At 38.5% G+C, this 59684-nt stretch overlaps 4 protein-coding genes and 1 pseudogene across 9 annotated transcripts; all 5 read right to left on the reverse strand.

The window, feature by feature from the left end:
* Window positions 1–20836: 20836 nt before the first annotated feature.
* Window positions 20837–24627, reverse strand: hoxa1a (homeobox A1a). Its single transcript, XM_077195470.1, has 2 exons — window positions 21944–24627; window positions 20837–21759 (listed from the first exon to the last, which is right to left on the reverse strand). The coding sequence occupies exons 1-2, from the start codon at window positions 22581–22583 to the stop codon at window positions 21407–21409; spliced, it is 993 nt and encodes a 330-aa protein (XP_077051585.1). The 5' UTR covers window positions 22584–24627; the 3' UTR covers window positions 20837–21406.
* Window positions 24628–24923: 296 nt separating this feature from the next.
* On the reverse strand, window positions 24924–27526 carry LOC143701808 (homeobox protein Hox-A2a-like; annotated as a pseudogene). The gene is made up of 2 exons (XR_013190166.1): window positions 26400–27526; window positions 24924–25917 (listed from the first exon to the last, which is right to left on the reverse strand). The product of XR_013190166.1 is annotated as a homeobox protein Hox-A2a-like (transcript).
* Window positions 27527–29174: 1648 nt separating this feature from the next.
* hoxa3a (homeobox A3a) lies at window positions 29175–48720 on the reverse strand. 5 transcript variants are annotated; one of them, XM_077195466.1, is made up of 4 exons: window positions 48612–48720; window positions 35663–35723; window positions 31627–32185; window positions 29175–30657 (listed from the first exon to the last, which is right to left on the reverse strand). In XM_077195466.1, the coding sequence occupies exons 3-4, from the start codon at window positions 32066–32068 to the stop codon at window positions 29864–29866; spliced, it is 1236 nt and encodes a 411-aa protein (XP_077051581.1). In that variant the 5' UTR covers window positions 32069–32185; window positions 35663–35723; window positions 48612–48720; the 3' UTR covers window positions 29175–29863. The 5 variants fall into 5 exon arrangements, with proteins under 5 accessions (XP_077051581.1, XP_077051580.1, XP_077051583.1 ...); XM_077195465.1 differs by lacking the exon at window positions 48612–48720 and adding an exon at window positions 37431–37953; XM_077195468.1 differs by lacking the exon at window positions 35663–35723.
* hoxa4a (homeobox A4a) lies at window positions 41772–44131 on the reverse strand. The gene is made up of 2 exons (XM_077195477.1): window positions 43124–44131; window positions 41772–42647 (listed from the first exon to the last, which is right to left on the reverse strand). The coding sequence occupies exons 1-2, from the start codon at window positions 43533–43535 to the stop codon at window positions 42322–42324; spliced, it is 738 nt and encodes a 245-aa protein (XP_077051592.1). The 5' UTR covers window positions 43536–44131; the 3' UTR covers window positions 41772–42321.
* A 746-nt stretch (window positions 48721–49466) lies between the features above and the next one.
* hoxa5a (homeobox A5a) lies at window positions 49467–51650 on the reverse strand. Its single transcript, XM_077195476.1, has 2 exons — window positions 50819–51650; window positions 49467–50296 (listed from the first exon to the last, which is right to left on the reverse strand). The coding sequence occupies exons 1-2, from the start codon at window positions 51360–51362 to the stop codon at window positions 50046–50048; spliced, it is 795 nt and encodes a 264-aa protein (XP_077051591.1). The 5' UTR covers window positions 51363–51650; the 3' UTR covers window positions 49467–50045.
* Window positions 51651–59684: the final 8034 nt, after the last annotated feature.

A 59684-nucleotide genomic window follows, 5' to 3' on the forward strand; every position in this document is an offset into this window, starting at 1 on the left:
GAACATAACACAGGGGAACATACTCACCAGTAATGCCGCCAGGAAGGCCTGAGCTGGTGTCACTTACATTGGACATTTCAGTCTGGCCAAATCCCTGTCTGTCCGAAGACAGAGCCTCTGGACACTTGCCTTTAGATAAGGCATCCAACCCGAGGGACTGCGAAGCTGACCGTGAACCACTCGGCCCAGATCTCAGAGACGGGGTATCCAGCAGAGCATGACTCAGCATAGCGCATACAACCCTTGCCAGTGAGGGAGTTTCTCTGCTCAATCCACAGATCTACCCAGCGCTTGTGTTTCAAAGCACTGAGGAGGCCTGAAAAGGCCTAAGAACTGATCTAACTGGGAGGCCACACGAGAGGCCTAAGACCATCTGACCAGACTCAGAAGGCTGAGTACTTATAGTGACCCTCAGTGAGGGGAGTACATGGCCTGCCTGGTAGGCAAACCAGGCTGTAGGCTAGATAAAAGAGATTCCGGGAGGGAACAGTAGCAGAAAATGATCATTAGTCATGCTAAGGTGCAAGCTCGCCTTCAGTAGCTGCCTGCTAAGGCCAGCTGAACTGATAGCAAGCGGCCACTAGCTGCCAGAACCCAGCGTCGCTGGGAGACAACTTACAAGGAGGCCTGGTGAGGCCTACTACCTGAAAACCAGAGGGAGGCTACCTAGTACCTATATTTGGGAACTCTCCTTTAGGGAGGCCTAGTGAGGCCAACTACTGGATAACCAGAGGGCTGGCTACCTAGTGCCCGTATATGGGAACTCCCATATATGGGAACTTGACTTTAGGGAGGGCTACTGAAGCCTATTACCTGGCAGCCAGCACCGCTAGCTGTACAGTTGCCCATCCTTGGGACGTCGCCTTCAGAGAGGCCTAGAGAGGCCTACTACCTGATAGCTAGCATCCGTGGGAACTCGCCTTCAGGGAGGCCTGGAGAGGCCTACTACCTGCTGCCTTCAAGGAGAGCTGGAGAGGCCTACTACCCGATGACAAGCTAAAACTGGTTATTGCTATGAACCCTGATTCCAGGTGTCAGTCCCAGGGTGACCTGCTAAGGCCTGCCAGTCTTGGGGCTCAGTCTCGAAACGCGGCCTGTTAAAGCCGGTCATTGGGAAGTTTTCTTTAGGTAAGAAACTGACTGCCATGGCTGTAAGGTTGGGGACCGAGCTACATGATGGCCTGATAAGGACAACCGCCTGACAGTGGTCAATCCTGTTCAGGTCTAGCCTCCAGAGAGGCCCAACTGAACCCAATTGTCCGATTGGCCAGCAATTAACAGTCGAGCTCCCCATGATAGGGCTCAGGGTCAGGGAGGTCTTGCTAAGTTCAAGACCATAAACACCACTGTTTGTATACCCCGTCACTCAAGACACACTTAAAAGATTGAGAGGCCTGAAGGCCTGAAGCAAGTCAGTGCTGTCAGCCAAAATCATACTGCAGGGGACTCGCCATCAGTGAGGCCTGGTTGGGCCTACTATCTGATAGCCAGTCTATTCTGCTACAGACATTTACTGTTGGGAACCATACTACACCAACACAAATATGTACGCAGCACCCTTTAAGCAAGGGGAGTACAACATACACAATCTCTGCCTCAACGGAGACCCCAGAGTCAGGGGCCTATCATCTGTACACATGGGCGTCAGCTCATGTCAATGCTCTGGCTTCACGGGAGTGTATTTCGAAAACCAAAAAGAAGTGAAGGTTAGAACTTTCTGCTCGACCCCAGCCGTAATGGTACGAGGCAGGATAATACAGAACTGAAAGTGAAGTACTCAGACCTACCTTGTATCACAGGGGAATACTACCACCTCACCCTTAGATTTAACAGGATGCGGGCCCGCCAGCAGCTCTAGAGGTGACAGAACTTTTATCTGCGCCCAGCCTAGGGGAGTGGCGCTTGCTTGTAAGCCACCCACCTACAACCCGACGCTCGAGCAGTAGCTCAGCGAGGTGAGTGGAGCCTATTCTGGCGGCCCAAATCCATATGCTAGTTCTGCACGGCGAGGTCAGGCAGACAAAACCCAGTCTCTCCGTGAGGCAAAAGACAGCCTAACCCTGCTCAAGAAAGACCCATTGTACCGGGGAGGCCTTATTGAGGGCTAACCGAGGGTCTTTATAAATCATGCCTCTGCACCAAGCTGCATTACTCTTCTCACCCTAGAATGCAGAAAAGGGGACAGGCCTTGGCCTAACGACTCCCATGTGAGGAGGCTGTCAAATAGGGATGCTAAAAACCTACATTCACAAATTGAAGGGCCAGAGGCAGAAATGCTTTAGCAGAACTCCTCCACTATCCCTAGCATAGCCTAGGCCAGCTACAGAGGAGGCCCTGGTGAGGGCCAGCCTGTAAGCAATGATCTACCTGAGGGCTCGGAGGAGCCACAGCCTTACGAGAAATTTGATTTAATTTTTTTTTCATACGAGGGGCTGCAGAATCGCTCAGCCTACTGAAAACCCAAATAGAGCTCAAGGGGGCGATGTACTCAGGACCAAAAGATGTCAGATGGTCCTGTGGGCCGGACATAAGATCTATCTGAAGCTCTTGTGTCAGTCTATACTCCAAAACAAAAAATGTTTTGGTTTTTTTTGAGAGAGATAGACCAACTACTCTACCCTGAGGTGGCTAATAGCCCGAGGGCTAACACAGGTGTTTGTGTAGAAAAAAAAAACAAGCGGTAGCATAAACATTCCCATTCTTCTTTCTAGAATGACATTATGCCACTTAACTCTACGCTGATAACATATTTAATATGAATAAGCCGCGGCCTCAAATGCTCTCACCATGAGAGGAAGCCTAAGCTATATACATCATTTTACAACAAGAATGAGTGGTGGCACACCTCGCTTTATCTTACATATGACAACAAGGGCAGCCATCACATATTCACAAAAGAAGCCCATACAACTGGTGCTCCTCTCTATCGTTCTAGCCACCTAACAGGGGAACTTCAGGACCCTAATACCAAAAAATGTTACCTCACCTTATGACATTGACATGACCCCATAACTCTATACGACCGGAACGACGTCTGTAGAGAGATACATTTTAGTGTTAGTTGCACACAATAATTACACTTAAAGAAGACCATCTCAGCTCACCTGCAGCATGCGAAGTGAAGACTCACCAGACAGTTCTTTATGAACATGGAGTCTACCACCTTTACATGCTTGAAAAAGGCACTCTCACTAACCAAGCCGAGGCGGGCCATCAGAACATTGTTCTCACCATGGGCCCGGCCTCAGGCCTGATGCAAGAAGCGCCTGGGGAGTCGGGGAAGAGAGGAGAGGGCTAAGATATAATCACGCCCTCAGGGGAGGTGATCCATCATGACGCTGAGTGCATTTGTGCTGGATCACCTCCCTTAGATCCCTCTTCTTGCTGGAGTCGCGCCTCTTCTGCCACCTACTCCTCCACGGAGGCGGCGCACAAGAGGCGACACTGGTTCTCTGGCCCTGTCTACGGTCCTCGTACCGTGATGGGCCAGGCCCTCCCTTCTGTCTGGGCATGGATACGGATCTCAGCGGTATACATGGTCCTAAATGCAGCTGAGCGTGCCTTTGCCTCTCTGAACTTTCCAACCATCACCTCCACGGAGCTGCAGAAAAGCTCAGAGGGCGAAACCGTCGAATTGAAGAGAAAGCCTTTCTCTTTCTCCCCAATGTCGGTCAGGTTCAACCACAGATGTCTCTCCATGGCCACTATCGCTGCCATCGACCGGCCGATCACAGCAGCAGTCTGTTTGGTGGCCCAGAGAGCTAGATCTATCGTGTGGCGCAGCTCAGTAACGGCCTCAGGGGCCCCACCGCATGGTCGAGATCTCCCAGCAGATCGGCCTGATATACCTGCAACACCGCCATGGTGTGCAGAACAGCACCGGCCTGACCCGCTGGCGTGTATGCTTTGCTATTCAAACTGGCAGAGTTGGAGCTCTCAGTGTCGATGTCTGCTTTCCTATCGCCTCAACATCAGCAAGACTAGCCCGCAGATGTCGGTGGATTTGGGTAGAATATGGGTTCTTCCATGTCCTCTCGATCTCAGTATGGAGATCGGGAAGAAATGGAAGGCTCACCTGAGCTGGTGGTTTATAATCAGGGAGAATCCGCTCTTATCGCGAGTGATTTCTCCCCCAAGCTGTAGCCTGCCCGCGGCGCGTTCAATAACACCAACCATGCTCAGCATACACGGGGCAGGGAGGCTGAGAAGATTCAGGATCTATCCTATTATCTCCACCCTCATTAGCCATATCCTGTTCGTCCGGAAGAGCACTCGCTGCTGGACCAAGTTCTCTTTTTTATTTAAAACTTTCATCATCCAACTTCAGCTCACCCTCGTCAGCCGCCGAATGGTCTGAGAGGATTACACCCCTCTCAATGTGATCGTCAAGCTCCATCTGGGAACCACATAACACATGTCGCCACTCTGTTTTTTTGTTTGTTTGTTTTTATCAGACCTGAACCGCGAGGTCCAGACGCCGAACCCTCCTCTCTCAAGAAGAGGGGCAAATGATAGCGGAGCGTTTTCAAAGAAAAAGGCTCACAATTTGCACAGGCAGTTCCCTCGAGACTTGGGTGGGTGGTCAGACGATATAGTGCAGGAATGGTAGCCGGCCTTGGCAGTGCGGAGACTGCAACGGGCTGGGATGTCTGCCGGTCAGCGAAGCAATGATAATCCAGACACAGCCAGGTGGTAAATAACCCAGACATGAGCAGGAATCAAACATACAGGAACAGAAGACTAGAGAGGTGCTGATGAAAAACAAGACGGCAAGACATGAACACCAGAACGATATGACAATGAATACAGCAAACACAAGACTACATATCGGGAACGGTGACGATCCGCAGGTGCGGCTGGTCAGATTAGTTCGTCAGCCTAGTTAGTAGCTAGGCAACGCTGACAAAGAATCAGACCAGTGACAAAACACAACAAGAGTTAAACAAAAAGTTAAACAAAACCAAGTAATTGCTATGATACATAATAAAAGACTTGGTTAATCTTTGTAACGTTAATGTTTGTCAGGACTCAGGTGTCTATGTCAGCTGAGGAGATTAACGTTACAAAGATTAACCGAGTGTCAGGCCTTGAACAACTTTTTTTTGTGATTTCAAGCAATAAAGGGAGCTTTTCCCTCACCGCTGTAACGTGCTGCTTTAGCAAGGTTCTGTGAAAAATGTTGAGCTTTTATTATCCTTTCACACCCCAAAGAAGATATGACGAGTTAAAACTCCAGTAGGTAGCTTTTGTAAACAAATATTTGTTAAAACTCTCATTATGTCCTGAAAGTAGAATATGAGACGGATAATCTGTGAAAAAAATCAAGCTCCTCTGGCTCCTCCCTGTGGTCCTACTGCCATTTGCAGAAAAACACCGCTCCCGGTCAGAAACAACCAATCAGAGCCAGGAGGAATGTCTTAGCAGTGTCAATCACGCTCGTGTACGCGCTGATCACCCCTCTCTTGCACAGCGCGAGCGCGTACCGTCGTTCGTGACTCTCCTGTTCAAACTCGTTCATCCAAATGAACGATTCTTTTTTCGTTGAATGAACGAAATGACTCGAAAAAACATTTGTTCATTTTGAACGAGTCTTTTTCGGAGTCATTTCGTTCATTCAACGAACGAATGACTCGAAAAAAGATTTGTTCATTTGGATGAACGAGTTCGAACAGGATCACGAACGTGCATCACAGAACAGAGCAAGGCGTGCATTTGTAATTATAAAACTTAAAGTTTTTTATTTATTTTTGAAATGACCGATCGTTTCAATAGATAAGAACCTTATTCATCGTCTGGTATCGTTTAAAACCCTTTGAAGCTGCGCTAAAAACGGTCATTTGGTCCTCGAAACGTTTGTGTCCTATTGAAGTCCATTATATGGAGAAAAAGCCTGGAATGTTTTCATCAAAAAACTTAATTTCTTTTCGACTGAAGAAAGAAAGACATGGACATCTTGGATGACATGGGGGTGAGAAAATTATCAGCAAAAGGTTTTTTTTAAAGTGAACTAATCCTTTAACGTTATCTTAGTAGCTATAACTTATAGAAAGAGTGCAACCTTATAAATTTACATGTATTGCAAAATACATAATGATTTGAGGACCAAGTTTGTAGTCAAAGTATGGGCAGGCCATAGTCAATGTAAAGCATATTGTTGATGTTTCGTCCCTATTAGTGAATGTTCCATAACTGTTTATAATCCGCCGTCATCGGTGGTCCTGCTTACTAGCCTGCGCGTTCACGGCAGGCTCCGCTGTGTGGGAGGAGCTGTGGAGGGAGGGCTGTAGCGTAGCAGACAGCAAGGGGTTGGACCTGTAAGTTGTGCTTGTTCAAATTTTCAGGCTAAGTCAACATTTTATCAAAACTCCCTACTGCAGCTTTAATCAAGTTCGTTGAAATTATCCATCTTCGATCACTTTTAGTCAGCTTTGACGAAACTCCTCTCAGTTAGCGCATCTTTTTGAAGTGACAAGCAGCCTTGTCACCTGACCTAAATACTTCGTGATGATTGGCTAAAACTGACTTATCGGGTTGTGTTCACAAACAACAAGAGTGCTTGTCGGTTTCTGCAGTAAAACATGAACTCGTGATGCCTTGACAGTGGACAATACCGGCTTTTGTGACAAAACGTGTTTAGGGTTCAGTCACTCTTGTCAGGCGTCTATTTCAGCTGAGGAGATTAACATTAAAGAGACACATCGGCAGACAGTACGGTTAGTAAACAAAAATGCACACTTTGGCGGAAATGCGTAGATGAACGTTACGTGAGGATGGAGAGTGTCAAAAATAAAGGTACTGTAGGCCTATACCAATATAGACGTTTGATCGATGCATAAATCCATACCGTTGTTTTGTTACACCCACCCCTAGTCTCTTAACAGTAAAAAGCCAGATCACCTTTGCTTGTATGAACAGCATACTAGTAAATTCATTCTGGTAATTTTACGGTAATTTACCGCGATTGCGGTGTGAAAGGGGCTGTAGTTACCTTACTCTGACCACAAGGTCCACACCACATCAATTTGGTCACAGTGCCACCTATTGGTCGGAAGTGATAAACCATTAAATCATATTAGGCTACTAGAGATTCTGTTTATGATTCTTCAGCCATTTTGCCTGAATATGTCTTTAATTGCTCATTGTTGCAGTTGGTCTGATGCTCAGCCATGCTGGCTTGATTTATCGTGCCTTCTTTGTGCTTGGCCTCTTTGCTTGCCTTGCAGCTATATTTCTTCTTCTTCTTCTTCTTCTTCTTCTTCTTCTTCTTCTTCTTCTTCTTCTTCTTCTTCTTCTTCTTCTTCTTCTTCTTCTTCTTCTTCTTCTTCTTCTTCTTCTTCTTCTTCTTCTTCTTCTTCTTCTTCTTCTTCTTCTTCTTCTTCTTCTTATTATTATTATTATTAATATCAACTAGTCATTCAATGAATCGTATACGCTTTGAAATAAACATTTTAAACTGGAGGTACAAATATGCAGCAACGCTATATCAAAGATAAAGCCAATAATTTAAATACATTTAAACAGCATATTCCGTGTTTCACAAACTGGGCACATAATTGCATTCTATTTCATTCTTTTCAAACATTTATTTATCCAATTGACCACTGAATCCTTCGTGTAATTACTACAAACACCTATAGGGGTCAGTGCTAGCAGCTCATGCGTTAGCCTGCTTTCTAAAAAAGGTTTTGTATCCATTAATTCTCTCTGTCTAGTTGTGAAATAGGGAAATTTGGCAACGTTTAAAGTATAGTGTCCTTGCCCTTCTTTCCACTTTTTACATCTAATTTATCAATAGAGCTGTATAATAGAGGTGAAATTGTTTAAAATAAAGCACCATCTGTTCTTATTCCACCACAAATGAAAAAATGTACTTGTCAAAAATTGGTTGTCAAGGTAACGTGCAATCTGGTGGGACAGGTGTAATGGGGCATTTTATCAGAGTTGTTTAGGTTTGTGTAACTGAAGCAATATGTTTTGTATCAGTGACAATGTGAAGCCATTTTATGTTGCTTTCACAGAATATACATTTACAGAGGTGATTTGTTAATTTGCTTTGAGTTTAAAGAAATTATTCATATTTTAAAGAGGTATCTAGTGAAACATTGTGTTACATTGTTACACAATTTCAAGGTTATAGGCTTTAAAAAAATAAAACACATGCAAAAATACATATAGAAACCAAATATACTAAATAGACTATTTAAAATGTATTTTATTTGCATGTTTGTCTATTTGCGCATAAGTGGCAGGTTGTCATAGCAATGCCCTTGTACCATTCCATCACAGCTGGGATGAGAGCAAAGACAGGGGCCTGACCCCTGTTTGAACCTGGTGGGGTGTGATGCCTTCAAAACACAAGCCGGTCATTTCACAGTATGAGCCAACATATGTGTTCCACCAGCCATAGGGGGAGAGCTGGAATATAAACAGAGACCATCATAAGGGTCTTTACAACCTCTGTATGTCCTTGGACTTAAGACATAGTTTTGTTATTTAGATAGAGTGTATCTAAAGTGTATTTCAGTTTATTTGGTATCTTTTTGACTTCAGTGTAACATTCTGGTTTTCATATGTAATATTATATACAGGCCTATATAATATATGTATTTTATATACACAAGATGTGTTGAAATTTATTTAAAATTATCATCTCGGGCTCTTTTATTATATCTCTTTCTAGCACGCACATACACACCTTGAACTTGCCTCTATTCCCAACACACACACACACACACACACACACACACACACACACACACACACACACACACACACACACACACACACACACACACACACACACACACACACACACACACACACACACACACACACACACACACACACACACACACACACACTCACACACACTCGGTGGGTTTTCATAGACATAATCAATTTTATTCTGTACAAACTATGGATTCTATCAGCTAACCATAACTCTACCTCTAAATAAAACCCTCAATGCATTCTGCATTTTTTACATTTTCAAGTATGATTTATAAGCACCACCACATCAAACATATCTGGTATTATCGTTTTGGGTACATTTTGTACCCACAATGTAGGGAATACCTGAACCGGACACACAAAAGACAACATCCCGTTCGTAAGATCAAGGTGTCTACCTCTATGAAGCCAATATCAATATGGCTTACAGAAACAACAAATAATATTATGGGTGAGAGGATGTGTTTGTTGATGAGATTGAACATGTAGACATATCCGACTTAAAAAGTCTGTTACCATTTGCATCACTTCACCTGTGCAGTGTTTATATGCAGCATAAAGTAGATGCTTCATTTACAAAGCACACACACAAGCATATTCAAAGGCTCTTTGCCATTATGATGTATTGTCAACACAAGGGGCAGTATTGCTCTCTTTGTACTCTCTTCCACCCTGCAGTATTTTTTAATAGAATTTGTGAGAGAATGTTATTGCAAATTTAGGATGTTCTGATAGTGTATTGATGGTACCATAATTAGCCTATCTGAGATTCATAATTTGCAACTTAAAGCCTAAAGTTATTATGACACGCTGTTAATGTTGGATACAATATAGCAGAGACAACCAGTAAACTACAGCCCCTGAAAACATTTATACACATTTGTATAGGTTTTTAATCTTCTTTGTTTGTATATACGAAGCAGGCTGGAATAATATAATATATGGGATAATATTTATTTGTCAAATATGATGTGATTTGGCTTTGTGTTATCTCTATTAACTGGTATTGTTAGAGAAAAGAAAATGCAGAACATTTTTGTTCAGGTCATGACCCACTGGAGTGATGACCTCTCAAGGTTAGCTGAACTCAATGGATATCATCCATACAAAACAATACCCTATTGGATACATGCACAAAAAACATCCTGGCAAAGCACAACAAAACATTTACATATACTCTGGTCAAAAAAGGAAGTGGAAGAGCAACTGTAGCTCCGGGCTGGTTGGCAATGATTGACCTGCAGTCTCTGCATTCCAATTCATGAATAACTGTACTCGAGAGCTGTAATGTGTCATACGAGCCTGTGGAACAAGAGAAAGAGTGCGTATGAGAGACTGACAGACGGTGGAATCTTGTATACTTAACACTGAATACTGATATTAATGAAAATTAGTAAAATATGAAAGTAATGAAAATATTAGAAAATAATGGACAATGCCCCATATTCATGATGGTCTTTACTTGAGCTGAAACAAGTAAAGTACAGTGAAGAGATGCATGAAAACCACATCAAGGAATAATCATTCAAAAGACAAAGAGGGGTTGAAATGAGGCATGTCCCTAAGGCATCAGACATCACAGCTGCAAACTTCACTGTGGGTCACCAAAATTTATGAAACATATTACCTCCATCTCTGTATTACATGTGGCTGCAGGGCTTGGAAGAAATTCCCATTTGAAACTGGTTCAGAGGTGTTGTTGGTTGTACAGTGCATAGTTTAGGAGCATTCAATCATTAAGATGGTTCCTATATGAGGAAAAAAAAATAATTTAACTCTTGTGTTGGCCTGTCACACAATATCAGTCTTGAGAACATGAGCTATTTTGTCTTCCACTAGAATACATTAAGAGTGAAAACTGTGGAGCCAGCAGTACAAACACCCAAAGCTAATTTAAGCATTGATTCATACTTTTTGCTTTGCTCCTTTTTCCTTTAGAATCCTGTGAGGACCTGATATCTTGACATCGACAACACTGACATTTGCCTTCAGCATCTTCTTATGGGGAAACTTTTGGTTGTTTGAATGTGTTTTGTAAATGAATGTTTATTTATTAATGTAAATTCTACTTTTTTTTTTAAATGACCGATTTAGCTATATTATTGATAAGATTTGAATCCAGGATGTTGTAACTGCGGAGTGCATGTGAGGGGAATATCTCTGCTTAAACCTTCTTGTTTAACTACAAATTGATTGCCTTTCCAAAATAGGCCCTCTCAATTGTGACGCGAACCTGTGACCTAAGGATGATAAAAAAATATCCTAACCTAATGAGATGTTGGTCATTTTGGTCAGCCCCCTGAGACATTGGGAAAAGATTAAACCGCGGTTTACGTCGCTAAGCTAACAGGCTAACACCATGCTAATCCCACTAAGCGGCTGTTTATGTAAACGCTCAAGCCAAGGAATCCCTGATGAGGGCTTTATTGACCTAAGGCTCAGACATGTGATCGCACACCTCCACGCATTTAGATCACTTCACAGTTCCATGGACGTGTCAATGGAGGGATGGACAGATGGTCCCAAAGGTACTGAAATGGACACACACACCCTGTCTGTTCCTCTGACCCTCATCCCCATACAAAAACAGAGAAAATAAAACTAAGTTAAAGGGATGGTTAAACCAAAAATGAAGAGACCTTCATACACAGAGAAGATATTTTGAAGAATGTTGGTAACCAGACAGATGACAGATAAGCCAATGACTTCCATAGTAGGAAAACAAATACTGGAAGTCAATGGGGTACATCAACGTTTGGTTACCAACATTCTTCAAAATATCTTCTTTTGTGTTCAGCAGAAGAAAGAAACTCATACAAGTTTGGAACAACTTGAAGGTGAGTAAATGATGACAACATTTTCATTATTTTTTTTTTTGAGTGAACTATCCCTTTAAGTTAAGTTGATTTCTGAAAATCGGGGACATTTTTAGGTCAGGGGACAGTAAATATATAACTTCCAATGTCATTGTGTATATGTATTTACAAAAAAAAGAAAAAATCAGGTTTTGTGTACTTTGACCATGTACTGTGATGAACTTTGGTATATAATCTTAATATTCAACAATATTATTGGTCTGCCTGCATTGACAACATTGTATGAGAACTGAACTGAGCTGGACGATGGCATCACTGTTTTGTCCAAACAATCTGTATTGTAAAAAATGCTATATAAATAAAGCTGACTTGACTTGACTTGATCAATGCACACTATGAACAGTTCAAGACTGTTTAGAGTAGTTCGTGGAGCATTCTTGTTCCCCCTACCATTTTTGCTCAAAGAATGTTTCAAAAATATTTATAGATGTAAAATGTATAAAATATAAATTCATATTTGTGTAAGAAAACACTCCCTGCAATGTTCTGTAAATGTTCATTTTTGGGAGGTTAAATAATAATTGATCTGTATATTTTATTTATTTTTATTTTTTTGTAACGAAAACTTGTAAGTAAAAGATTTTTCTTTGTAACAAAATTATGTTTATAATATCTTCTGTCTATGCCATCTACTTTTATACTTTGCAGACTGATTGACAGACAGCCATCAGCCTCAGTTATCTTAAATATGAAAAATTCAGATATGAACTGATCTGTAACTTTAACTGGAATTTAAAGACAAAATTATTAGTTTAGCATGATTACATTTCCTCTGTGTTCTTCAACCTATTTAGGCAGAAATATAATACTCTGTCCTAAAAATGACCTCTTGATAAAACTCTAGTGATTAATAGATTTATCAAACAAATGGTCTTTTTTGAACAATATGCATTTTTATGTATTTTTTTATAAGACTTTTTAAAGGTTTGAATTTATTTTTATCTCCTTCAGCAGCCAGCTGCCAGTTGGCTATTGGCGCTTGTGTCTTCAGCCTCTCCCTGTCCTGTCTTAGTATTGCCGTGACTGCGTTAAGTTCCTGTCAGGATATTGGCTGATGGAGTGTTTAGCATGCACGCTGGGGTCTGGTGTCTAAACGACCAAAATGCCAGTCTATAGATCATGAGGGGACTAAAGATCACATCACCGGCCAGTCGGCCACACAGACACATGGGTGACACGTCACGCTCCGATGGAATGATCCCTGCCAACGTCCGGCAGTGATGGTCAGGGTAAAGACAGCTCTGTCATTAAATGCTTGCTTGCACTGGGAATCATTTAGCCACTGTTGCACAAATTATAATGTGGGGAGATAATAGTACACAGGTGTGTGAGCCTAAAAGCACAAAGAGGTCAGGATCTGCAAATAGACTAGGCTGTCTATGCAAAGTTTTTAAAAACGAGGATCCTACTGAGGCTTTCTGGTCCAATACTAAACAAAACAGCAGCAGAGCATTAGTTTACTCATCCTCATGGTGAGCTATTTGTCTGTAAGATGAAATGCCACTAGACTTTAACCTATAACTAAGTGACAAAACAAGGGAAGGAACTGCCAGAATATTTCTATTAATCGCAGACCTCTCAAAAGTTAATAACTTCATATTGTCATCAGACATATTCTGAGGATCATGGCGGTCAATAGCCAAAAATATCACAAGCTATATTTACTACCGTATACTACCGTAATACTGTACACCCATAATTTACTCATGCACCCTCGTGTTGTCCCAACCCCGGATGACTTTATTTCTTCTGTCGAAAGCAAATAAGACTCATCAGAATATCTTATGTATTCTACAGACAAACAAAAAAAAAATACAGGTTTGGAATGACATGAGGGTCTGTAAATTATTAAAGAATTGGTAACACTTTACAATAAGGGTTATTAGTTAACATTAGTTAAATACATTAGTTAGCATGAACTAATAATGAACTGCACTTTTACAGCATTTTTTATATATATTTGTTAATGTTCATTTGAACATTTACTAATACTTTATCAAAATCTTGTTAACATTTCTTAATGCACTGTGATCTAACATGAACAAACAATAAACATCTGTATTTTTATTAACTAACATTAACAAAGATGAACAAATACAGTAACAAATGTATTGCTCATGGTTAGTTTATGTTAGTCAACACATTAACTAATGTTAACTAATGAACCTTATTGTAAAGTGTTACCAAAGAATTTAATTATTTTGGTGGACTAGGAATCCCTCTATTTATCTTATTATCCACTTGTCTATCACAGCTGAACTTGCAGACTTAACCAGTTTAATGTCTCCTGTCAGTGTCCTGTCTTCCAAGTCTAGATCAGCACCTGGTGATGATTCAGCTTAGTAACCTGTCCATCATATCCAAACCATCAAGTCAACTATGAACACCCATTACCTCGTGGGAGATGTAGTTTGCATTTCATTCCGGTCTCATGCAGGTGTGTGTTAGGTGCGACTTGGCTTTGCCTAGAGGGGACAGGCAATAATTACTCTTGCATAGCTTCACTGTACATGTCTGACAGCTTGTCTATCTTTGCCTTTCTCTGTTTTGTAAAAGACATTTAGTATGAGAGTGAGTAGGCGTGTGAAAAAGACATGATGTTTCAGTTCATAAACATATGAGTGTCACAGCCTCCCCGGTTAGTATTTCCATCCTTCTAAGAACAAGAATATCATTATTACTCAGACCCTGACAGTGTGCCTATTGGCATTAATAGGGAGCAGAGAAGCAGCTGTTGAAATCCATGATGTACAAATGATAACACTAATGTACCTCCAGCCCAACAGTCATTCTTGTCATTGAAGACCATACCTTAAAATGAGCATAACTGATCGTCATTTTACTGGTCTTCGTATTATTTATGATATTTATGAAACAAATGCATTTCCTGAAGCTTATCTAAGCCTATATATATATATATATATATATACAGTACAGTATATATATATATATATATATATATATATATATATATATATATATATATATATATATATATATATATATATATATATATGTATATATATATATACATACAGGTCCTTCTCAAAAAATTAGCATATTGTGATAAAGTTCAATATTTTCCATAATGTAATGATAAAAAATAAACTTTCATATATTTTAGATTCATTGCACACCAACTGAAATATTTCAGGTCTTTTATTGTTTTAATACTGATGATTTTGGCATACAGCTCATGAAAACCCAAAATTCCTATCTCAAGAAATTAGCATATTTCATCCGACCAATAAAAGAAGTGTTTTAATACAAAAAAGTCAACCTTCAAATAATTATGTTCAGTTATGCACTCAATACTTGGTCGGGAATCCTTTTGCAGAAATGACTGCTTCAATGCGGCGTGGCATGGAGGCAATCAGCCTGTGGCACTGCTGAGGTGTTATGGAGGCCCAGGATGCTTCGATAGCAGCCTTAAGCTCATCCAGAGTGTTGGGTCTTGCGTCTCTCAACTTTCTCTTCACAATCTCCCACAGATTCTCTATGGGGTTCAGGTCAGGAGAGTTGGCAGGCCAATTGAGCTCAGTAATACCATGGTCAGTAAACCATTTACCAGTGGTTTTGGCACTGTGAGCAGGTGCCAGGTCGTGCTGAAAAATGAAATCTTCATCTCCATAAAGCTTTTCAGCAGATGGAAGCATGAAGTGCTCCAAAATCTCCTGATAGCTAGCTGCATTGACCCTGCCCTTGATAAAACACAGTGGACCAACACCAGCAGCTGACATGGCACCCCAGACCATCACTGACTGTGGGTAAATGACACTGGACTTCAGGCATTTTGGCATTTCCTTCGCCCCAGTCTTCCTCCAGACTCTGGCACCTTGATTTCCAAATGACATGCAAACGCCTGTGCACGGTGGCTCTGGATGTTTCTACTCCAGACTCAGTCCACTGCTTCCGCAGGTCCCCAAAGGTCTGGAATCGGTCCTTCTCCACAATCTTCCTCAGGGTCCGGTCACCTCTTCTCGTTGTGCAGCGTTTTTTGCCACACTTTTTCCTTCCCACAGACTTCCCACTGAGGTGCCTTGATACAGCACTCTGGGAACAGCCTATTTGTTCAGAAATTTCTTTCTGTGTCTTACCCTCTTGCTTGAGGGTGTCAATGATGGCCTTCTGGACAGCAGTCAGGTCGGCAGTCTTACCCATGATTGCGGTTTTGAGTAATGAAACAGGCTGGGAGTTTTTAAAAGCCTCAGGAATCTTTTGCAGGTGTTTAGAGTTAATTAGTTGATTCAGATGATTAGGTTAATAGCTCGTTTAGAGACCCTTTTCATGATATGCTAATTTTTTGAGATAGGAATTTTGGGTTTTCATGAGCTGTATGCCAAAATCATCAGTATTAAAACAATAAAAGACCTGAAATATTTCAGTTGGTGTGCAATGAATCTAAAATATATGAAAGTTTAATTTTTATCATTACATTATGGAAAATAATGAACTTTATCACAATATGCTATTTTTTTGAGAAGGACCTGTATATATATATATATATATATATACACACAATATATATACATATATATATTCTATCTTGAAAAAGCAAGATATATGCTTTTAAATGGATTGATTACTCTTCTGACAGCTGAAATCTCAATATCTCTATACATGTACGACAGAAAAAAAAGCATCAAATCATCAACTTGTCACACAGAGAACTAATTGCACCAAATCCGCATACAATGTTTAAATGGTAGGCCTGTCAAAAGGCGCGTGAGTGTCATTTTTCATTTTGATCTTGTATGCCTTGTGTATGTGTGTGAATTCTTTGCAAGGAAGGAAGACTTTTTCCTCAGGGCTAATTGGTGCAGGTGAGCTGAACTTGAAACAGAATCAGTATTATCTGATGAACTTTGGTTTTGCTTGTAGGGAAAAACTGGCTATGGAAATTTCCCCCACATTTCATCACCTATCCTTTTTTCCCCCCTCTTTCTTGTAGTGAAGGTGCAAAAGGGATATTATATTATTTAAAGTTGCTTATCCATACAGGCCCTTTGACTGGACTGTTGACTATTGTAAATATATTTAGAACAAGAATTTGCAGAAGCTCCTTCAAACACATATCAGAGCTCTGTAGAGTTTTGGTTTCAAAAGTTGTATATAGTTTTGAAAATCAAAAGGCTTTGTTTCATCTTTTTGTCAATTCACGATTACTCCTCTCAGTAACAGGCACAGGCATATGACTAAAAATTCCTACAGCCATTCTTATGCCATACATTTAAAAAAGCATCAGACAAGTTTATTACTAAATGTATGATCAGTTTAAGCATGAACCTTTCAGATAAGAAATATTCTCATATGAATAGGCTATATATTAGTTTGTGTGTGTATGAGCGCATTCCTTTTCCCCCCTCATATGAATGGTTGTGTTCTTATATGGATATGATCTAAGATGCTTTGTGTTTTTAAGTTATTGTGGGTCTAGTCATTTCAATCAAGTAGTGGCACTCACATCAGTTAAGTTGTAGCGAGACGTTCTGGGAGGTGTTGACAGATTGCACAAAAAGAGCATGCTAAAACGTTCAGTCCATCTCCACGGTTACCCGATCTCCTGCACAGAGGAGAGGTGCCTCATTGGCTGCCAGGCTGGGGTCACTGTGAGGTTAAGACAGTGTGATGGATGGACCTCTCTCATTCTGTCCTTTTTACTCTGTCTGCCTCTCTCTACCCCCCATTTCTTTCTCTTTTTCTCTCTGATTCTCGCTTGAACACCCCTCTGTAATGTTCTTCTTATATCAGCTTTGCTCTCATAAATTTTAGGTTAAATTATAGGTTTCATGTATGACAAGGAGAATATGTCTATGTCGAATATGTATATTCTGTGTGTGTTATCATTACATAATTTGTTTTACTGAAAGGACGGTTACATAATCACAAGAACACTAAGGAGATTGTGGAAAAGTTAAGGTGTCTAATAACCTGAGACAACATGTCTTGTCCATTGCTCCCTAACATGCAGTTTCCATTGTCAACTGCAGGGATGGACATTTGGAGATGTTTGCGTATGTGCTATTGTTTTTAACACAGGAAAAGTCTGAAGTTTAAGCTGCACAAGCATCGTTTAAGCAAATAATACTTGTTTTTTCTCCCTCAAACTATTTGAGAGATGTTTTATATTTATTTTATTCCTTCCCTATCATCCTTGCCTTACAAAAATATGGCATTCTTTGTTGACATAATGGAAAGAGCAGAGACAAGATAAGTGCATGTATTTCCATTGCAGTCCCAGTATTTCTTAATTTTGTGTAAATAAAATAATAATAAGTGCATTTTTGCTATGTGCATGCGTTGCTTAACATGTATTTTGTTAAGAGTGACTCTGTGTGTGTTATGCTTATACTCTACCACTTATATTAGGTTGGCATTAGGTTGTTTTGCTGGCTGGATTTTCTGACTGTCAAGGCTAAGTATAAGAGTGTGACTGATCAAAGTAAGACCTCAGGAAAATTAAAGGTTTTAGTCTTGATTCTTCAATTTTGACTTATTTACACCATATATTATATGAAATATATGAAAACTAATTGATTTAGAAATTTGGGCTCCATGCAGAGTGAGTACATTATTTAATTAATATTTTCCATTTTTAAAAAAGAGAGAGAACAGATTAGAATTGAGTGAAATGTAACTTTTTATAAACCAAACATGCAGACAAAAAGCTATAGCACTTTTTGAGGTTTAGAGCAATAGTTTTCAAAAGAATTAATACATTTTAGGATCAGTCCACTAAGATAAAATTAATTTATGTTAGACATTAGTTTTTAACATTAAACCCACAACAGCATCCGCATTAGATGATCTCTGTCTCTCTCACCTAATAATCCAAAGTGACCAACAGGTGTTCCACCTTCAGCAACATGCCCAAACACAGACAAAGTAAAAGACTGTGGAAGACATGTGATTTCAAATGGGCCAATGCGTGCAGTACATGTGTTGCAGTGTTGTTGATATATTTATTAATAATTCAATGGCCAATCACATAAAATCTTTTAATTTTCAGCCAGAGAGAAGAGAATGTTAATTGACAAATATTTAATTAAATAGGAAAGGGTTTATATAATGTATATAAATATATAGGCCTATATATATAATAAATAGGTAGATTTTATTTATTTGTATCATATATATTTAATAGCTAGAATCATTGATTGCAATATAGGCTATGGAATTGCGTTAAGTAGACCTATAAACGTGCCATGACTTTTTTTTGTTGTAAATTTGAATTCCTTATATAAAGAGATGTAAATGACGACCTCTTTCGCTTTAAAGATTATGGTATGATAGCAATCACTCAGTGTTAAGATCTCAAAAATGTTATCTCTCAGTGACCCCGGTGTTTTCTTTCGAAGGTCAGTTCAACCTTTAATGCAATGTAATAATACAATTATTCTTTAAATAAATATCCACGTAAAATAATCCATTTTTACCGAAATAAAAAAATAGTTTTTTATTATTTTTTTTTACAAAACATAAACATTATTATTATATTATTATATTACTTGAATTTGCTCTTGTTGGTTTTTTTTTTTAGTTAGGCCAATTTAATAGTTTAATTTAAAAGAGATCTTTAAATAACTCAATTAATAAAAAATGTATCACCTATCTCATTTTAATTAACATTTCAGTGACATATTTCAATTTTTAATCATTTGTTATCAGTCTCCTTAAAAAAAAAACAATGTCAAATTTACCTTAAAATATCGCAAAATATGAAGATTTATATAGGCTATGAAGATAACACAAACTTTTCTTACTTTTTTGTAGCACGTTTCTTTTTGTTATTGACGTGCCTAAACGGAAAAGAATATGATAGCATTTATGTTTCCACAGTCACGAGCCTTCCTGCTTAAGTCTAGCGATTAGAGACGCGAAAGGAAGACATTTAAATCTCATCATGACATGGAGATCACTTGAATTTAAATTGACTTGGCTTTATTTCCTCAGATTTTTACTTCGATTGTATATAATAGGCCTAGTAAATTAGGCCTATTTGTCAAATGTTGATTTTTATTATTTATAGTTATTTTTATCAAATTACGTGGTTAACTTTGTTAAACTTTAACACAATGCAACCATGCATATTAAATATATTACTATTAGTAAATGCATAAAAATGGCAAAGAGGGTCACATTTTTGCGTTATAATTGACTTTTCATCATTTCAGCATTAGAACAAACCAAATCGACAAATAGCCTATTCAAAGTATTTTCACCGCGTTCACGGGTGTGCAAAAAACACAGAAAAATCTTATTCATAAAGTTGAATGGAAAAGTTTTCTCTCATTTAATACTATTAAACTGAATACTAGCCTAATACTTAGCATTATTTTCAGTTGAGAAAATACATTAATACGAGTATTGTTTGTGGTTTATGGTGACATCTCAAGAGTCCTCGTAATTAAAATGGCTTAAAAGCATACCAAATATTTATTTTAATTAAAATTGTAAAAATGCTGAACGTTTTCTGTGATGGGTATAAGTTTAGGGGTAGAGTTGGTGTAGACGGCCATGGAATGTCCTCATGATGATAAGTGCACCGACTTGTGTGTGTGTGTATGTGTGAGAGAGAGAGAGAGAGAGAGAGAGAGAGAGAGAGAGAGAGAGAGAGAGAGAGAGAGAGAGAGAGAGAGAGAGAGTGAGTGAGAGAGGGTGGGTGGGTGGCCAGATTTGTCGTTCAGACGTTTTGCTCTTTATATTGCTGTTGCTCTGTTACAACTCTGTTACTGCTTCACTACACTCTGTGAGCAAAACTGATATAATATGAGGAAACACGTCATCAACACGGAGGGGGTCAGACCGACTCATTCTTGTCGATAGTTGAGATGATTTAATCGATGTTCACTTTTTTTCCCCCTTGTCCTTCGTTTGCCTTCGATAAACTAACAGGTCAATTGGGTTGTCATCACGAATGACGGTGACAGCACTGAGCATCTTCTTTCGTGGATAAACATGCTTACCATGTGCCAATATATTTTGTCCCTGAGGAAGAAACAACGCGCGGACGCATACATCAGTTGCGGAGCCAGAGAGTGAGCTGGAAGATTTTGCAAATCGATGACTCAAACATAGCCTATAACAGTCCAGCCAAAAAAAAAAAAAAACATTATAATTAACACATTTATGCAAACTTTATGTAACTTGTAGATGGTCGGGTCCAGATGTAAAGGCAGCCTATCACATTGTCAGTAATATTTTTGAAAGTTAAATGTGGCTGTGCGTGATACGACAGGCATTAATACAATCAACATTAATAAAAACCAGTGATCAAATAAGTTGAATGAGAATTTTTAGTTGACACATTTAATTCACCCGTATCTTGATCTTTTTCTAAAGCATGTTTCTAACGGAGATTTGTGCTTTCATCTCCGACTGATAAAACTCAGTATGACCAACGACAACTTAAAAGAATTGCGGATCATGTTCTCACAACACATTCACAACATTCAGGGTTAACACTATGCACGGTCCAGAAAAGTTGTCAGTTTCTTCAAACAAGCATTTGCCGAGAGTTACAGTTGATTCATCTCTCTTAATAATACATTTCTTAAATATATTGCACTAGGCTATTTCTTTTGGTTCTTGAGGTAGGCATTTTGACAAGTGGTGTACAAGTCCGACAAAAGACATGTGTAAAGGTGCAGCATTTGCTACTGTGCACGGAAATGCACAATCCACTTGTTCTATATAGGTGCTTGACAAGGTGCCCAAGACCATTAACAGTCATTTCACAATAACACAAAGTAGCACAGAGTAACAGTTCTGCAATAACAGGTTGGCAGAACAAACGACGTTTAATTCGAGGAGTAGGCATCAACAGGCGGGGAAGTGGGAGAGGGTGTGGAAGGTGCGGAGAGCGACTTTTCGGATGCGTCCTCGGGTTTTTCGAGACCATCCTTCAGTTCGGACGGAGATTTAGGCAAAAGACCTTCCTTTTCGCGTTTCTTTTGCTTCATACGGCGATTTTGGAACCAAATCTTCACCTGAGTCTCGTTCAATTGGAGCGCAGCCGCGATCTCCACACGCCTCGCGCGAGTCAAATACTTATTGAAATGAAACTCCTTTTCAAGCTCTGTCAGCTGTTTTGTGGTAAAATTGGTGCGTACAGTGTTTGGCTGCCCACCAAATCCATACTCCCCAGCTTTCCCTGAAGAGAGACCAAAAACAGATAAAAATAAATGAGTGCGCATGCATTTAATTTCAGTATCTCAGTCGAGACACCCCCCCCCCCCCCCCCCCCCACACACACACTTTTAGTTTTCAATCGTAGCATAAATATTATATCAGTCAAAAAACAGACATTGACATTTGAAAGTTCTCCAGGCACTCACCTGTTTTGGGCGGATTCCGTTTAACCTTCATCCAGTCAAATGTCTGCCCCGTGGACACGCCATCTGATAGAGGTGAACAACATGCTTCGTGATGAGACACATGCAGTGGGGACAGCGGATTTGAGCAGCCCGCCACAAACGTCAGGTTCGCCTGATCTGGGCTATTACCATATGTGGCTGAGGCACACTGGAACTGGCCATGGAGGTGGACGTTTCCGCCACTGTAACCATGGCGATGGTGACGGTGCTGCACAACAGTGGAGGAAATATTTCCAGAGTAAACTAAAGGGCCGCACTGGGGAAAGCTAACAGACGAGTCCACATCCTGATTTAGGGCATAGTGACTGTATCCGGAGCAAAAACTTTGAGTCCCGTAACTTGGATGGGCGCTGTAGGTAATTGACAAAGTCCCGGGGGACTGGTACGAGCCGGCTTGATGTGGCTGAGGGTTAATTGCGTCTTGTGATGATCTACTGGACATGAACCGCTCGTCCCCACTGCAGCTGTTTACCCTAACAGCACACGATGACTGGAATGTTGAAAGTCCGTGGTCGCCATGGAACGCTCTGACTGAGCACGAACCTCCGCCACCTCCGTCTCCACCACCACTTATGGACGAGAAATCTAAGAATGTGCTCATTGTAGCATCTTCCTCTGCGTTTCTGCGCGTGACTGCCACACTGACAGGTATTTGGGCCCCGGGACTGATTAACGTCTCACCACTCACCCGGGGTTGTGCCGAGCCACCCTTCTGCCTCCTTCAATCAGTCGTGAATTGGAGGTGTCCGCGCGCTATAGTGATATGAATGACCAGTGACAGTCACGTGGGCTGGGTCAGCCAGTGATCAGTTGCTCTGTCTCATCTTGATCTTAAGTGGCCTTGCACTGACAGGTTGTCGTTAAAGACCAGACTTATGTAAATGCCGACCTCTTGTCGATCAACATGACGTAGGCCAACCTTAACCCCCAATTGAAAGGATGGATTCTCTGGCAGAGGAGCAAGTGCCTCACAGAGAACGTCCAGGCAGCATCAACATACTGTTGTGGGGAATATGTTGAAGAAATGCATAAGGTAAGATGAACCACAGGAAAATAATTTAAAGGGAATGTATTTTTCCCCTTATGGTTTATTATCGAGCCTGATTAAATTGCGCTGCTTTGTGAGGCTGTTAGGCTGTAGGCTGCATCATCGTTTGTCAAAAAGATAAAAATGCTGAACTGATCACACAACTGATTGTATTATTTTTGTTTAGCCTAATATCTTTTCATTAGAATGTTTTAACATTTTAATAAGACTGAGCCTTACTTAATAAAACGTCTGCGCTAGCCAGCCCACTGTAGCCTATTTATTAGCCTACTTCTATAAGCGATTTATGTCTAAAACTAAAAAATGTGAATTTCAATATCCGGAAAAAAGGAAATGGACTTTGTTACAAAGGCTACTCGATAAGATAAATTAACTTTATTGCTTGTTTTGCTGAATGTGTGTTTTGTGATCAGTTGTCAAAAAGCGATCAGTTATCATAAACAAGAGCGACCAGTTATCAAGCAAGAGAGAGTATTACTATACATCTCCTAGCCTGATGGAGCAGGGAGACATGCGCCCCCTGTGGATGAAAATGGAAACATTTCTTACAGATGTCCAATGTTTTTTTTAATCCTCAAAATGGCGCTTTCCACTAGCTTCTGATGGCCTAGTGTTTCTCATCCCCTCTTTTTAACACTCTCTTTTTAAATCATGGTCCTTTTTAAACAAGCAAGCCAGATTATTAACATAGTATAAACAAGAACGTTAAAACAGCTTCACGGCCAATGCATTTTAAAAGCAAAAAAAACCCAAAAAAAAACAATAGTAGGCTATTGCAGTCAATTCACATGAGACAGTATTTTTCTGGAAGATTTTAGGAACATAAAAATACTGCTTTTATTAGAATGATATTTTATTAATATTAAAAAATATTTGAGAAGGGTTTTTAATATAATGCTTATAAAGCATTTATATCACAATATTGGCCAGGTTAGGAGGACAAGAAAACAAGCTCAAATGAGACTAAGACAAACTGCGTATGGCATGCACAATGAAATAGTTTATGAGTGGTTTGTGTAATCCTAATGCCGGGTGTTAAAACGGCAATAAAAATGAATTATTAACCGTCCACGTGGGTTGTACTTCATGATCCAAAAATTCTCAATGATAAACAGAGAGTGAAAACGCTTATTTGGGTAGACGTTTCACATGCAGTGATTGTCTTGGTGCTGTCAGCTTGCCTGAAAGACTTTGATTTATGAGCCCGTTGTGGAAAGAAACATCTTGGCATTTCCCCGCGCAGAGCGGAGAAAAGAGTCTAAGACAAAGAGCGCACCATTGGCGAAGAAGCCATGCTTGAACACGGTTTTACGATTTAAAATATAACATTTGAAACGTTTATACAAGTATGTATAATATCACATATGGTGGGAATAATTATAGAGTTTTTATTGATTTGTATCGTTTAAGGGGAAAACAAAACAATATAATATTAAAGTAGTGCACATTCATTCAGAAAATAATTACATTTATAAATTTAATTATAAATAATTACATTTATTAAATAAAAACGTTAAATAGAAAATGTTTCCTAGCGCTGATGCCATGGCCCCTAATTACATTGTTGCAGCATGTAGCCTAAGTGAAAATATAAAAATAAAAAAAGTAAAAATATAAAGTCTGTGTGCATTTCACACACATTTGTGACTTTTCTTCACAAACGATCTGTAGGCCTATTGTCTGCTCGGAACATTCAGACGTGAATATGATCATTCATTTTAATTTGGTTCATGTAATGATTATAACGTGTTTACATTTCGTAGCATATACTTACAAATAGGCCTAATAGACTAGTTGTTGCAACGTGTGTGTGTATGTGTGTGTGTGTGTGTGTGTGTGTGTGTGTGTGTGTGTGTGTGTTTATTATTTTAAAATAGAATATTCTCTTGAAACTAGTATTTACAAAGTGTGTTTATTCTTACAAAAATAAGCAAAAGACAACATACAAAAATACAAGGAATCTAAACTACCCCTTCTGTTATAAATTAGGCCGATGCAATGTATTACTGAATACAGCGCCCAGGTCTTATATCTTACCTTCGATATGTTATGATAATCGTGTCGGTTATAACCCATCTTGCTAATAACAACAACAACAATAACAACAAAAACTTTCAAAACTCCTGAATTATCCGTCCATTTGTCCACTGATCCACTTTGATAATAATTAGTTTGCATTTTGTAAATCAGATGTGGTAAATTAATCCTGTAAAAAATTAAATCCCGTTGGTATATCATCTGGACTTTCCAGGGACTTACTGAAAAGTGTAGGCGAAGCTGCATCAGACAAACTTAAGTCGGTCGAATTAAAATCCTGCACAGCCGCATCTAAAATGCGAGGAACCGCAGTTGTCCGGTCTGGCACATCGGTTGTGTGTTATTGTTCCCTTGCCCAGAGCAGTAGGTGGCTAACTGGTAATAGCTTTCAGACTTCTTTCCATAAAGCTGTTAGAAAACATTTCAAAAGTTTGCGTGTCGTTATCATTACAGGGCGGTCCGGAAAGTGTTGACAGGTCGTTTTGTAAAGAGTTCGACTCTCGCTCTACACCCAGTCTACCACGAAGCAGGCCACAAATAGAGGCTTCCTCCTCCCTCAGTTCACCACTATCATCAACGACAGTCGTCTTGCTTAGCTCCCCATAGATGTGCGAAGTATGGGTTTGGTGATTAGCCTATGTTTCATCCGTCGGTTCTGGAACCACACTTTGACTTGGCGTTCTGTGAAGTCGAGCAACGCGGCTATTTCCACACGACGAGGTCGGCAAAGGCATTTGCTGTAGTGGAACTCCTTCTCCAGCTCCAAAAGCTGTGTTTGTGTATGCTGTTCTCAGGCGGCGCGAACCTCCTTCTCCACTAGAAAAGCCGCCCTCGGGAAGCTCGGGTGAGCCTGGAAAAATTAGTCAAAAAAAAAGACCTCACTAATTGTTTTGTTATAGTCAAAATTAGATTCAATAACGTACAATGTATAACATGGAAATACCTATTTTTTTCTATCGAAATGTTAATGTAGGGCCTACCGTTACCTGTAACATGCGATAAAAAGCTGATAAACTAAAAAGAAAAACACTGTAGACCGCAAACAGCATCGCCAGTGTGTGCGTAGTACCGACCAGCATCTTCTAATGAATGCCTGAGCGTCCCTTGCGCCACAACAGTAATCTATCATTCTTCGTTAGACGTCAGGCATCAGAAAGACCTTATTGATTCGAATTGAACTAGTCAAACATTTTATATAATTTTCACATAGACTATAGGTAAACAACGAGAGGAAAGTGCAAAGAAGGATTGATATGACAATGCTCATTTTTTCTCTCAGACCTTAAATTACCTTAATTCTCTTTTCGGTTAGGTTTTCCTATAGCTACTCACCTTTTGGAGAGAAGCAAATGACTCCCACTGTAGTTGTCAATGAGTCGGTTGGTGTATTGGGACAATTTCTTTTGTTGGTCTTCTTTTCGCTCATCCACGGATATTCCGGGGTCAGAGAATTGCCGTACAGTGGGCTTACCCCATCGATGCTGTACCGGGGCCCTACATGGCTTGGCTGACTCCTGAGGCTTAAGCTTGGTGTGCTCGAAAGGATAAGAGAGTTAGGGTTCGTGAGTGCTGAGCTTTTGACTGATGACTTCTGAAATGAGTCGTCAACAGGGGGAAAGAAGTAAGGCACTCTTACGTTTGAAGAAAACAATAACATTAAAACTAATAATTTTAAGATAGCCTAACCATATCAAATGTGGACTGCTTGCTATTGACAAAATTGAATTCAGAAAGAGGCTGGAAAGTCTGCGAAGTCATGTCACATGATTACCTCTACCCAATGGCAATTTGGGATTTATTCAAAAGCTTGACAGATCTATCCGAAGAACTTCTTCCAGCAAGAGGGAGGTCACTGATAACAGTAACAGATAGGCTAACTGATAACAGAAGTACATAAGTTCTTCGGTGTCATGGTGAAGGCAATGGCCCTGAAGCATCCTGGTCAGACTCAAAATCGGTCGCCGGTGCGTCTAGACTCTCCTTTCTGCCTTCGTGCATTGTCAGTGTATTCGTATCACAAATAAAGTAGCCTAAGTGGATCAGTCTTGCTCCAATAGGCTACATTAGCCAAATAAGTTACGCCTGCTATAGCCTAGCCTACTGACAGAGGGTTGTTTTTTTATCTCATGTGACCTGAAAAGACAGCGGTTTCAGCCCAGCTCCTCTTACCATTTATACTGCACATAAATGCATTGGAATCATATATAGCCTTCCCCCCACCCAAATCTATTGACGTAACGTTCCGCCTATCGATTCTTAGGATACACTGGCTAGACAAAAACGTACAGCTTCATATGTAAAAGAACATTCTGTAAGATGATCGAACTGAAATATATTCTAAAACTACATTATTAATCTATCCACTTATACAATACAATGAAATATAAAAAGTCTGTATATTTAATTATGCTCTCTAAGATGGGGACCTACGTCGTTGTTAGTAAATATCTGAAGTAAAACGCTTCAAATTTGCGTTCATCAAACGCTTGATACCAGATGTTTTCATGTGTAGAAGTTTTTTTTTTTTAAATGTATGCTCTGCCCTAGCTCGTTCTACTACCCTTACATTAGTCTACTATGAATACTGTTGGCTTTCTGTGAAGTAAAAGTTTGAATTATTATTATTTACATTTTTTGTGCTGAATACAGCCTATATGCGGATTATGTTTAAACTTTAGGAAACGAGTAGCCTACTTGGTCGTTTAATGTTTTGGTGCTTATACTAAACAAAGAGTTCTAGAAGCCTGCACGCGATCAATCTTACTTGCCAAAGGGACTGACAAGCCTCATGCCCCCAAAACACATTTAAACCTTTCTAACTCTACGCGACTCAAATCCTGGTAGAACGAAAGGCTCCATTACAGAGTTTTGCCTCTATCTCTCTCAAAGACAGACTTAAAGTCCACATCCACTTTCGAGGAACAGTAATTTGCTATCGAAGAGTAAGTAATTTTATTTTATATTGCATAATTTGATAAAAGGACGCGATATTTTTGTTTTGATAAAGGGTTTTTAAACTTAATTTCTTAAGTAATCGTTAGGATTGTGAGAGTAGAAAAGAGGTTACTATGGGAGTTGGCACTAACTCCAAGCCAGTGAACGCATGGCCCTGTTTTCCCCATGAAACCAACTGGCTACAAATTTAATATCCTTAAATCGATAAACTTTGTTTTTCATACGGCTTGAACTAGATATCCCCAATGTCTCGCACAAGCTCAAGAAAATCAGTTGTTCTGACTTGTCTTGCTAAACGTATTGAATTTGAACATTTTACAATTAATTACATGTGTTGCAATGATTTATAACATTAGATCGGACAGTCGTGTATAGGCTAAATACATAGGCTCTAATGAAATAAAGCACTCTGCCTACCAAAATGACAAAAATGACATTCTTGTAATATGGAAATTAAAGTTAGTATTTTTTACTAGCTAGTTTCTTGTTAGTGCGACTTGTGTAACTAGTGTAGCTACTGCACAACAATGAGATCGTTAATCAATCGCCTTTTCATGTAAAGTGAAACAAAACTACATTATTGATATTAAAGAAAGCATATCTACAGCATTAAAATTGTTAACAGGAATAATTGTGTATGTCTCGAGTAGGTAGCTACTGATGACCATGGTTGAATAAAATTTCAATTGAATTGTTTATGAGACTTATGTGCTCTTAATATTAGCATTATTTAATAATAGCATTATCTTTTATGCAGTATCTGTCTTTTCTTTTTCTTCTACTGTTGTTGACCCAAAAAGGGGCTGGACTTGAGCATTTCAGCGTTTTAAAGACTTTTTTTACTCCCACAGGCACTGCTGGAGGCCTATGAGACTGCCACTGAGAAGGATGGAATTGGTTGCACTTTTCACATACTGCAAGACTACAGGAAATTACACCACTCATTAAATATATCCAAAAGTTGCTCGTTTGTGTCCTTCTTCCAAATGCCTTTCAGTCATCGTTTTTATTAAAAAATAAGTTTTACATTTTACTTCATTTGAACCAAACCGTGACGTGCATTGAGCAAATGATCTGCTGATTGTGATTATTTTGTCTGTTTTTATGCTTTTGCTGTGTAACCCCTTTTCTACGAAGGCAAATACATAGCTCGTCAGTTAGTTTCTTTTATTTCTTCAGAAGTGGAGCAGCATGGAATGTGTGACATCAAAAATATTCGAACAAATAAAAAGTATCTGATCGGACTGTTAGAGCAAGACATGATTAACATTCGCAAACATTGATTAATATACGAACATACTGATAAACAGTCTTGCCTGTTAGCACTTGACAATATGTTTAAGCGCTGACATGACTGTGAAAATCCCCGGATGCATTTTTCCTTTTACCCATTTCTGTATATCTGAAGGGTTTGGGCAACATAACACAAACAATCTACTGTCCATGGAATTAAATAAATACATTGCAAGGACTGAAAGACACGAGCTCACGCTAACAAAACGTTGAAAAAAAAAAACATGTTCATATGCATCCTTCCTCAAGTGCAAAATGCAAAACAGAAAAGAAATCGTGGACTATAGGGACAATTAAAAAACTTTAAAATCAAAATAAATTTAAAAACATCATAAAACTGTGTTCTTATACCCTGTTTCAGATTAACTTAAAACAATTTAAATAGCCCTACATATATGCCATGACATTTAGCCAACGGTTTTAGGAACTTAAACTTATTTTCTAAATATGAAAAGTTGAACATAAACCAAGGTCGTTTCAACTGAGGCTACGTCAGGAAAACTATGAACAATGCCGTGGACGGGGAGAGAAATACATTGTATCAGCATTTATAAATGCGTAAGTTTGGGCGCTTCCTGAATTCTTCCCTGAGAATAGTGCGGTGTAAGGTCTGTGAATGTGCATGGGTTTGGTTCGCACCCTCCTTGCTGATGGCTGTTTCCCATGGTAATAGCGCCATTGTAGTCTATATTGCCTTGAGGTGGATGGGGTAGATGTGTCAGGCCAAATACCGAGGCCCCCATACCTACCAAAGAATCCGAGTAGCCCCCACCGCCACTGACATAAACCGGGCTACCCTGCACTTGCGTTCCGTAATTGTTGTTGCCTTGAAGATGATGCGTGTCGTATTCAGGCGTGGCTGTTCCAGTCCCCGGATACCGCTTCTGAGGAGGCGGGCAGTTATTCAGGGGAGGTGGATATGACGTAGGAAGGCTATACGCATTAGTTTGGGGTTTGTTATACGATGCTGGAGAGGGTGAGTCGTAGGGCACGCTGTTAACCAGAGAATGCATTGAACTTAAATATGCAGTCCCACCCCCTCCTCCGCCACCAGATGACAGAGCAACGGGACTGTGAGGGGACTGTGCTCCAGGAGAGGGCATCATTCCAAGCCCCTTCTGGTCCTTTTTGTACTTCATCCTGCGATTCTGGAACCATATTTTAATCTGCCTTTCCGTAAGGTTGAGCAGATTTGCCATTTCCACTCGTCGCGGGCGGCAGAGGTAACGATTGAAATGGAACTCCTTCTCCAGCTCTACGAGTTGAGCAGACGTGTATGCAGTACGAGCACGCTTGGAGGCGGCAGAACCTGGGGGACTCTTGTCTCCAGCGCAGCTCTCTACTGTTGAGGGAAAAAGTAAAACCAAAACGCGTTATTGTGAATTTCCCACTAAATGGAGCTCACTGTAAATCATTCATCAATGTAAAGATTATAGAGTTATACTACCAGGATATTATTGGTAAAACAAGCACGTTTACTGTATTCAAAACATAATTGCTTACTTCTTTGCACTTTGCAGCAGGTATATTCTATACAAATAAGTAGAGAAAAGTAGGATAGTCTGCTCCGGAAGTGGGGCAGAGCTAGAGTGCAATCATAGGCAACTTGTCCCCAATCACCCCCCACACACAAATGTGTTATGACTGAACTTTTCAGCACTTTGCGTTTACAATTCATAGTATAGTAATTATCACATAAAATGGTTGCCTACAGAATTAAAGTAAAGCCGGTAGACATATGCGTGTGAGGTGTCATCTGTAAGTATGACTGCTCAGAAGCCTTTGAAATAATACTAAGCTCTGAATTGTCAATTGGAGCCAATTAAAAGTAGAAAATGTTAAATTCTATATAGAAAAACAGATGCGTGTTTTACATTGTATATTACTTTTATGGTAGTTGGCATCATGTTATAAGAAAGAAAAAAACAGAAAGCTGTGAATACTCAACTAAGATTCTACAACACAATCTCATGAAAGTGTGATCTATACCACGAATGTTATTTCTCGTGCCAATTATACGCCAAAAATGGTTTTAGCGTGCATATGCTACGCAATGAAAACCCCTTGGGTAGGATTAGGGTGTGGAGTGCGGGCGTATTACAAGCCATTAAGTGCGTATCATATGCACGCGAAAACTGCGTAGAATATGCACGCAAAAACTATTTTTGGCGTATAAATGGCACGAGAAATAACATTCGTTGTATAGATACGCACTTTCATGAGATCGGACTAGATTAGATGCGTAATATGGCTCGTATGCGTTTACATATTATTTTATAACATTTTATATTTAGGCTATACATGTAATCACCTGAAATGGTACTACAGGATTTCTGCTTTGTGTTCTGACGGGACTCCTTCATCCACGGAAAAATGTGTTTTCTTGTAGCTGACGTTGGAGGTGAGTGTCCAGGATTCTCGATGGTGGTATCATTGCTCGGAATTTGGTTCAGGGAACTGGGGGATGATGGCCCGGAAGGGGCAGTAGGGGGCTGGTTGTTATCGGGGATGTCTGGTACTGGGGCTTGTGTCCCGTTACTCCGTTGGCAGCCCTCGGATATTTCATTGGGTTTGTGCGGAGCTGCAGAGCCACCAGGGGACTGCAGGGAGCAGGCCGGTCGATGGTACTCACTTTCCACATGAAGGGCCTGGAGATATTGCTGATGATTGGCATCATAACCTAAACCGTTTGCGCTTTGATAGGGGAAGCCACTGTAAATTGCCGAGCCGTCGCAGTAGGTCGCTTTTTGCATCTCGCCGTTTCCCAATGTTTATTTCACTTTCTGACAAGGTCCTGACACCTTCGTAGAAGAACATTGGCTCAACGTTGTCACGTGACACCTCTTCGCCAATGGGCTCTATGGGTGAACCTACGATGAGAGAAGATACGTTGAGCGGGCGAAATAAGGCCTATCCATCTTACTTTTCAAAGCTCAGTTGACATTGTGGCGAGACTGGGAGAGCCGGTCACCACTTACCTTATGGCCAGCTGCAACAATAGCCAACATAAGTGAAGAGAACTGAGAGCATGATAACTGCTTTAAATATTTAACTTAATCACACTGTCCAATCAAAATAAAATATAGTCAATATTAACATGTTAAAATAAATAAACAAATTAGCACATGAAACTAATATTTCCTGTAAAATAGAGCATTGTATTAATGTAAATGAGTAGTGTGAACCGAAATAAAGTAGCTATTAGGGCAATAAATAAGCAACAACCATTGCCGTTAATTTAATGCGACCTTTATTCCAACAAGATCTAGTAGTCCTACTGGCGTGTCTATAACACGCATTGTGTTTGTCGTGCTATTTAAACGCAGAAATTACTTTTTGCGTGCTTGTGCTGAGTTTGTCGTAGATAGACTTTTAATTTTAATGTTGACTGTACATTTTTTTTCTATTCTAAACAAAGGTCATTAATCAAGTTAATCTGTTCTTAAGTTCTTAAGGTGTTCCAGAACGTTTTAGTCTTCACAAATTCAAGCCCCTGCGTGTATTGTTTGGGTTTGAAAGTTGTTGCAGGAAACCTGAAAAACCGGGCAGACGCGCGTCTCCATAGCCTCACTGAACTCTTCCTGGTCGACCAAAAATAATGGATAGTGTTAACTGGCATCAGTGGATGCATGAGGAGTCGTCAAGCCGGGAAAATGCTATCGCCACGGCCCAGATGACGCAAAGCGCGGTAGTAACCACTGAAACGAATTACATTCGCCTGGTACAATGTTCAACACCGAAGTTTGTTAATTGAAAGGTTAATACCCTGTTAAATATATCACACAATTCGACATGCTTTTATATAAGAAACGAAACTAAGATAAGATCACAAGAAAGAAACCCAAAAGAAGCATGATCTACTTAGCGCACAAAAATCATGTAAATCATGGACTATTTCAGGAATTACATCTTTAATAATAACAAATAATACCAGCAACGATAATAATAATAATAATAATAATAATAATAATAAAATATACCAATATTTCGGCTTAATAATAATACAAATAACAAGCGTTTTTTTGTTTGTTTTGATTTTTACAACCAACGATATAACTGTAGCTACTGAAATCAGTCCCAAATGCCATAGCCTACATGATACCACATAATTACGTAAAACCAAACCAATAGGCCTCCTTATTTTCTAGATTAGCCATCCATGTTTGACTTCCATTCACTCTCTGACACTATCATAGGAAAACTAAAAGAAAAGCCACTAAAGCCACAAAGCAGGAGACCCAGCTGCTGCACGGGAGGAATCTGGCTTGACTGTGAGTGAGTGTGTGTATGTGCGAGTATGAACTCTTCCTGAACCGAGATTTCAGTCGCGCGGTCATAAATCACAAACTCGCCATTTAACAGCCATGCGAGAACTCTGCCTCTGTCCCGCTTACCTTCCTCTCTGACGAGCAGCGCGCAGCACGGCGCGAGCTTCTCTCATTCAGCGGCAGAAATCGATCAAACAGCGGTCCAGGGTAAAGCTAAATCGGGAAGACAACAAAGCCAGAGCTGCACTTGCAGGAGTCATGGGACGTATCTGCAGTAAAGCTGCGACTCCGTCGCGCTCGAGGAATCAAATTCCTTCCTTCAGTCTTTTTCTCTTGTTGACGTAAATCAGTATAGCAGCCAGATAACGAAAGTTGTCTCGTGCGCCCTGGTCGTAAAGATTAAGCACCTTCACACATACGCACATATTACATACTACTAAATGACCGCCTGTGTTCTCGGATCTGTACTAAATGCCACCATGGGCTGCGCTCTAGTGAGTATTTCGTGTACCACTAACGTGCACAAACTAGCACGTTAACACATACTCATGCACACCCCAGTGAACTCCCTCGAAACAGAACGTCACCGTAGACAAGAAAAATTATGCAAATGAAGCGCCTTCTCAAGCACAGAAAGCTGCTTTACTCCCCTGTGAACATAGTCAGGATGGGATACATACAACTTCACCAAATCTTTATAACTAGGCTCAGAACTACACTATTTGTTGAAACTATGTCAAACCTAATCGTGGAAAACTGCAATACAGGTATTACTGAAAAAAAGGGAATTACTAATTACTAAAAGGCTACAGTAATCACAAATTGTTTAAGGGGAATCGCAGCAGAAAACAACACAATAATTATAAAAAATATTGTAATAATACACAATAATAATAATAATAATAATAATAATAATAATAATAATAATAATAATAATAGTTGTAGCAGTAGCAGTAGTAATAATAATATACTGCAACATTTCAATAAACTATTTAACATTTAACAAATAATTGTTCATGAAGACTGAATTAAGGACTATCGGCAATAAAAAGCAAAGGATGCTTTTTTTGCTTCACAGAAAAAGGTAATAAAACACCCGGACCTCCAAAGTAGTAGGAAGAAAAAAGGGAGCCGCGAGCAGGGACGGGAGGTTATGGATCAAACTCTTCTGCATACGAATGAATTACCAACATCAGCTTGTGTATTTTCTCGGTCAGACGCGAAGATTTATGTCCTTACGCAGCGCGGCAGTAAACACAGAGGCAGATTCCTGTTCTCGCGCGGCACACTGGGTTACAGATTACCAAAACTAAAGAGAAAAGAGCGGGCGGCGTGGGTTGGTGAGTGGGATTTTAAAAATCGTTGTGTATGCGGTTTTCCTACAATTTCAGCATAATGAACATTTGCACCATTGTTTCCTTTTTTCTTTCATTAAAACGACGACTAAGGGGTTTCATTAATGGCGCGGAAACTGATGAGAAATACATTAAATGATCAGTCACTTTTGTCAAACATTTAAAATAAAAAATACTTTAAATCACTGCAATTTAACTTCTTATATTAGATGTCTTACAGCAAAACATGTATTAATCCTTATGTTAATCCGTAGCCTTTTAAAACCATTTTAAAACTCACGTTAGCTGAAGAGCATTGCAGCAGACTCGCGAAAATGAGTTTTTACGGGCATATGATACGCAGTTTTTGCGTGCATTTGATACGCCATTAATTGCGTGTAATACACGCGCACCCCACCTACCCATGCGTATCATATGCACGTACCCTACCACTACTAAACCTACCCTAAACCTACCCATGCGTATCATATGCACGTAAAAACTCATTTTGTCGTATACATTGCACGATAAACACCATACGTGCTATAAAGATGCATTTAGTGTGAATGGGTTGCACATAATGACAATTGGACCATAGAAACGTGGCAAGAAAGAAATTGTGTCTTCATTTTACATGTAGCCTATAGGTGTGTGCATACGTGCATGTGTAAGCCTTTAAATAAATGAAATGATACTAAATAATATAGCAAGACATGGTGGTTGTGAAATGCAATTGAGAGCTCACCTTAAGCAAAACACAGTCTCTTGCAGGCTTAGTGATGGGACACATTCATTTATTTGGAGATCTACGACAAGAAATAAAAGTATTGTCATTTTTTGTCTTTTCTCATGACAATACCTTTGTTTTGTGTTTTCTCATATCAACCCGGAGAAATGTGAATAGTTGTTAATGTCAATGACACTTAACTGAACAATACAGTGGGCACACTGTGATACTCTCTAAATAAAAAATAAACTCGCTTGTGTTTGTCACTCAACTAGGGCCTATGCATTTATTTTATTTTATTTTAAAATGAGTATGTAATTCAAATTTAGACAATAAATACTTTTGCTTTTCTTTTTCTTTCAGCTGGGTTGCACTATTTCTACTCTAAATCCATTTGCACTCATTACGAATGGTTACTACTTTAACTTCAACTTATATCTGACACAAATAGCGTACATAATAAACAGATATTAATAAAGAGTATTAGGCTACTACTGAAAACGATCTTGGTAACGTATCCTTAAAGTTTGTATAAACATGAAAAACAAACGAAACCTAAAAAACATTAGTGCTGAATGTCAATTTTAAAATAGATTTTTGCTTTACTAATGCAATTACTAATAGATCAAATGCATGTAATAAAATAGGTGGAAACCCCTAAGATTAATAGCACAAATAAATTAAATGAATGAATGTATTTTTACAGTTAAAGATAAATATTGATGCATGTGAGAAAACAAGAATGCATCATCATTAGGAATATCATAAGGAATAAAACACTCGGGTAAATGCATCGAGTTCTCCTCCATTGTGTTTCCTTCCGAGAGAATTTAGATCGAATAGTCATTAGCTCTCAAGCAGCGGCCGCCCTTAGTCCCCCAGCCCATAAATCAAGACTCGAGCGTCGTGACCTCGCGAGGCAGCGTGCTTCTGGATGATACTCCTTATATTATATCCTCGTTTCCCATGCGATCTCCGCAACAATCCGGCCGCCACTGCTCTGTTGAGTTTTATTCGCTGTCTGGTGATTTATTCTTTCTGGGAAAACCCAGTTTACACACCCTCACAACCTAGAGAGCTTTACAGCCACGCACAAGTGTTGCCGATTTGAGCCCACGTGTAATACACTATATATATTATCATTAACCATTTACACATTTGAAAATAAAAATGATAGGATAAAAATAAATAAATAGGCCTAGTTTTATTCTGAAAATAATTAAATAAATTAAATCATAATGGTGTGAGAGAAAATGTTTTTTGGGCTGCAGACACATTTTGAAACGTTTGAAATGTATTAGAAATAGGTAGGCCTAGTCCATGAAGTATAACATTTAGTTAAATTTATATTACATTTATATTTTATTATATACATGCAGACTATGAATTGATAATAACTATTTGTTCCTCTGGGTTTGTGAAATTAAGCAGATTCATTCTGATTTATATGACTTTAATAGGTCTACATTTTTAATTAATAAAAATTCAGTGTACGTTTCTTAACATTTTTTTTAACCATATTAGTTTTGTAAAGTGTTGCTTAAATGAATGTAACATTCATGTAAATGTATGAAACACAAATAGATAAACATTTACGAGTGTAATGGTTGTTTGGGTGCCGGTTAAGTGATGAATAAAAGTTGATTGTTTAATATGCTCGAAGTTGAGTTTATATAAATGATCTTGAGTCCTATTCTCTCCTGTGTTTATCCGCCATTGCAGGGTAACTGACCTTCTCTTTGAGCCGCAAAAACTCACTAGAGTAATGAACAATCAACGGAAATACCTCAAAATAAAATCCATCCTCATGGTGCGCAGGGCTTTCTGTCTTTTTCTGTGTGGAAAAACATATCCGTTCATGACAGCTGTATAACATCATCCGCAAAACGTACCAGTGTCTTTGGTTCTTTTAATTTCTCTCTCTCTCTATCTCTCCGGCTTTCCAGCAAGTCCACAATGACCCAACCCCACTTTAGTAAAGTAGGCTAGCGCTATCAGCACAGCAGCAGACCGGGGTTCGCATGCCATCCACCCCCTTCATCATAATATCGCAACCATATTATGCGCCCCAATCACGTGACCCAGTGTCTATTAAAAAGGAAACATTTTTTTATCTGTGAATCATTAATAGAGAGTATTGTTGGTCCCCTTTGAGTAGGATCACAAAGATGGAAACTATGGAGGTCCTGTGCTTGGACTATAAGTCGAAATGTAAAATTCTAGTCTTCATTTTGGGCCATTTTAACCGCATTACAGATTAGCTGAAAGCCTAAAACGTTATAATGAGATTGGTTGAAGTCCGTTGCAGAACATTCGGTGTTTTGGGGGAATAAATGGATTAGCAGAGAACAAATTAAGTTCTTATTTCTTAATAATAATAATAATATCAGATTTCCCCCTAACCCCCCCAGACTACCTCTTAAAAATGCACCATCCAAATACTTGCTACCAACTAACTACATATTAATATCTAATACACAACTGTTATCCTACTAAATAGCCAACCTGTAAAGAACTCGAGTGTGCAAGGTGGCCCTCTCTCGGTGATTACGGTGTATCAGTCAAACAAGACTGCGAATGGAAGTTCGTGTTATCAGCGGACTTACCAAGCATCTGCTCTCTCTGACCTTACAGAGTTTGCACTTGTCAACTCTGCAGTACTAAAAATTACAAATGCGCATATGCAATAGCGTATGTGTTGCTGCGCTTAGGCTACTATTGTGGACATTCTAAACTTTAGTTAGCCTACATGAGTCATATTCGCTGTAAAGTTACATATTTTTTTCTTTTCTTTTTTTTACAGAGCAGTGATCTATCAAGTCCATACCTCAACGAACAAAAGAAAGAAGACCCGTCCCGAAATGAGGCCTACTCTTTACACCATTTGGTGCTTGTTTTCCGGCAGCAGAGTGTTTACTGAAAGCTCATCCACCAGACGTGGTGAAGCCTTGTAGATAATTAATCACCTCAGTCAGGCAGGACCGCTTCTCCCCCATGCACCAATGCTTTGTTCTCTCAAAAGCCATAACTTGAAGGAGTACAAACTTTTTTTCTTTTTCTTTTTTTTTAGATTTGAACATGAGCTGAACTATATTATAATTTTAACTCCATATTCATACAATAATAATCTCTGGACAGAGTCCAGCGCTGTCCGCTTTTGAGTGAACAGTGCAAAGGCAATGCATAATACATCTTAATTTTGATGTAGCTGAGTTACTGATGTGTGTGCTTTCAAACGTGACTTATGAAAGTCAGATATTTTAAAGGAGTAAACAATATTTCAAAACAGCTTTAGTCATACTTTTTTGTGTTGCTTCGACTTTTTTGTAAGTGTATTCACCTGCCTGTTATAACTAGAAACCCCTGGGCTGTTGCGAGACCCAACACAAACCTGCGGATGTCCCTGGTGCTGTCTGTTTGCGTTCACACATTTCAGCATGTCTCCATCCTCACCCAAGCGTCCACTACGAACGCTTCAAAACAACCCATTCTGAACCAGGACAAAGCATAAGGGGTGTGAATATTCTTCGTATTTTAAAAGGCCTATACTTTTGATAACATCACTTATTTTTATATGACTTTTTTATTATTAAATTATTAACTGCATACCAGCATAAACATATTTCAACAATTTAGTGGGTTGTTTTCCTTAACAAAGTGTCTTTAAAGAAGCCAACATGCATGGCTGTATTTTCACTCTAAATGGATCGTGGAGAATCGCCAGGGGACAGAACAAATCTGTTCTCAATGCTGACATTTGGAGCTCTTCAAGCAAGCTAAGATTACTACCACACGCAGACGAAGAAAATTATTTTCCATGGATTTACCGTGGTCATCATCAAAGCTAATAATGACGTACAGCTCAAGGCATGCTGACCATGTTGCAGTGAAAACGGCAATCTTTGATTGCTTATTGGACGTAGCCTATGAGTTCGGATGACGTTTGTTGAATGAATGAAATAAAAAAAATGAAAAATACACTTACGTTTCTTTCTATCCTGTGTTTTGTTCTCATTAGAAACATTGACACATACACGGTGAAATGATTTTATGGCTTACGAACAACAAATTACCTGAATTACTAGCATTATTGTTATACATACGTTACTGCACTGTTTACAATTAGCTTGTATATGAGTCGAAAACCACTACCTCTAAAATGACAGTGATTCACTATTTAACGTTTGCAAATAAACTGAGCATCTATACCCTACTTAACCTCAAAATCTTAATTATTCAGGGTAAAATTGCCATGATAACTGTTGGATAATGAGAAAACATAAGTTTAGTTCACATCAGTACAACCAACATCTGCATAACCTGTACTTCAAGCATGTTCTGCATAGTTTTTCATATATAACCTTCAAAATATTAGCTATTTAAAAAAAAAAAAGATTAGATTACTTACTCCAAAAGCACTTTTTGAAGACTGAACGGAAGATGACCAGCTGGTCGGTTCTGAGAGGTCTGGCTAAGTCGACGGTCAACTGCAAAATGAAAAATCCTACCGAACCTCCTGTGTCTATTTCTAACCAAGATGTAGCCTATCTATTATTTAATAAGGTCATGTGAGCCAGTCAATTAAATTTTAAGCATGGTAGATTGAGAGGTGAGGTGCTAGTGTCATGATGGAAGTTTAAATTTCCTGTCTGTCAAGATTTGAATCAATGATGACGGACTGAGACTCTCATAGTGGCTGCAGTTTAAGGGTTTTCTTTCGAAATCTGAATAGTTATACAAGCATGGTCATCCTTACTGATTTCCAAAGCCACAAATAGACCGCAACATATCATAAACAGATCGTAAAAAGACCAGATACTGTTCAAATTCAAAATCCAATGTTGTGTGAAATAATATGCTATTCTGGTGATATACACATAAAAATTATTAGTGCACTTTAGATCCCTAAATTGGTATTCTTAAATGATCGACCACTCATTTAGTTTATTCGATCTATTTCATAGTCTAATTTTATATTAGCTTGTTCAAGGGCGAGAAATGTAGGAGATTTGAACATTTAAGTAATATTTTGTCAAATAAGGCACAAAGTAAACACAGAGTGCGGGTTTGGTCCCTCCTTAATGTTCAAATAGGCCATTTTAAGTTCCACTACTGCCCCATGCGTTCGAGAAATAAAAGGACCATGGTCTGTGAGGGTGCTGAATATGCCGAGGTCAGAGGTTAAGGGGTCGTACACAGTGCTTCAGTTTGATGATTGGACAGCTCATTTGTGTCCTTTGCTTGACCCCAGCAGTAGTTTACACCGGTAAGTAGCCTACTGCCCGTCTCTAATTTATTTCAATAGACTTCTATGGGGAAAAGAGTTAATGATATTTGTTATTTAAATAGCCTACATTTTGATTTTAGAAAGTGACAGCAAAAGAGATTTCGCTACAGTTAGGATCGAATTTAAAAATGTCTTTGTCCAGACAAATAAAAAGCAAAAAGATTGGGTACACTAACGAGGTCTGTTTATGTTGCAAATATAATTGAAATATAATAAGTGAAATCACGAATTAGTCAAATTTTAAAACAACAAATGTATGGGATTTCATCACAATACCCTAACAGTTTGTGTATTTAGAAAAAAACTATTGCACAATACTGCATTAATCCATAATTCAACAAACAGCAATGCAAGCTCAGCTATCGGAATTTTGTAACGTTTTATCTTACAAGTTAGCTTGTAAAGGTTAATCTTAACATAAGCATTAAAGCTTATATAAAGGAACACTTATATAACCATTATGCGTATGGCGTTTTAATTATTTTATTAACAAAAATCCAAAATATTAGTCTAACCTTGAATCAATAAAAACTCATATGTTTGGTGAAAAAGTAATTCGATTTGTGAAGTGCACCCTTTTTATATAATGTTATAATGTATTGAAAATAAAATTAGCAAACATAAAACGTTGGTCTAAACAGTATTGGTCTTGCAATATGCGTAATAAAAATTTCGGAGGGAAGCTTTCAGTCCAATGCGAACATTTCCTTTCAGTTTTATATAAAGATTTTTTTTTTTAATGGATTATCAAAATACTTGGAATAAAACGGTATTACGCCTCAGTCAACAGCGAAATAACAAAGGCCACCTCAGTCCTTTCTATGGATTAACCTAAAGGGATAATGCACAATAAAGTCATATTTATTATTTCCACGGGTAGCCTACAATTGCAAACAGGCTTACTAAAACAACTTGACATCATTCACAAATATACAAATAACCAAATACACGAATATTCACAGCTTTGATGACGTAAATACACTTAACAATACGCTAAAATATGTAACTAAGACAAATAAGATATCTACTCCAGGAAGATTGTTCCTATACTTGTGCCTTCATGTTAAAATGTCAGTTTGTACACGCGTCACTACAGCGTTGATCTTCACAAACAAGACTCGGTATGCCTCGGTTAAAGACAGAAAACGTATCGATCCATTGTCCAAGTTAAAGTACATTCTACTGTTGTTCCTTTAAGGGAGAAAAACGATTTTTACAGGAAGTATGTGATTTCCAGCTCAAATAAGAGTGGAGGAAGAGGTTGGGAAGGCGAAGTTAGGTTGCCTCGTCGGACACTGAATAAAAAGTGACCCTGTGAAATTCCGATCCTAATACTGCAATGTGTTCTTCTTTCTTGTTCAGTTCCGTCTGTGTCGATTTGCTTCTAGCACTATAGGTTCGAGGAACACGGCGTGGGAAGCAGCGTTTGCTGCTGCTGAGTGGCATCCGTTTTCACGTGTTGGTTGGAGGGCGCAGAGCTCGAGGAGCGGATCTTTGTATTGGGCAGCTTGTGGTCTTTCTTCCACTTCATGCGGCGGTTCTGAAACCAGATTTTCACCTGTCGCTCAGAAAGACACATAGTGTGTGCTATCTCCACTCGTCGACGTCGAGTCAGGTATCGGTTAAAGTGGAATTCTTTCTCAAGCTCAAGAGCCTGCTGTCGTGTGTAGGCGGTGCGAGACCTCTTGGGCACTCCTCCAGAGTAGCTGGCGGTCACTAAACACATAAACACACAACCAAGCAGGTGTTATTGACATTCTCAGGTATAAGTGAGATGCCGGATAATTAGTACACTTACTGAAATTTTCGAAGAACACTAAACGAGTAGAGTATGAAACAATGGATACGCGTCGACAGTAGGCTATTCCATTCACATTCAGTCTTGATGTAACTAATTTGGTAGCATTGCAACATGAGTCAAAGCCTATGGGAAAATAGCTCAATTAAAAGGCCTGTTTAGTGTGAATATGGTCAACGATCAACTTTCTTTTGATTCATAAGAAACAAATGGCAAATGGCCCGGGTGGAACATCGAGGGAAATCAAATGTGCGAGAACTCCTTATCACCGGGATCTCGATGGCAGTAAATCCTCTAAACGAGCAATTACAACTGGGTATGTTCCCTACATGCCTTCAGACAAATGCCCTCCACAGGGCTCCAAGAGCTTTTATTGCCCGTGCACATTACTTACCAGTATTAACATGGACTTTTTTCATCCAGGGATACACCACCGGCTCTTTACCCTTCTGTGCGCCTGGGAGAGCCTCAGACACGAGGCTACAATCCTTGCTCGCAGTTGAACCAGCACAGCTCTCTGTGGTGAGGCGGGGTCCATGATTCTGCGGAACGGATTGAGGTTGCGCGTGATGACGGTCGGTGAAATCGTTGAGGCCGTTGGTTGACACATTACCGTAATCATAGCTCGGCTCTTGGTAGTTTGATCGCGGGTATGATGTCTCCTCGTGATGGGGGAAGCCCGCGTCTTTCTGCCGCTCATAATAATCAGAGGACACGGGCATGTATCCGTTCTGCTGATATTCCTCGCAGGGTGGGAAAGAAGGTTCGATGTAATTTGAATTGATCAAGTAGGAACTCATGATCATTAATTTGAAAAGTGCAACAATTCTAATTTTTATCGTGCTGTCGTTTTTCTGATCTCTCCAAAACCCACCTACTCCTCTGTCAAATGTACAAAGTTGGTCGGTCACGTGAGAAATGCGACCAATCAGCGCCTCCTGTGGGCATCGTGTAAACAAGCACCAATAGCAGGCCAGGCATCATCACAGCAAAAATGTGTTCGAGCGGTATATGCGTCTCTTTTTGTTATCGAATTAAAATATGAGAAATTAATTCGAGTTACCATATACATTGAATAGAAAACGAAACAGCTGACTTAATGTATACGATCTATGTTAAAATTATATACAGTGATAAAGGATTGAGTGCAATAGAAGACGTGATTTATCACGAAAGCATCCCCTTCTAGGCTATTAATGCCCTTTCTGATGACAAACGTACAAAAATAAATCTCGTTTGTTGTGTACCACGACCTGCAGTTCTGTACCCTACAGGGACAAAATTTCTATAGGTTCCTCAAAAGAACCTTCAAGAAGGCCCATATGGCGACTTTCACAAAGAAACTAAAGCAGTGATAGTATGCACCTGTTAATGGATAGGACAAAGACTATTTTCAAGCCAGCAACAGCATCAACCAATAATTTCACACGTCTTTTGTAACAGTTTTTACAGACACAATAAACGGACCTAGTTTTAGGGGTTCTATTGGCATTGTCAATTAATACGAAATCAGCTAGACGATCTGCTCAAAGCAGCCCAAACATGTGCAGTCAATAAAAACGAATGCATACACGAGCCTTTTAGTTGCACAAATTTGCATCTTTGAAATGATTATTGGTACCGAATTAGTATAAGAAAAACAGCAGGTGCCTTCATTAAAAGCAAAAATACATAAATGTAGGCCTAGTCTAAATAAACTCTCTCTCTCTCTCTCTCTCTCTCTCTCTCTCTCTCTCTCTCTCTCTCTCTCTCTCTCTCTCTCTCTCTCTCTCTCTCTCTCTCTCTCTCTCTCTCTCTCTCTCTCTCTCTCTCTCTCTCTCTCTCTCACACACACACACACACACATATATATATATATAAAACTATAGAACTTTCATATTCTGCACAAAAGCTTATATTCAACATTGAAGGTATAGCCTCTACTTATTTGTATCAGTTGTATTTATTGCAGCAGGCTTTTAATTTACAGCAATAAATAGCAGGCTTGATTGAGTTATATTATTATATTATATTATATTTTATATATTTGTATAAATATTGCTTCAATGGTAATGAAAATACTTCAAAATCGATATATGTAACGCATTTCTATGTTAATAAGTGTTAAACCTATTAGTGATTTTTGTATATTTCCCCTTTACTGTGAAATGCACAACAACGATTCTATTCCATAACTTTACCATATTTCTATTGGACTTGTCGAATTTCAATGTTTATATGAAAGCTAAAATGTGAAAAGGCCTACCTTGTTTAAGTTCGTGAGCAAAATAATATTCCTGACCTTGAAGCTGATAAGACTGCCCAGATAAACGAAAATAAAGAAACATCCCTCTTGCGACAGGTAGTTCCTTCTGTAATGCTTCTTTATCCTTAATATTTCCATGTAGTGATTCACCAGCCACCCCGAATGGAAAACTCCAGTTCAAGCATCCACGCAAGATTCACGTTATTAGGACCCACAGCCTCAGAACCGCTCTGGCTACCTTTCTTTAGCTACACAGAGATAACTTCGGTTTGACCTCTCCGTGACTCAGCGTCCATTTCGTCCCTTATTAATCTTGTTCATTGACAGTCTTTGTTAAACAACAAGGCGTGCCCCGAGTAAAGGTGACATTTTCATATTTGTTAGACGCAGTGACCTTGCATTTACCCCGGCCTTGGACTTCATTTAGAACAGGGTCCTATATATATAATGTAACATTTATCATTAAGTTAATTTTCATCTTCATTATAACAACATATTTATTAATAATAATAAAAATAATTGTTACTATTATTATTATAATGTTATCATAAAGTAGTTGTATTTGATTTAACCTCTTGATAAATTAATATTGCTAGCGTCTAAAGCAAGAATTTAACAAAAAAAGAAGAAAAAAGACAGCAAAGGCTAACATCTCGTCTGTTATTCATTATATACTTCACTCCTTTGTGTAAAAAACGGACCTATGCTGCAGTATTTACATATTTAAAGCAGGTAAAACAAACAAGTTATCAGAGGATCATAAGAAAGAAAACCCTGATTATGAATATTTAAATCTCACAACTACCATTGTTATCTATTGATATATATATATAAAATATAAATAAGAGAGATCGTGGTTAGTTGTCACATTTTTTACTCAGAGTATTGAAAGTCAATTTCAGAAACGGCGTATGGTCATATTACATAGAATTATAAGTTGCCAATAAATTGACTATAAAGAAGCTTAAACATTAAACAAATTAACAGTGAATGAAACATGAAAAATGTAGGTAACATACATTTTGCCAACAGACTGATCACCTTCAGTTTGAACCCGTTAACTTAATTGATTTACAAAATACTATGGTATTGCAATTTCCGATTTGTGGACAGAATTCCAACATAAATATTAATTTTTATTGTTATTTTGAATTTAAGTTGGCTGAAACCAAAATAAAATAAAAATCTAAATAATTTAAATCGTGAGCATTTCAGTAATTGGACTTTAGAATCAAAATCTTGTATTTACAGAGATCTCTGCAGTGTTTCTCCGTGTCACAACTAAAAAGGGAATTCCCGGGTTTTAAAAGTGCCATCGGGTCTGTAAACCGTAAACCTGAGGTAAGACCCGTAAATTAAGCTGTCTAAATGAATATAAAATTGGACAAAATTATTCGAAATTACTTTCATTAAACACATTTTGCCGATACAAATGTGTGTGATACAGCTTTATTAATCATCGTGTCATTATCATTATAACTCATTAATGCCATTTGTTGTTTAAATTTTAAAGGCTATTACAAAATTGTACTTAAGATTTTTTAAGCTCAGATATTGCACAAAATATAGCCTATGCAAAAAAATAAAAAAATAAGAGCAATTAATAGGCCTATTAAATGGCCCAAAGAGATCCAATAAAGATATCCAAATTTGAGGTTAGAGGCTTGTATTCGCTATAACAGAAATATAGAGAATTAACACATATGGCGTCGATGCTTCTTCGCATATCCAAAATGAGATGGGGATAAGTAGCCTACTAAATACAATTATTTGTAAGATAATTCCAAGTCATTTTATTACAGTATCGGCCTCGTTTATCCCTAATTAACCGGTAAATAATGCTAGACAGATTATTTTCTTTGTGTATTTTTTTCTCCCTTTTTTATTTTATTCAATTAAACTAAACAAATGTTTGGTTTTCAAGAATCCAGACAAAGAGAAATCAACGCTTCAGAACAAAGAAATGCTCATTGCGGAAATATGATCAATCCTAAATGCAAATGTCCAGCAGAACTTTTGGTCACCAAATGCGATTTATTCAAAGGAAATTCACCAATCAAACCCCTTAATAAAACCTGAATGCTCAATCTCTGGCATAGGCGGAGGAGGTAGTCTCTTGGGGATGCTAACCCAGGGTCACCCCGCTTGCAGAGTTCATCGCGAGGTTAGACCAGAACTCACGGGATTCACAGCCATTCCATCTTTTGTGCCATTATAAAAGTGGCACTGCGCTCTACAAGAACAGATGACAGCTACTTGTTCTGCAGTAAACTTTTGACCCCGGCCCTCCCCCATACCTTTACATTTGCACTCTCTCTCTCTCAGACAAACAACCACAAATAAACAGATGGACACAAACAAGCCATCGAGCTCATCAACTTTCTTTCTCTCTCTCTCTCTCCCTCTCTTTCTATGCTATTGTTTTCCCCAATGCATCTTTTATATCTTCCATTTAGCATTACCATTAATATTAGGCCAAATCTATTAATATGGTATCAAACAACCTTTATATCTGCAGACAGCTTGGCCAGCTGCAACCATCAATTTCGTTCTGCTGATATCCATGCTGCATCAAGATTTGTGAACCATTTCTATTCTACTGAGAGTCCCTGCAATTAAAGGTGTGTGCAGGAGTTATTATTCTTTCTCTTTCTCTCGTTTCTATCCTTATTGGGGAAAGGGGCGCCAATGCGGGTGACACTGAACTTGGCCAAAAGCGAGCTCTGCTGGTGGTTTACGGCGTGCGCACATTCATCTTCCTGCCGCCGCTGACCTCACGGTGAACCAGGAGCGAAGACATTTTTCTTCAGCACGTCTCTCTCTCCTTCATTGTCTATCGAATTCTGTCTATCTCCCACTCATTCTCACACATCGCTTTAAGTATGTGGAAGTTAAATGTGCATTTTCTCATCTCATCTGCATTAACGTTTTTATTGTTCGACAATAGCCTACAGCATTTTATGTGCCGTTAAGATAAAATAAAACAGCATTGCTGATCATGATAACTACAGTGTTCCCGAGCAGTAGTGGTGCTTTAAGATTTTGTTGAATAATAATTACTCATTTTTAATCACAAGATTGGCAGTTGGTTAAAATATCCAGACATATTAACAAAATTATCCATATTTAGAGTATAAAAGGATCTTGCTAACAAAGTAAGCAAAATAGCCTATATTTTGCCTTTCAAGATAGATAGATAGATAAATGGATAGATAGATAGATAGATAGATACATACATACATACATAGATAGATACATAGATAGATATAACTCCATATCCTCTCTTTCAAAACTTTTAGGCAGGTCTGGCAGGCGGTAAATGTGTGCATCAACATCTAGCTTCTACTAAAAAGTTTTGAAGGGTGTGGCTGATACTAGAAAAACTGACAAAAAAAGTAACCAAAAACGTCGTTACAATTCATAATTTTATGCAGTAGGAATGAAGCAATTATACAGTCAGAGAGCATATGCCCCCTACCACTCATCTGCCCGACAAGCAGGTCTTCACAGTACAAACCCTCATTAACACAGTTGAAACTGAGTGCATTCATGTTCTGCTCATTGTTGGACTGAGGGCCTAAAGTAAATTTTATCTCTTAACAGAACCAAAAACCGAAACAAACCAACTTGAACTTACCAGGAATTGACTCTAGTCCACCCGAGTGAATCCGGTCGACGTGTTTCCAGTCCATCGCAATCTGGTGTGTCAATAGAAGTTGTAAGCAGTCAATGAACACCTCTAAGGTCTGCAGAGAAAGAGAACGAAGCTCCACGTCAGTGCGATTAAACTTTATATGCGATATAATGTCGACTCCCCAAAACCATAAAACTGACTTTAATTGCCACCACGTGACTGTTTTATGGCCAGTGAGCCTATCTGCCGTTTTACGATCTAATTCGTGGAGAAACCCTCATTATTTATCTTACCCGCCAATGTCACGGATCCAGAATGGCAAAGGGTCGAAAGTTTGCCGCTAACCCTTTTCAGATTTCCAGAGAAGAGAATAGTGCGAGACACTGGGCGTGGACGCACACTCATGGTGAGAAGTTGGCAAGGGGAACATAAGTACCCTTTCCACATTGGGTGAGTAAAGTAGTGATTGCGTCTCATACCTGTTGAACCACTCAAACTTTTACAGAAATAAACAAATAAACTAGAATTTGAAAATGTCTTGCTACATATTTTATTTAGGCTAGGTTTTGAAAGCGGAAAAGTTGGTGTTTTTGCATTTTATGACTAATACTCACCCTTACATCAATAATCGAACAATTATGTGGTGCATTTTACTTGAAACACACACAAAATCCTTATTGGACAAACCTGACAACAAATTTAGATCTAACATTTTAGGTAAAAATTTTATTATTATGAACATTGCATTTATCGTTGGCCACATTGTTTTCTGCACTTCCAGTTATCATTCAAATTTCACAATAAGGTAAAGTTCAATAAAACACACAAACATGTTCAAGTAAAAAAATCAGGACACGACAAATGCGGACAAGTCTGAACATAACAATTTTATCAATACACAAAAATGACAGTAACACCAAAAAGAAACAGTCTTCTACTTCAATTTTACAATGAATTAAATACAATCGATATTTAATATCGAATTAAAATAAATACAGTTGTACATTAAATACATCAATTAATATTTACAAACAGGAAACATAAAAAAAGTATTTAAGTTATGCTTCATTTAACAAGAGTCAAAAACTTTTACAGGTTGGCTTACCAAATGCACCAAAACGTGTTATATTAATTGACACCTTTATGTGGCTTTTCTAAGACAATTCAAACGTCTATCCACATTAGCAACATTAGCCTAGATGAAAACAGAGGGGAATTGTTTTAATTACTACTATTATTATTCTGACAAAGGCCGCAGAACAGGGCGCAACACTCTCTCACGAATAGTGGAAAGTTATTTTGTGAAATGGGAAAAACCTTCATCCCCTTGTAAAACATACACTTAGACGTGCGCGCGCGGGTGCGCGTTCACACACGTATTGAAACACTAACAGATTTATTTTATTCGTTATATGCGCATTTACAATATACACATTTTCAGGGCCGGTATCCGCTTCCTGCTGCCACCATATTCATACCCTTCAATTTGTTGTCCTTTTTCCATTTCATTCTGCGGTTTTGAAACCATATTTTGATTTGTCTCTCTGAGAGACACAGTGTGTGTGCAATCTCAATTCGTCGGCGACGTGTCAGGTACCGGTTGAAGTGGAACTCCTTCTCAAGCTCAAGTGTCTGGTAGCGTGTGTAGGCTGTCCTGGGCCTTTTCCCCTCCGGTCCGGTCAAATTGTCTGTTATACACAAAAGTGTGACATTTTCACTTTTATAATTTAATGTAGCCTACTACAATACATATCATGTAATCACAACTCAAAACATGGTTGAAAGGACATGCCTCATCTTCAAAGTATGTGTGCATGGCACGCTCTCAATGACAGAAAGCATAACATTTGATTCGTCTTATTTCATTAAATGATCTCAAATGAAATCAGATTTATATAACGAATTTAATAGCACAGCCAATCCATTAATGGATAATAGACAGGGCAATTAATAATAGCTACAATTGGGTTCTTTCATTTGAATAAAATACAATCTATTTTATATTATGTTCCGAGACATGGAGTCAGTAAACAACCTGACAGCATACTGGAGGTGTCAAATTTCGATATAACTGTCCAAAACCAAAGTAAACTACTGTATTTGCATTAGACGCCCCCAACTGAATTTGTGTAATTTGACAGGGGTTCATTCACACCTTACTCCATCTTACTCCAACAAACATAAAAAACAGAACTTTGTTTTCCATTTACCATGACTTAAATGAAGTTTTCGCATCCATGGATAAATCTGCGGCGCCTCGGATACATTCTGTGAAGCTGTCTGCGCACTTCCCGGCGGCTTTTCTTCCTCCATGGACGCTTTAGAGACGTCCTTCCGATTGAGAACCGTCCCGACGCTGTTGGTAGCAGAGCCAGCGGTGCTCGCTAGTGAGGTTTTCAGGGCGCGGTGTGACTGCTCGCTGACAGGAGAGTTGTCCAAGGATGAGCAGGGGAGAGGGTCAGAGGAAGTCTCGGCGCTGCTCGCGGTAACCGGTTGATTGTACCGGACAGGCGTCGCAGTTGGACTGTCTGTGTAGCTTTGAGTTTGCTCACCACCAGACGAGAGAAAGTGTCCGGTGGTAGAGCGCCCGGTGCTGAGATCCATTCCATTGTAGCCGTAAGCATACCTGCCCGAATGCATGCCCGTAGAATCTCTGCATTGGCCACTAGAGCTGTGGTCTCCATAGTTATGTAAGGGATAGTCCGCGCCATTTGGATAGCGACCGCAAAATGAGTTCACAAAATAAGAGCTCATTGGTTGACAATTACCTTATAATTATTTTTAGTTACTACAACTACCTTGATGGAGAGAACAATGCTGCCGTCTGTGTTTGATTTGTATCTCTTGGTGGTTTTGAGCTTCTATTACACCCTTGCACAATTTATGATGAATTATGGAAATGAGTGAGACACAGGCTTAATGCTCCCTTACGTAGGCTCCCAAATATGGGGTACGGCTTAGAGTCACGTGTTTTTGTTGACCAGTCGTAAATCCTATTCCGTGACCTCCAGCGGTAAACTCACGCGTAAGCAGGAAATCAGGGTGGAATTGTTAGGATACGGGAGCGCGCAACAAGAGTTTCGCCGAACTAGCTGTTGTTTGCCCCGCTAAAGATTGGAGCCGTGCGCCACACTCTGGTTAAAAGCGGGACTACATAAACCATCAGACTGGAGGCGAGCACGCGATGGGGTCATTCAGAGGGTAACGACTCTGCGGTAGAAAAATTGTATCTGGTGAAACAATGCACCGTGACCTGCACACAAAACACGCACCAGAATGTCTAATGGATTCAGTAGATCCAAAGACAAATGCATCTAAAGGTTTGAAATAAAGAACCGACAAGGATATAAAAATATAAAACCAAAGGATACCATTCTTAGGTCTATAGCACAGCCTATATGTACTTAAAATAATAAGGAATTTAAGGAAAATAAACAGTGGTATATCAAATATGGCAATACAATCATTTTTGGACCCTTTTTTTTTGTTCCTATGAGGAAACAAGCTTATAAATCTTGATATTTTTTCAAAATCTAAAATAGCAGAGCTTTCTGGGGTTTAGGGGTAGGGTAGTGTAGGGGGATAGAATATAGGCAGTTTGTATAGTATAAAAACCACTTCTGAATTAAAATGTTTAATTCTTCTTTTAATACTGCTAATTAATTGCCATCAGGTCTGGTTAATCTGGTTAATCTGCCATTTTAAATTGATTTATTGTTGTTTTGTATATGCCAACTGTGATTCTTTGAAGTCTGTGTGATAATGCTGCAAACTTACTTTCCCTATATGGGGACAAATAAAACTGACCACTTATGTTTCAAATATGCTGACCAATGGCTTCAGATGGAAAATGTGTCTAATTTAGCTAACTATATACAATATAGGGAATAAGCACTTTCACGAAATTACAGTTTCTTTGATTGTAAGAGGAAAAAAGAGAAAAAAGGAGAACTTTTCAGAAAATGAATGTTCTACCGGTTTCCTTGACAAGCTGCTAATGCCAACATGCAGGAATAACTTCAGCAGGATCTTATGATGATGAAAAAAGCAAAGCGGTGACAATAGCTGGTCCTTTTATCCTTTTTGTAACATTGTAGCCTAACCTCGTAATTAACGATACACGGCACTAAATGTGCTATAGCCTATGTATTGTTAAAATTCGAAACAACTTGTCTTCTCCGCAGCTGCTCGTTCTGCATTATATAAAACCTTATTTAGGCCTCATTTGACAAGCTGACATACAACTAGTTGAAGTCCTGAGATATTCGCTTCAGTTTCGGTTCTAGTTCAGCATCTTAATATCCGACAGTTCCCGTAAATATCGAGCAATCTACTTGCTGGTTTTACGGAGCTTGTCGTATAATTACGCACGAAGATAGTTCCAATGACCTTGAGGTCGGGATTCGTTACAGAAAATACACTGTTTTGTCTTTGGCTGAATTTCGGATTAATTTAGCGAAGCTTAAATAATTATGGAAATGTGGTGATAAAGATTAACTGTGAATTGTGGCGCGAAACCGTTATAAAACAAACAGAAAAGGGGATGATAATAATAATAATAATAATAATAATAATAATAATAATAATAATAATAATAATAATAATAACAATAAATGAAAAAAAATAATGAAAAAATAAATAAATGTAATGCTGTTAATGCTATGAAAAGTAATGTTTTTGAGGTCAACGGCAAGGATCTAGACAGATTCCTTGCCGTTTCACTTAAAATTTCAGTATGTTACATTGTAAAATAGCTTGAACAAGTGAACTTAAACCACTTGCTTGTGCAGCCAGTAAAGTAGATCACCATCTAGTGGTGGTTTTAATGTACCATTATTTACCTAGTCATTCGTTCACAATTGAATAGTTATAGAATTATGGGATAGCCTATATCTTATTAATTGTATTCGTTTGTAATTATGGATTATGGGATAAATTAAACATCCTATATATAGCCTAGGTTCCATTTTCGATTAGGATATATGCTAGCTCTTCAACTCGTTTGGGGAGATGTTTACGCTTTGCTTGCATTGCTTATAACGTGCTGAAATAAAAAATAAACAACTAAAATGAAATAAAATAAAATAAAAATCTGAATGATTTAAAAGTAGGCTACCTAACCCGTTTTAAATTGAGGTGTAATTTTGCGGTTGTCCTACAGGTGACGGCAAGCAGGCCTATCATTATGCATTTAGCACTCGTACGACGATTTTCAAAAGTCCTAATGATAATAAGCTTTTAATTAATGTATTTCTAATTTATTAGGCTATTCGTATTAGCCTACCGTTTCAATTAGACTTATTTTTTAAGAACATGGCCTACAATCTGATTAATTAGCCTAGGCTATTAAGTTATATGACAATAATTACTACTTGCAACCTCAAACTTTTCTGAAAGAATGACCACACCACCGTTCTTGCCTTAACAACGCATGATTGATTAAACATAATAGCATACTGAATAGAAGGCTATTATTCGAATACAAATAGCTTATGTAAACTTATTCCAAATAGGAAAATGATAATAAGCAGCCTTCTCTTATCAAGTTTTTAGCAAGACATGATAATTTTTTGCAACGTTTAGGTTACATAGGCTATTGTAGTCAAATTACATACCCAACAGTTTTTAAGGAACAGCAGTAGACATTAGCTTGTGGACAAGAAAACAGCAAGAGCAGCAAACAACAACAGAATCATCCAGAACAACATCAACAGAAAACACAAATTTCCACAAAATGTGTGCAATAATAGCTACATTACATAAAAATCAGTTCGATAGTAGCCTACAAAACAACCCAAGTCCTTACCGTTCAGAGTGTCTGTTGGTCCACGAAGGCTGGAAAACAAAAGCTGATGAAAAAGATCACAGATCTTCGAAAAGCTTCTCTATCATGCCACAGTGTGTCAAACAGGATGAACAGTTTTCTCTTTTCCCGCAGTCAATCCTCACTTCGATGCCAGCGAATGTAGAATATTAGCCTACCTCGATATTGAAAGACAAGAAAACTACAACGAAGAAATTGTGTGTAAAAGCAGACGTAAAATAATGCTAGACAAAGCAAGGTCAGGAGAAGAATGCTGCTCTATTTTGGGTAGGGATACATTCACATAAAAAGTTAACGTTCATGTGGCCTCAGACACGTGACCAACGTGGTAGCCAATAGGAGCTAGCGGCAGCTCATAAAAGTTGTATGGCAAAGTAGTAAATTTTCATAAACAACAACAGATTTATAGCTTCTCCAGGGAATAGGACAGAGGTGGGGGCTGGGAAAGCAATGTTTTCAGCCAGGCGCCATTTTACAGAGAGGAGGAGCTCACAGGAAAAGTAGCCAAACTCTAAACACTTATCCGCAGTAGCAGTGTGCTAACAACTTTTTTCATCAATTGTTAAAATTGTCATATTGCTATTAATTTAGCCTAACCCTATAGAAACCGATTTATTATTATTAATAATCATGTAATTTATTTATTTATTAAAATAAAATATAAGTTAATTTTTTTTTAAATCCTAACGGAAATTAGGCTATATTAGACTGTAAATTATGATAAATTATTATAATATAATTATTATTATCCAAATATTGTGGAGGATAACTGATCTATTCAGTTTTTTTTTTAAATATATTATTTTTATTAAACATTTTAGTTATTTCAAACAAAACATACTAAAACAAAAACAAAGCACAGAAAACGATATTTTATAGGCTATTACATACAGCATCTCGTCTGGTTGTACATACATTTTATCCAGTTTGTCTTTATGACCTTTTAATCTTCAGACACTTTAAAATATTCTCCCATTTTTCAAACAGGTGCGATTTACCATTGAGACAATCCCTCAATCTTTCTAGAGTTACAACTTCAGTTATCAGAGATTTCCACATCTGAGTAGAAGGGGCATCGCTACCAACCCATTTGGCCATTATAGCCTTTCGAGCCAGCATCAGGAGAAACTGAAGTCTTTTTGTGAGCTCTCAGAGGTTCAGGTATAAGCCTTAGGCTTAGGCAATGATTGACTTAGGCCTACTGAACGTGTTAAGACAATAGTATATCTCTATAATATGATATGCGCAAATATACCTAGGAGTTTTCACATTTGGTCTCCCTTGTGTCTATGGCGTTGGGTTTGGTTTTGTGAAGTACCGCAGGCCAACGGTTGGTGTCATGTTGGCCTGTCACATTGTCAATTCAAAATGATCAAAATTACACGTAAAATGCACAAATACGTAAAATTATCTAAACATGTCTAGATTTAATCGTTCTAAACTGCACGATTACTCCAAAGATAGACATTCACAATTTAGCCTTGTATTAGGGTGCCATGATCATTAGCTATCATCACTCCTGAAATGAAAATGATTCTTGGTTTTGTGTTAATAGATTAATTATATTAGACCTACAGTTAAAAAGTGTATATGCCGTAAATAGTATTCTGGTCAGTATAGTTCTAGATTAAAATGTAGCCCTCTGTTGCAGTAAGGCACAATAACATCGGAGATAGAATCCATAGTTTCTTTAACGGAGTAGGCTATGCTATAAATCTTGCAAGCAGACACAAAGAGAGAAATCAATTATGCAACCAGATACGCATAGGAGATCCTCTAAATGAAGACACACTGAGTAATTAATTTATTACACAGAGCCAAGACATTAAAACGTTTACGACTTCACACATGCATGAACAGCTGCATCGGCGGCTTAATGGTATGCAGTTACAGGACACGACTCTGTAGCCTCTGACACAATAATATAAGAAAACCTACACAAGATACATACAAGCTGCCTCAAACAAACGTGAAAGTCATACCTTGCGTTCTCATTTGAAGATACACATCCGACTGGTTGATATGTCCATGCCATATTTCGGTCGGGATATATCCAAGTCCTTTCTAAATCCCCGATGAGCCACAGCTTGACCATGTCATGTGTAAGTAACATTTTAGAAAGCAATTTCCTCCTGCTGTATAGACAACCATTCGTTTTACTCAAAGCAACATTTCTGGCCAGTGCTGAAGAAGAAGAGTGAGTGAGTGCGCGCTGCCCATGGCTGTGAAAAACATTCCTATTTAATTTAAATTCATATTTTTTCATCGTGCAGAATTGTTGAGCAGGAATCCTTGCTGTCGTTTTTACGAGCCAGGGTGATATACAATCCCATTACAGCCAGAGTTCATATTAAATATCACTTCACTGGCATTGGGTCCATGAAGTCACGTGATTACTCCGCAAGCACTTAAACAGCCAATAAGCAATGCGTTTGCCTTTTCTTCAGCTTGCAAGAGTAGTAGTTAATATCCAAATCAGTCAATGGTCCGCTGAAAATGATCAGAATTCTAATGAAAATGAGTATTTAAAAATATAGAAATACTAATGAGACTAAGAAGAAATAAGCCTTTAGATCGTTTTTGACTTATTTAGAAAAGAGTCTTCGAAAAAATATTATTGACTTGGCAGAACACATATGTTACATTTTGATTGTCTTTATTTATTTTTTCAATTTTTTTTATTAGAAGTAGGCTACATTTATTTTACAGGTTCAAAACATTAAAATGAATTGTTTAACTATTAAAATTATATTGTATTCGATATGTATTTCGTTTTATAGGCTGCATTTCATTGTTGTGAAATAAAAATGAGGAAAAATAAAGTACAGGATGTTTGCATGAAATGCAATTTTATTTTAAAAGACGAGCCCTGAATACACGTAACATAAAAATATAGGCTACTGGAAGGAATTTGTAATGTAGATCATTCTGCCAAGAAACCATTTTTTGAATAAAACACAGGGTGTTCCAAACATTGACATATGCCTACTAAGCTTGTATTTAAAGTAGGCCTACAAGTTAATCAGATCATTTTCAAAAATGCAAAAGTTTAAAGTGCAATGTTTAAATGTAAACCAGATAGCCTATCTACAATCTAAAAACGCCGGGTCTAGCGTGATAGTTTTTTATTTGTTTATTTCACAGGAGAGCACAGAAGGAAACGCCAAAATAGGCTAGTACGAATTGCTGTGATATTGTTTTGGTAACGTTGTATATTTTTATTCGACGTCCCTTTGTGAAAATTGGCATACAATTTCATATACTGATCCTCAGATGCCACTACTTTTATGTGCTCCTTTCCCCTCCGAAAATTTAAATGTTATGATTATTGTGTGGACTTTAATGCATTTTGTAAGACAAAGAAAACTTATTACAAAATAAATATTTCAAGCAGTTATTAAGTGTAATTTGTGGGCATGCATAGCATACTAAATGTTATTCTAAATTGTAGATGAATTTTAGATTTACTCAATGTTAGATCGACGTTAGTCTCAGAGGGAAACATCTTACGCTAGAGGCTACTTGCAGGAAGGACCTCGTATAAAAATCCCAGAAGGTGCTCTTTGGTTGGGATATTAGTCAAACATCTTAGCACTTCAGTAGACTGCAAAATGTTTAAAAAGCCTTTACTGTTGTTTTGGCTGGTCACATTTGGAATAAAATAGCCTATTCGAAAACATACACACTGACACACTCTGAAGAAGGCTTGTGCCGATATGCATTCATAGATTTTCAACATATAAAAACCGTAACTTGAGTAGTTTAATCCAACATGTGTTCTGTAACAAATTTACCCGATATTTTTGCAAGATATTTTTAAAAACAGGATGTCAATAAATAGACATTTTTTATTACTAAGATATATGGAAAGAATGTGGAATTGTATTATTTACATTAAAATAGGCCTACTTAAATGCAAAAAATAAATAAATCTCTTTCGGTACTTCAATACCGACTAATTAAAAATCGAGAATATAAAACAGGCTTGACTCATAAACCAGACAGTGCTGTAATGATTTTGCTTCACTGTTACAGTGTAAGTTGTAATTATTGCTTTACATTTACAGTAGAAATAGAAGATTTTTTCCTTTTTTTTCTTCTTTTTTTGTAATTTCATCAAACAAAAATTAAACAAATGAAACCATAAAAAACAGGAACATGGAAGCTCCTATTGGAAATAGGCTGGGGCCACTAAAAACATTTCTCAATTATGAGGTTTTACTGACATCAAGTGGTCAGACTGTATAAAGCAACTCTAGGCCTCCATAGTTCTTTTTTTTTTTTTTTGGACGTCCACGATTAAGCATTGTGTTATGGCCAAAATAATTCCGGCAAGCGAAAGCAAGAATATATATATAATTTTCATAATTTTCATTTTATTATTGAGTAGCCATACTGTTTTTGAAACTTCTTTCTGCAGAATTTTCCACTGACGCCTCCATTTTACCATATAGGTCTACACAAAGGGTGCCGTATAGGGTAAACTGCAATAAGAGACCAATAAAACTAGATTATTTCCGCTGGCTTTTTGTGGACGAAGTCGAGTCTCCCTGAAAGCGGAGGGTAACTGAAGAAAATAACAGCACCTCTCCGAATGGGTGTCGGGCCTCTGGAAACGGTCTAATTGTGTCTGGACGGCCATAAAGCCATTGAAAACGGAATGCCAATGTCTGTTGCCGCGTCTGCGATTCATTGCCTTGTCTCCATGAGGATGCCTTTGAAGTCAAAGTCTATATAGCCTATATCTGTGCCACTTATTGGCTTCCTCCAGGGCAGGCTATAGGCCGTAGCCTACATATTCATATTTATATTTTAAGGTTTATATATGTTTAAACAGACAGAATCTAAAATAACACCCCGAACACCGTATCATCAATCACCTCATAATGGAGGTTCTGTTCTTTTAATTCCACAGATTCATGCACAAATGGTGCGTTGTTCACTTAGCCCAGCTGTCGAGTCTCATAATATCTCTGTTGTGTTGCGTTCTCTCGCCTCACAGCGCTTTGCACACCATAAACGGTTATAGCAGTAATTGTCTTTTATGGCAGCATGCAGCTAACAACCTCATCTGCCAGGCCGGTCTGCAGACTGCTCTCCCCGACTACAAACTCGCCTCAGAATGCATTCCACAAGAGCTGATGGCAGGTTTGGGTAAAATATAGGCCAAAATTAGCGTATAAGACTTTAAGGTTTGAACACTTTTCTACTTCTACATCTTATTATTATTATTATTATTATTATTATTATTG

Source organism: Siphateles boraxobius, unplaced genomic scaffold, assembly GCF_051911475.1.
Source record: "Siphateles boraxobius isolate OS27281-9 unplaced genomic scaffold, OSU_SipBor_1 33, whole genome shotgun sequence".
NCBI lineage: Eukaryota > Metazoa > Chordata > Actinopteri > Cypriniformes > Leuciscidae > Siphateles > Siphateles boraxobius.

Bases quoted from the DNA above. Each gene is read 5' to 3' on its own strand.
- hoxa1a (XM_077195470.1), bottom strand. From the start codon at position 22,583: ATGAGCACATTCTTAGATTTCTCGTCCATAAGTGGTGGTGGAGACGGA. The intron at 21,760-21,943 runs GTGAGTGCCTGG...GTCTCTCTTCAG, and splicing joins ACGGAATCCGCCCAAAACAG to GGAAAGCTGGGGAGTATGGA.
- hoxa3a (XM_077195468.1), bottom strand. From the start codon at position 32,068: ATGCAAAAAGCGACCTACTGCGACGGCTCGGCAATTTACAGTGGCTTC. The intron at 30,658-31,626 runs GTGATTACATGT...TTCCCTCAACAG, and splicing joins ATCCTGTAGTACCATTTCAG to TAGAGAGCTGCGCTGGAGAC.
- hoxa4a (XM_077195477.1), bottom strand. From the start codon at position 43,535: ATGATCATGAGTTCCTACTTGATCAATTCAAATTACATCGAACCTTCT. The intron at 42,648-43,123 runs GTAAGTAATGTG...TTATGTGTTTAG, and splicing joins AAAAGTCCATGTTAATACTG to TGACCGCCAGCTACTCTGGA.
- hoxa5a (XM_077195476.1), bottom strand. From the start codon at position 51,362: ATGAGCTCTTATTTTGTGAACTCATTTTGCGGTCGCTATCCAAATGGC. The intron at 50,297-50,818 runs GTAAATGGAAAA...TGTGTATAACAG, and splicing joins AAAACTTCATTTAAGTCATG to ACAATTTGACCGGACCGGAG.